At 33.7% G+C, this 72,089-nt stretch overlaps 3 protein-coding genes across 7 annotated transcripts; 2 read left to right on the forward strand and 1 right to left on the reverse strand.

The window, feature by feature from the left end:
* Positions 1-45,747: 45,747 nt before the first annotated feature.
* On the forward strand, positions 45,748-47,644 carry LOC107901657 (uncharacterized). Of its 2 annotated transcripts, none has more exons than XM_016827739.2 (4): positions 45,748-46,414; positions 46,884-46,954; positions 47,066-47,232; positions 47,334-47,644. In XM_016827739.2, exons 1-4 carry the CDS (start codon positions 46,322-46,324, stop codon positions 47,366-47,368), a joined length of 366 nt encoding a protein of 121 aa, XP_016683228.1. In that variant the 5' UTR covers positions 45,748-46,321; the 3' UTR covers positions 47,369-47,644. The 2 variants fall into 2 exon arrangements, with proteins under 2 accessions (XP_016683228.1, XP_016683227.1); XM_016827738.2 differs by having other exon boundaries at positions 45,771-46,414; positions 47,066-47,249.
* A 462-nt stretch (positions 47,645-48,106) lies between these two features.
* Positions 48,107-53,544, reverse strand: LOC107901656 (probable protein phosphatase 2C 60). 4 transcript variants are annotated; one of them, XM_016827737.2, is made up of 11 exons: positions 53,396-53,544; positions 51,588-51,710; positions 51,250-51,313; positions 50,790-50,898; positions 50,029-50,182; positions 49,595-49,720; positions 49,272-49,395; positions 48,973-49,049; positions 48,785-48,837; positions 48,635-48,689; positions 48,107-48,526 (listed from the first exon to the last, which is right to left on the reverse strand). In XM_016827737.2, exons 2-11 carry the CDS (start codon positions 51,702-51,704, stop codon positions 48,326-48,328), a joined length of 1,080 nt encoding a protein of 359 aa, XP_016683226.2. In that variant the 5' UTR covers positions 51,705-51,710; positions 53,396-53,544; the 3' UTR covers positions 48,107-48,325. The 4 variants fall into 4 exon arrangements, with proteins under 4 accessions (XP_016683226.2, XP_016683225.2, XP_040951359.1 ...); XM_016827736.2 differs by having other exon boundaries at positions 53,178-53,544; XM_041095425.1 differs by lacking the exon at positions 51,250-51,313 and having other exon boundaries at positions 53,178-53,544.
* Positions 53,545-60,167: 6,623 nt separating this feature from the next.
* On the forward strand, positions 60,168-62,650 carry LOC107901655 (enhancer of rudimentary homolog). The gene is made up of 4 exons (XM_016827735.2): positions 60,168-60,305; positions 60,618-60,711; positions 61,287-61,407; positions 62,314-62,650. The coding sequence occupies exons 1-4, from the start codon at positions 60,303-60,305 to the stop codon at positions 62,402-62,404; spliced, it is 309 nt and encodes a 102-aa protein (XP_016683224.1). The 5' UTR covers positions 60,168-60,302; the 3' UTR covers positions 62,405-62,650.
* Positions 62,651-72,089: the final 9,439 nt, after the last annotated feature.

The raw sequence follows: 72,089 nt of genomic DNA on the forward strand, positions 1-72,089 counted from the left end.
CCCAATTACAAACGCGACCCAAAATAAATGAAGAAACCCTAGGGCTTTCTAAGGATCAGCAGTGTTGCAACCATGCCCTCCAAGCCACCAGCGTCCCCGACCTTAATCTGCACACAAAAAAGGAAACAAACAGTATATGGAAAACAAAATCGAAAGATTTGCAAATCAAATCAATATAGGCAGATTCGTTTCTTCATATATTTTGAGAATGGCTATAAAAAGTCATTAAACACACTGTAATAAGGATCCGGATTCTAGAAATCAATAAAAACAAAGCATTATTTCACACCATCCGATTGAAAAACGCAAACGTTGTTACATTTTTTTGTTATTTATTTTCTTTTTTTATATACTGATAAAATAAGACGACAGGGGGAGGAGTTTACCTTCGCGTGGGTCTGTCACGCCGTGAGTTTGGTCGAGGGAGGCACCCCCGAGGATCGGTGGCCAGGAACCGAACGGTTTTTGGGTTCTTTAAGGGTTTTGGTGATTTTTTTTGAAGGGTTTGAACCCAGATCTAGGTATAAGGGGATCTGAAAGGCCAAATAGGGTTTTTCCCATTTTTCGGCCACTGCTTACGGCGGCGCCGTCGCCAGAGATCGGCGGCCAGTGCGGTGGCTGACGATCGACCGATGCCCGAACCCCTAGCCGGACAGACCGAGGGGAGAGAATTTTTTTTAGGGAGTTTTGGTTTTTTTTTAATTTGGTATTGAAAATGATTTTTTTTGAGATATTGGGGGCTTATATAAGGTACCAAAACGGTGCCGTTTTGGAGAGCCCCCAGATGCCTAAAAGGGCGTCATTTTGGGGAGGCCGACCCGACCTGACCTAGGATCCGCGTGTTTTTTAGCGGAGGGGTAAATTGTATTTTTAGCCCCTCCGCCTTTTAATATATTTCCAATTAGTTTTTTTATTTTTTTAAATTCGGCCTTTAATTTATTTTAAATTCCAATTTAATCCTTTTGAACGGTGTCGTTTTAAAGGAGAAGGGAAAATTGCCCTTCCAGCCCCTCTATGTAATTCACGCATTCAATTTTGTCCTCCAGACTTTATTTATTTGCGGATTTACCCCGGATTTTTACTTGCGATTCAATTTTGTCCCTTTTTCATATTTTTCTTAAAATCAATATTTTTGATAATGTAATTGCTTTTTTTATCTTATAATTTTCATATGTAATTATTATTATTTTATATATATAGGTATTTTTTTATGTATGTATTTATACCTTTGAAAAAAACTAATATTTTTCGTATATTTTATATACACATGTTTTATTTATTTAATTAATTTTGATATTATTTTAATTATCTTAAACTTATATCTTTTTATGTGTACATGTATACATTTTTATATTTATTTCAATCATTTGTTTATTAATTTATGTTTGCATATTTTTATTATTATCTTGCCCATTTATTTGATATTTTGCATGTCATTATCTTATTTATTTATTTATTTATTCACATTATTTCGATGAAATTGTTGTATTTTTTATTGATATTTGTTTAAGGGGCATCTATTCACACATTCAACATAACATTACACTATCCTTTTATTTAATTTTAAAATAAAACGTTTCAAAATAGAGATAATACTCGTATTTAGGATTTCTCAAGAAAATTGAGCCCTAACGTATTGGGTTCCGATTTCTTTGTAAAATCTAGCAATCGAGGATTTCTCTTTAAATCAAATAAAATAAAACTTATGATTGGGAATTCAATGTGTTGTGTCCTAACGTATTAGATGTGACACGTTGATTTCTCGAGATAAAGATTTTTTAAAAAATAAAGGAAATATCGAATGTTTGAGATTTTAAGGAATTGTGCCCTAACGTATTAGGCCGCGATTTCTCCATAAATTTTAAGCAATTAGATATTTCCTTAAATTCTATTACACGAATTTTTTGACTAACTCATTGTGAAAAGAGTAAAATGTTGTGCCCTAACGCATTGGGTGTGATGTTTTTCTTTTCAAAATGAGAAGGTCTTAATAAATAATTTAATTTAATAAGGATCGCGTTTTTTAATTCTCGACATTAAGACATTAATTAATTAACTAGGTACTAATTTTTGGGCGTTATGAGGGTGCTAATCCTTCCTCATACGTAACCGACTCCCGGATCCATTTTTCTAAAACTCGTAGACCAAAGTTATTTTTTAGGTGATCCAATCACACCTCAACAAAAGACTGGTGGCGACTCCCAATTTTCATTTTTTTTAACAACCTAAAATTTTTGTTTTTCAAAAAATTGGTTTCGATAGCTTGGCGACTCCACTGGGGACATTTTTTAAAAATAAGAGAGTCCAGCCACAAAGTTGATTAATTCCTGTCTTATGGTCGAGAAATTTTATTTTATTTTTTAAAAAAAATTTCATGATATCTTTTTTGCATTCATTTAAGTATTGTTTGCATTACACATTACATGAGTTGAATGATTTTACCCTTTTAAGTGGGAGCGAGAAACTAGTCCGTCGTGAGGTTTTCACCTCCGTGCAGGATAGTGGACCGCTTCCGGGATACATCCGTACCTGTCTTCGTGAGATTTTCATCTCCGTGCAGCTGTAGGGAAATGTATTCCCCTGAACTGAACTCGGTCCATATATGCCTATAATGGGTGAGGATTGAGGAATCTGCTAGTTCGGGTACCCTTGCTCTAGAAGCCAAACCTCATATAATGAACCTTAGGAATCCACCCTAGGTAGAACTATACTAAACCCTAGTAGATATCCGATTAGGTATTTTATTATTTCTTGATTATATTTCATGTTTTTATATGATACTGACTTTGGGTTTTTTATTTTGATTGCATGACATGACATTTCATTTCATCATAAAAGGCGTCAGTCCATGTTCAGTTGCTAGATAGAAAGCTTATCATGGAAAGAGGGATTCTTGATAAAGTGGAGGAAAATGCGGCAGTCCGAACTTGGTCTGAAGCAACGCAGTAAGAAAAGAGTGATAGTTTGGTTGACGGGCATGTATCAGAATTATGGGACTTTACGCATATCAGTGTAACTCAAAACAGCTATTTTATAATAATTATGGGGATCTGCCTTATTTGCTTGATGTAAAGGTAGACAAGCATTTGTTTCAAGCCCTCGCCCAGTTCTGGAATCCTGCTTACAGCTATTTTACATTTGGGAAGGTCGATTTGGTGCCTACGATAGAGGAATATATGGCTTTACTCCGATGTTCAAAGTTTCAAGTGGACAGGGTCTACTCGAGAGCGGTAAATGTGCCAACCTTTTCAAAGAAGCTGATGAGTATAACAGGAATGAGTGAGCAGTGGGTTGTTGCACGGATTAAGCAAAAGGGGGATAGTAAGTGCGTTCCTTGGAGAAGCTTGAAAGATGCAATTCTCACGCACCTAGACGTAAGAAAGAGGTTAGACGTCTTTGCTTTAAACGTGTACGGCTTGGTTGTCTTCCCTAAAGTCTTGGGGTATGTGGATGAAGCAGTCACTGATTTATTCGACCGGCTAGATAAGAAGGTTACACCGATTCCAGCAATTTTGTCAAAAACTTTCAGGTCATTGAGTACATGCCGAAAGACGGGTGAAGGTAGATTTATCGGATGTGCACAGCTTCTACTCACATGGTTTCACAGTCACTTTTGGAAGGTGGATAAAGTTTCGTATCAGGTTTTCTCTGAAAATTATTCACCACTAAAGGAGATAGTAGCTACGCCAAAGAGGGAAGACATTTCAAAGGAGAAGTGGATGGCAATTCTTCAAAATCTTCAAGAGAAGGACGTTGAGTGGAGAGCTCCTTGGTTGCTTCCAGATGAGATCTTGTATAGGTGTGGTAGTTTTGATTGGGTTCATTTGCTTGGTATTTGGGGTGCTGTTGGATATGCCCCATTATTGGTGCTAAGGCAATATAGGTCAAGGCAATTTATACCTGCAACCCAAGGGATAGCTGATTGTGAATTTTCGTACAGGGATGATGGTTATAGAAGGAGGATTCAAGAGATGTCTAGTGCGTGGAAACAGACTTACCGAATGAAGAGGTTAGCTGTGGGTCCGATGACAACTCCTGAGTATCATGAATGGTGGGCTAGGAGGATTAATGATAATTTACGTAAGTTAAATCAGGAAGACAGTCAGTCAATAGAAGAGCATTTGAGAATCATCCTTTCTGAGTTGGAAATCATAAGACAAGATGTTGAGAGAAGAAATGCGGAGTTAGAGAAAAAGATAGAGCAAATGGAGGCAGAAAAGAAGAACTTGAGATTGGAAATAGACGTTTAGAAGCTTGAAAATGAGAAGTTAAAGAAAGAGAAAAACAAGGCTGAGGAGGAGTTGGGTAGTCTGAAGACGGATTATAAAAAGTTGCGTTTGTTAATAAAAACTGCCAGGCTGGGAAAGACTTCAGAACAGTGGCGAACAGAAATCCGAGAAGAAAAGGACAAGGCCGATAGATGGGAACAGAAATTCCAAGAGATACAGAGACGAAACGAAGCTTTAGAAAAGAGTTTGTCAGAAAGCTAAAGGATAGGGTGGTTGTGTTGGAAGGATGTCTTCGTCAATATCAAAATCAAAATTTGGCGATAGAGTTGAAAGCAAGCTTGAGCAAGATTGAAGAAATGAAGAAAAAGATCGAAGAGCTAGAATCGGTGCTGCAAAATTGTGAGATCCAGATCAAGAACTTGAAAGCAAATGAAAGCCGTAATAATGAACGGCTCCACTACTTTCAGAGTCAAGTTAGAAGCAGAGATCATCTTATAGAGAAATCTGTGGTTCAGATTTGAAAAGTAGCTGATCATGTACAGACTTTAGCAGTATGGGCTGACACGCTGAGTGTGAAGTATAAATTAGAATCGGATCGGGGGCAAGAATTAGCTTTGTTACTTAGAAAGATTAGACTTCTAGGTACTAGGGCAAAGTCTTATCTGTAATTCACTTTATGTAAAGGAATTTAATTTCTAGTAAAGTTTTCTTAAATGGAATTGAATCAAAATTGACGCCTTTTTACATTCATTTCATGCATTGCATTGTTCCATGTGCATTAAAATACATCAGGGGATTCTAATTAATTTAAATCACTCTTCAGTTAATCTGGAAACCAATCAACCTACCAAACACCGCTACGGTACTCGATCGAAAACTAGAGACATGGATCAAAGGCTAGAACAGTTCCAGAAGGAAGTGCAAGAACAAATGAATGAGCAGCTTGAGAAGATTCAAGAAAAGATGATGGATAAAATGATGGAATCTCAGGGGAGTATGATGGCTAAAATAACTCTGTTGTTGACTGGTGGAGTTGATAAAGGGAAAGGCTCTGTGCTCAATATTGAAGAAGGACATAGCGAGGGACCTATTTATTCCCCAGAACCTACCTCTCAGCAAGTATAGGTCTATCCGCACAAATCCTCCATCACCATCAAGCTTCAGGGCGGTGTTGTAGCACCAATGAACTTTCAGGCTAGATCAGGCTCTAACCCTGGAGACAATCTCGCTAATCCTGCTATCCCTGACTTCGACAAGACAGTTGAGAAAATGAATGGTGAATTGCCGAAACAGCTCGAGGAAAAGTATAAATGGTTGGAGGAAAAACTTAGAGCGATGGAAAGTACTGAGAGCTACCATGGAATTGATCCTAGAGAGTTGAGCTTGGTTCCAGGTTTGGTACTTCCCCACAAATTCAAAATGCCAGAGTTCGAGAAGTACAACGGAACTAGTAGCCCCAAAGCCCATATTACTATGTTCTGCAGGAGGATAACTGGATATGTTAATAATAACCAGTTGCTGATACATTGCTTCCAGGATGGCCTCGCAGGGGCTGCATCCAAATGGTACAATCAACTGAGCCGTACCCAGATTAATTCATGGAGAGATCTAGCACAGGCGTTCTTAAAACAGTACAGCCATGTGACTGACATGGTACCTGATAGAATTACTCTGCAGAACATGGAGAAGAAGCCTGGTGAAAGTTTCAGGCAATACGCACAGATATGGAGGGAGGTTGCCGTCCAAGTTCAGCCATCTCTTCTAGAAAGAGAGATGACGATGCTTTTCGTTAATACGTTGAATGCCCCATTTATTACACATATGTTAGGGAGTGCTTCCAAAAGCTTTTCTGACATAATCATGAATGGTGAAATGATAGAGAATGCTATTAGAAGCGGGAAAATAGATGCTGGAGAAAGTAGCAGAAGGTTGGCCTCGAAGAAGAAAGAGAATGAGGTCAACAATACAAGTTCATATTCAAAGACAATTACAGTGAATCAACCGGGAAAAATGGCTGGTAACCAGCAAGGGTCATCAAAGTAGAGATCTGACACATGACAAAATACAGAGAAGATTCAATTTACGCCAATTACAATGTCGTATAAGGAGCTATATCAGAATCTATTCAATGCACACGTGGTTTCCCCTTACCATTTGAAACCCCTGTAGCCTCCATACCCCAAGTGGTATGATGCAAATGCACAGTGCGACTATCATGCAGGAATTGAGGGGTATTCTATAGAACATTGTACGGTGTTCAAGAAGCTGGTAGAAAGACTTATAAGCATGGGTGTGGTTAAATTGAATGATTCGCCCAGTACAGGCGTTACCTAGTCATAATGATAATGGAGTGAACATGATAGGTGGGAGCATGGTTAGAAAAATCAACTAAGACATAGCAGATGTGAGAATTCCTTTGAGGTGGGTCTGGAGAAATATGGTAAAAAGGGGATTGATTGTCCTGAATTCAGAGAGAAGCTTCGAAAGGGTGGAAAACTACTGTGAGTTCCATCACGAGGAGGGACATGAAATCTAGGAATGCATAGAATTCAGAGCCCTGATGGAAAATAAGGAAATGGAATTTTATGAAGAAGTTAAGGAGGAAGGGAGCATTTGCACATCCGAATCCTCGAAGGTTCCAAGAGCAGCGCATATTGTAGTCATCATCTCGTGACCAAAGAAGGATGAAGTGAGAACGCCAGTAATACCAAGAATCATAATAAAGAAACCTGCAACCTTTTCTTATCAGGACAGTAGGAAGGTTCTATGGAGCACGAGTGCAATACAACTGTCCCTGGAAAAGAGACTATAAAGGACCAGTGTGTGAGTGCCACTCCGGAATCTATGAAATTGGCCATAATAGGGGAGCAAAAAGGGAAAATAGTTGAGCCAATGAAGGAGGAAGAAGTTGTGGAATTCCTCAAATTTTTCAAGCATAGTGAGTATAATGTTGTCGAGCAGTTGCATAAACAACTGGCTCGCATATCTGTGCTAGCCTTACTTTTGAATTCAGAAGTACATCAAAATGCACTGATGAAGATGCTAGATGAGACCTATGTGTCCAAGGATATTTCTGTCAGCAAACTAGATCAGTTGGTCAATAATATCACTGTTGATAATTTCATATTTTTCAATGATAATGAAATACCTCCTAGGGGCATGGGACCTACCAAAGCTTTGCATATCACTGCACGAAGTAAGGGGCATATTTTGCCAGGAGTATTGATTGACAATGGATCAGCTTTGAACGTTTTGCCATTATTCACACTTAACAGGCTACCCATAGACAGTTCGCACATGAAAACATGTCAAAATGTAGTGAGGACGTTTGACGGTACAGAAAGGAAGGTCATGGGAAGAATTGAGATACCCCTACTGATTGGCCCAATAGTTTATGAGATAGATTTTATTGTGATGGACATCAAACATTCCTATAATTTTTATTAGAAAGACCATGGATACATTCAGCGGGGGCAGTACCGTCATCATTACATCAGATGTTGAAGTTAGTGTCAGATGGTTGGCTAGTGACAATAAAAGCCGAAGAGGATATAATAGCAGCTGTATCCAATGAGACGCCATACGTGGAGACCAATGACGAGTCAATGGAATGCTTATTTCGATCTTTGGAGTTTGTAAATGCGGCATTTGTTCCTGAAGGGAGCAAAATTTTGGTGCCAAAATTATCTAAAACTATAGAGATGGGTTTACAGTTGTTGGTGGGAAAAGGAGTTTTACCCAGAAGAGGGCTAGGGAGATATCTTCAAGGGAGGACTGAGGTTCCAATGCTAAAAGAAAAGCAAGATCACTTTGGCTTAGGATACAAACCAGATAGAGGACAAAGAAGGAAGGAGATAGAAAAAAGGCAGGAAAGGAGAAAGGCGCGTCTAAATGGGGAGGAAGCTAAGTGGGAGCCAATGATAATCCCCCACATATCCAAAACTTTCGTATTTAGAGGAGTTATTCATCATGAGAGAAAGAAATCTGTTGAGGAAACATTTATGAGACGTTGGGAAATATGCACATCAATGCCATTCATGAGCATGTGAATGAAGAGAGGAGCTGGCTAGACATTCGTCCTTATGAGCCCGAGAGTGTTCCAGACAATTGGATTGCGGAAGAAATATTCAGAACAAACTTGTTGTTTTAGCCTAGAAATAACAAGAACTCTTTTGTGAAATAGGCTTATGTTTAAACATCATTATTTTAATAAAATACATCTTTGCAATTGTTTCGAGTAAATATTCTTTCATTCTTTCCATACAAGTAAATATATTCTTTCATTGCACAAATAATTGTACATAAATTCATACATTCTTTTGTAATCATATTAGGTCCTTGTGTATCAACGACGTGAATGACGCCACTACGAGCTCAGAGTGCCCTTTTGAATGAAACGTGTGTTTAGAGGGATCGCACGACTTTGAAGGTGACGAAGATAGTGGTTTATCTTTGGACTTGTTGAGGATGGTAGAACAAGAGGAAAAGCAAATCCTACCTCACAAAGAATCAGTAGAAATTGTGAGCTTGGAAGAAGGAAAAAAGGTGAAAATTGGAACTGAGATTTCTGCAAAGGCAAGACGAGACCTCATTGAATTACTCCAAGAATTCAAAGATGCCTTCGCATGGTCATACCAGGATATGCCCAGATTGAGTGCTGACATTGTAGTGCATTGCCAACCTATAAAGGAGGATTGCAAACCAGTTCAACAAAAGCTCAGAAGAATGAGACCTGATATTGTGCTCAGAATAAAAGAGGAGGTTAGGAAACAGTTTGATGCTGGATTTTTACAGGAGGTCAAATATTCTGAATGGGTAGCCAACATCGTCCCAGTCCCTAAAACAGATGGAAAAGTACGAATGTGCGTGGATTACAGGGATTTGAACAAAGCAAGTCCAAAGGACAATTTCCCATTGCCACATATTGATACTCTGGTGGATAATACGACGGGATTTTCGCTGTTTTCTTTTATGGATGGGTTCTCAGGATATAATCAGATAAAGATGCATCCAGAAGATATGGGGAAAACTACGTTCATTACTTTGTGGGGAACATTTTGCTATAAGGTGATGCCATTCGGATTAAAGAATGCGGGAGCAACATATCAGAGAGCCATGGTAGCCTTGTTTCATGATATGATGCACAAAGAAATTGAAGTATATGTTGATGATATGATTGCCAAATCCATAACAGAGGAGGAACATGTGCAGGTCCTGAGAAAATTGTTCTTAAGATTAAGGAAGTTCAAACTCAAGCTTAATTCGACAAAATGCACTTTTTGAGCCAGGTCAGGAAAGTTGTTAGGCTTCGTAGTCAGTGAAAAAAGAATTGAGATAGATCCAGACAAAGTCAAGGCAATACGAGAATTATCGCCACCACGTACCCAGAAAGAAGTTCAAGGTTTCTTAGGAAGACTGAATTACATTGCTCGGTTCATTTCACAGTTGACCGAGAAATGTGATCCCATATTTGGCCTTTTGAAGAAACATAATCCTGATGTCTGGAATGAAGAATGCCAGAGAGCCTTTGAGAAGATAAAGCAATACTTATCCAATACTCCAGTGCTGTCACCACCTAGCCTAGATAAACCCTTGATTTTGTATTTAACAGTGTTCGACAACTCTATGGGATGCGTGCTGGGTCAACATGATGTGACTGGAAAGAAAAAAAGGGCGATATACTATCTCAGTAAGAAATTCACTGATTGTGAAATGAGATATTCGCCTATTGAAAAATTATGTTGCACCTTGATTTGGACAACCAAGAGGTTGAGGCAATACTTACTCTATCATACGACTTGGCTAATTTCAAAATTAGACCCTTTAAAGTATATGATAGAGTCAATGGCGTTGAATGGGAGAATGGCTAGATGGCAAATCTTGCTCTCCGAGTTTGATATAGCATATGTGAGTCAGAAGGCCATCAAAGGGAGTGCGATAGCAGATTTCTTGGCTAGTAGAGCTTTAGAGGATTATGAACCTCTGGATTTTGATTTCCCAAATGAAGACTTAATGTGTGTGGCGAACATTGAAGGGGATCCACAAGAAAATCATTCTTGGAGATTGAACTTTGATAGAGCTTCGAATGCATAGGCAATGGGATTGGGGCAATATTGGTATCTCTAGACGGAGATTATTATCCTATTACCAGTAAATTGGACTTCGATTGCACTAATAATATGGCCGAGTATGAAACTTGCATCATGGGGATTCGAGCAGCCATAGAACGGAAGATTAAGATACTAGAGGTGTATGGAGACTCAGCATTGGAAATTTATCAATTAAAAGGGGAATGGGAAACGAAAGATCCCAAGTTGATTCATTATTAGAGATTGGTTCTGGAATTGATTGAAGAGTTTGACAACATTACCTTTTGTTATCTCCCACGGGAAGAAAATCAGATGGCTGATGCTCTTGCTACTTTAGCTTCCATGATTAAAGTGAATCAGTTAGAGGACATGAAGCCCATTCAAATTAGTATTTATGAGATCCCAGCCCACTGTTACAGCATTGAAGAAGTGGAGAATGATAATTGTCCCTGGTACCAAGATATATTGCTATATGTGAAGAATCGCGAATATAATGATCAGGCAACAGATAATGATAAGAGGACATTGAGGAGACTAGCTAGTGACTATGTCTTAGATGGCAAGATCCTATACAAAAGGGGAAAGGATCGAGTATTGTTGAGGTGCGTCGACGCTGTAGAGGCTAAGGAAATTTTGGAAGAAGTCCATAAGGGTGTTTGTGGAACGTACGCTAATGGATTTACCATGGCTAGACAGATTATGAGATTCAGATATTACTGGTCCACTATGGAAAGAGATTGCATCAATCATGCCAAAAAATGCCATAAATGCCAAATTTATGGGGATAAAATGCGTGTGCCTCCTTCTCCTCTTCATGTGATGACTTCTCCGTGGCCTTTTTCTATGTGGGATATGGACGTCATTAGACCAATATCACCGAAGGCTTCTAATGGACATCGTTTCATTTTTGTGGTTATTGACTATTTCACTAAGTGGGTAGAAGCAGCATCATATTCTAATGTCACGAAGTCAGCAGTCAGTAAGTTTTTGAAGAAGGAGATCATATGTCGATATGGAATGCCTAAAAGGATTATATCTGACAATGCATTAAATTTGAACAACAGTACAATAGCAGAAGTCTGTAATCAATTCAATATCAGACACCATAATTCGTCACCGTATCGTCCAAAAATGAATGGTGCAGTAGAGACGGCCAACAAAAACATTAAGAAGATTGTGGCGAAAATGGCTGAAACTTACAATGATTGGCATGATAAATTACCATTCGCTATTTTGGCTTACCGAACATCTGTCAGGACTTCTACTGGGGCAATACCTTTTTTTTGTTTATGGAATGGAGGCAGTTTTACCTATTGAGGCTGAAATTCCTTCCCTTCGGGTATTGGCTGAGTTAAAATTGGATGAGGCCGAATGGATCCAATCTCGGTATGATCAGCTGGACCTGATTGAAGAGAAAAGATTAAAAGCCATTCGTCATGGTCAAATGTATCAGAAGCGAATGATGTGAGCTTATAATAAGAAGGTTCGTCTCAGAGAATTTCATGAAGGGGATTTGGTTTTGAAAAAGATCCTCCCTTTACAAAAGGATTTCACAGGGAAATGGATGCCAAACTGGGAAGGACCTTACGTTGTGAAAAAGGTTTTTTCTGGAGGCGCTTTGATTTTGAGTGAAATGGATGGCAAAAATCTTCCGAATCCTGTAAATTTAGATTCAGTCAAGAAATATTTCACTTGAAAGAAGAGAGGAATCAAAGTGAAACCTCGCAAAGGGCGCTCTGATTTCCTAAATAGAAAAAAGAAAGAAGAGGCCAAGGTGAAAACCCGGAAATGGCGCCTTGAGACCAAAGGGGGTTTGAGTTGAAAATCTGAAAAAGGCGACTCAAACATTGTCAGATTGCGGCATATGGTGATCTTGCTTCACTTAAGTCAACAATAAAAGGATATACGACGTCTTGGGGCATCGGCAAAGTACTGTAGATCCCCTAAACACATGTTGAATTCAGAATGGTTCTTGGCTTGCACGGAGAAGTTCAAGCGGCGATATCCAAAGCACCTAGTCTTCATATTATTTGTACCAAGTTTGTCGGTTCTTGTAAATACTTCATTCTTTGCTATTCTTGAATACTTTTTTCTTTTCAAGACACTTACTATCAATAAGTTCCTTTTTATTATTCGAGTTATGACCTGAATTAATTCAATTCTTACCCAGTATTTTTTATCTTTGCGCAAGCATGTCGCATTAGAATAATGATTGATGGACTAATAAACTTTCACAAAAGAAGTTTTGTATATTACTTTGGGAATTTCTAAATAATTTAGTAACCTGAAATAGGACTATTGTTTAGAACACCCCAAGTTCAAAAGTTAAAGAGCCTAAGAAGAAAAAAGTATAAATTAAGACTGCTTTTTAGGATTTGGTTGTCTAAGCAGCGAATGAGACAGCAAGAAGTCTTGATGGGGTAGGAAGAAATCCCCTATGGAAAGAAAGCTCCTCATTTGGGCATGAGCATTTGGTAGGACACCCTGAGAGTGGTGTAAAAAAATTTCATAATCTGTATCCTTGAATTACGATAGGAGAAGATTGAGAAAAGTCAAATTTTCCTACTCTTAAGTCACGGTGGAAGGAATATAGTACAAATTCTACGTCCTAGAGGGTTGAGCTTTGAAGTGCACAATGGGGGGCAATTTGATTAAGTGTTTCTTCGAAGATATCAGCCAAGCAAAAGACGTTAGCGACAAAGCCTTAATAAATTTGAAGAAATGATAATTCTTAAAAAAATGACATTCTACATGCATTCAAATGTCATTCATACATGTCTAGGTCATGTTCCCTCAAGAACAAATCCGTAGCTGACAGTCCTATCTCTCTGAAGTTGCAGTGGAGCAGATTAAAGTCGGCAATCCTATCTCCCTGAAGTTGCAGTGGAGCGGATTAAAACCTTAGATCTTATCTCTCTGAAGTTGCAGAGAGCAGATCGCATCTAATCTTATCTCCCTGAAGTTGCAGTGGAGCAGATTAAAGCCGATAATCCTATCTCCTTGAAGTTGCAGTGGAGCAGATCAAAACCTTAGATCTTATCTCTCTGAATTCGCAGAGAGCAGATCGCATCTAGTCTTATCTCCCTAAAGTTGCAGTGGAGCTGATTAAAGCCGATAATCCTATCTCCCTAAAGTTGCAGTGGAGTGGATTAAAGCACCAAATTCCTATACTTCTGAAGATGTAGCAGGAGAGAATGAGGCTACTTGAAGAAGAAGAGTACCAAGATCCAGCGCGACAGGCAAAATCGGGATTTTTTAAGTCTTTGCTCTGTTCCTGTTACACGATAATGAGCAAAGAGGGGCAGCTATAATACCCGCTTTTGGCCCGGGTCTAAAAGGCTCTTAGTAAACAAATAAAAAATAAATAAATAGAAAAATAGGGTCCAAATTACAGTGGGCCAATACGGCCTAAACTCAAAATACATGGCCCGATTTCAAATGGTGGCCCAGTTACAAACGCGGCCCAAAATAAATGAAGAAACCCTAGGGTTTTCTAAGGATCAGCAGCGCCGCAACCATGCCCTCCAAGCCACCAGCGTCCCCGACCTTCATCTGCACACAAAAAAGGAAACAAACATTATATGGAAAACAAAATTGAAAGATTTGCAAATCAAATCAATATAGGCAGATTCGTTTCTTCATATATTTTGAGAATGGCTATAAAAGGCCATTAAACACACTGTAATAAGGATCCGGATTCTAGAAATCAATAAAAACAAAGCATTATTTCACACCATCCGATTGAAAAACGCAAAGGTTGTTACATTTTTTCTGTTATTTATTTTCTTTTTTATATACTGATAAAATAAGAGGAAAAGGGGAGGAGTTTGCCTTTGCGTGGGTCTGTCACGCCGTGAGTTTGATCGAGGGAGCCACCCCTGAGGATCGGTGGCCAGGAATCGAACGGTTTTTGGGTTCTTTAAGGGTTTTGGTGATTTTTTTTGAAGGGTTTGAACCCAGATCTGGGTATAAGGGGATCTGAAAGGCCAGATAGAGGTTTTTCCCCTTTTTTGGCCACCGCTTACGGTAGCGCCATCGCCGGAGATCAGCAGCCGGCGTGTTGGCCGACTACCGGCCGATGCCCGGACCCCTAGCCGGACAGACCGATGGGAGAGAATTTTTTTAGGGGGTTTTGGTTTTTTTTTTTAATTTGGTATTGAAAATGATTTTTTTTGAGATATTGGGGGCTTATATAAGGTACCAAAACGGTGTCATTTTGGAGAGCCCCCAAATGCCTAAAATAGCGTCGTTTTGGGGAGGTCAACCCGACCCGGCCTAGATCCACGTGTTTTTTAGCGGAGGGGTAAATTGTATTTTTAGACCCTCCGCCTTTTAATATATTTCCAATTAGTTTTTTTTATTTTTTTAAATTCAGCCTTTAATTTATTTTAAATTCCAATTTAATCCTTTTGAACGGCGCCGTTTTAGATGAGAAGGGAAAATTGCCCTTCCAGCCCCTCTATGTAATTCGCTCGTTCAATTTAGTCCTCCAGACTTTATTTATTTGCGAATTTACCGTGAATTTTTACTTGCGATTCAATTTAGTCCCTTTTTCATATTTTTCTTAAAATCAATATTTTTGATAATGTAATTGCTTTTTTTTTATCTTATAATTTTCATATGTAATTATTATTATTTTATATATATAGGTATTTTTTTATGTATGTATTTATACCTTTGAAAAACCTAATATTTTTCGTATATTTTATATACACATGTTTTATTTATTTAATTAATTTTGATATTATTTTAATTATCTTAAACTTATATCTTTTTATGTGTACATACATTTTTTTATTTATTTCAATCATTTGTTTATTAATTTATGTTTGCATATTTTTATTATTATCTTGCCCATTTATTTTATATTTTGCATGTCATTATCTTATTTATTTATTTATTCACATTATTTCGATGAAATTGTTGTATTTATTATTGATATTTGTTTAAGGGGCATCTATTCAAACATTCAACATAACATTACACTATCCTTTTATTTAATTTTAAAATAAAACGTTTCAAAATAGAGATAATACTCGTATTCAGGATTTCTCAAGAAAATTGAGCCCTAACGTATTGGGTTCCGATTTCTTTGTAAAATCTAACAATCAAGGATTGCTCTTTAAATCAAATAAAATAAAACTTATCATTGGGAATTCAATGTGTTGTGTCCTAACGTATTGGATGTGACACGTTGATTTCTCGAGATAAAGATTTTTTAAAAAATAAAGAAATATCAAATGTTCGGGATTTTAAGGAATTGTGCCCTAACGTATTGGGCCGCGATTTCTCCATAAATTTTAAACAATTAGATATTTCCTTAAATTCTATTACATGAATTTTTTGACTAACTCATTGTGAAAAGAGTAAAATGTTGTGTCATAACGCATTGGGTGTGATGTTTTTCTTTTCAAAATGAGAAGGTCTTAATAAATAATTTAATTTAATTAAGGATCGCGTTTTTTAATTCTCGACATTAAGACATTAATTAATTAACTAGGTACCAGTTTTTGGGTGTTATGAGGGTGCTAATCCTTCCTCATACGTAACCGACTCCCGGATCCATTTTTCTAAAACTCGTAGACCAAAGTTATTTTTTAGGTGATCCAATCACACCTCAATAAAAGATTGGTGGCGACTCCCAATTTTCATTTTTTTTAACAACCTAAATTTTTGTTTTTCAAAAAATTGGTTTCGACAAGCATTTTATAAAATCTCGAATGGTATGTCAAATTCAACTATTTCACTCGATTTAGGCTTAATCAAACATGCGAAATGATCATACTCAATATATACTTTTATCAATTTTTTTTTATTTTTCATTTTTTTTCAAACGCAATCAAGTCTTTTGACGCGAAGTGAGATGACAACCCAATCACCTCACCCCGGTTACTTAACTTGACACATTTCCTTTAATTATTTCCAACGAATTCGAGACATAATCAAACCTTTTGACGCAAAACAAGATGACAACCCAAGCACCTCATCTCGGTTACTCAATTTTATATGTACCTAATTGGTTTATTTCTCAAGGTCGCTCGATTAGCGGAGTGTTACAAGCTTCGGCTCGTCACCAAACCTTTTGACACTAAACGAGATGACAACCCAAGCACCTCATCCCGATTACTCAACTTGGTAACATTTCTAAATCTTCACTCTTAACCAAGCTATTAGCAAAATTATTTATTCATGTAAATGAGTGCTCTCATTAGGCAAGTTCAAAAGAGCCCAAAACTTTCATGAAATATTGGCTAAGGCATAAAATTTTCAATTTTACAAAATATTCATTGATCAAGAAAGCAATAGTTATTCATGGTTCACCCATTTATTGAAATAAATAAACATAAGAATTAAAGGTTAATTTTCGAAACGAATTAAGGAATTGTTTAGCGAAACACATGCAAAGAAGAAATAGCATGGCACGTCCTACAAACCCCCTACTTTGCCCACATTGTCCTCAATATGCAATTTTAAAATAATAATTAATAGAAGGGTCAAGTGTACTCCTCGTGTTAATTTGGCGGAAGGTGGTTTGGGCAGTTCGAGTTGGTTTTGATCGGTTTGATCCTAGGTGTATGTTTCAACAAATGACAGCACTAAAATTTGACAAGGCATGTTCATGCCATGAATTAATTTCGACCTTCAAAAGATGACTGTCTTCATCCATGTTCCTAGAAAATAACACGATCAAACGGATTAAAATGATACTTTATTTAATTCTCAAACTAAACTAGAATGCAAAATTAAATTAAACAAATAAAAATAAATGTGGGTTGCCTCCCATTAAGCACTCTTTTTAACGTCGTTAGCTCGATGACTTGATTGTTATTCGTTTCGTTTCTCAAGAATTAATTCTTCTATTATGTGCACTTGGAATTCCTCCATTATTGGTGGTTAAAGCGTCTTTGAGCTTCTCTGTTCGGGTTTACTTTTTCCTCTATCGGAATCCGTAAATATTCCAGTAACGGTTTGAGTTCCAGTTCCAAAGCCTGCAAAATAGAAGGCAAGAGTTTAGTTTTAGAAGGAGAAAGTTCAAAATATTTACCTTGACTTCTAGGAAATTGTGGAGTCTCTAATAGAATAACGGTTTCACGAATCGGTTCTTTGAATGTCATTAACTCCTCCAATTTATCCATCGTTTCAAGGTCTAAACTTTTGCAAAGTATAGTTTGTAACCCATCCTCTTCATGATACACAAAACGAAATTTCGTTAGTGGTCCAACAAAATCAACACTAGAAATATTTGACATTGTGTTGGGTTGGCCTATCGCCTCATAAACATTAAATTTTACCACCTTATCGTTGAATTCCATAATGAGGGTTCCACTTTGATCATCAATTTTTGTACGTCCGGTACTTAAGAATGGTCTCCCGAGTAGAATATCAGAAGCATTTCTTGAGTGGTCGTCCTCCATATCGATGATGTAAAAGTCTGTAGGAAAAATTAGTTCATTTACCTTAACAAGGACATCTTCTAGCACCCTTTCTAGATATACACATGATTTGTCTACCAATTGAATAATCACCTCTGTTTCCTTCAAATGATCCGAGTTTAGCAATTTAAAAATAGATAAAGGCATTACATTATTAGATGCTCCTAAATCACACATGGTTTTCTTTATGCCAATATTACCTATGTTGTAGGATATAGAAAACATACCTTGGTCCTTACACTTAGCCGGGATTTCCCTTGCAGCACTGGAAAAATATTTTCTCCCACATTCACCCATTCGTTTCCTTGGAGTTTCTTTTTGCTGGTGCACAGTTCTTTCAAAAATTTTGCATAGCGTGGAACCTGTTTAATTGCATCAAGTAAAGGAATATTATTTTTTACCTTCCGGAATGTCTCAAGGATTTATTTTTCCTCTCGTTCCATTTTAACTTTTTCTTCTTCCTGTTCAGCGTTATGGTCACGACTCATGCCAGACACTTGTTCTAATTATGTTCTATCATTTACAGTTACAGCACTCGTATTTGGACATGGGTTCAGCTCGGTTTGAGATGGCAACTTTCCTTGGTTCTCCAAACGACTAACCGTGATCGCTAGCTTACTTATTCGCTAATCCATTTCTTGCAGATGCGCTTCAATCTTTGGTTTCAAGAGATGACTTTGGAGGTTGATACTATTGAGGCAGAGGTGGTCTTGGTTGATATGGTTAATTATATCGAGGATTCGATCCATAGTTTAGATTTAAGTAGTCCCTCCACCTTGCATTGTACGTGTTCGAGTATGGATCATAGCGCCTTTGAGGTGGCCTTGAGAAATTCCAAATGGCATCTACTTGTGCAGCTGTGTCCTCTAGTAAAATCGGGCATGAGTCGGTTGGATGATTAGGCTGAACGCAAATCCCGCATAACCGAGCTAGGTTCGATTTTTCGACAAGCATACTTTTAACCACATTAGTAAGTTCATCAATCTTATATACTATGGAAGGACTAAATCGAATAGAACTAAGAACTTAGGTAGTGACACTGTAACAACCCGTTTTCTATTGGTGTCAAAAACAGTGGTTTTGGGACCACAAATTCGATGAGTGAGTTCGTAAATATTATTATTTGATATTTACAAGTCAAATATGGTAATATATAGAATTTTGATCTAATAGATTTTAACTTATTGAACAAATAGTAAAAATAAGTGGTTTGTCCCTAAGTCAAGTGATTTTAGAAAATGAGGTATCAGGACCTCATTTCTATAAACCGAGCTTGTAAATTTTTTATTAAATGTTTACGAAGTGATTATATTAGTGTATTAAAATTTGTTTAGATAATTTTGATGTTTAGATAGTTAATTAAGTAAAAATGACTCAATTGTAAAAAGTGCAAAAGTTAATTAATATTAGTTTAATTGAGTCAAAGAGATGGAAAATCACTATGGTAGGAACTTATATGACAATTAAGCCATTTCTATAACACCCCAAACCCGGTCTAAATGTTATGACTGAATCTGGCGAAGTCACATTGTAACACCCCTTACCCGTATTCGATGCCGGAATAGGGTACGAGGCATTACTAGAAGACATACATTTGCATAAGTATTAAACTGAGTTACAAAATTTCATCCAAATTAAAACTTTCAAATTTTTAACGTGCTTTTATAATTCTTTACAACATATCTTCGAAATATTATATTCATAACAAATAGGGCCTACGAGACCCGATATTTACTCATGTAATTCAAAGCTTCATTTCCATTTCATCCAATACACAATTTCTCATGTTCACAATTAAAATCAATTTCTCAATCCAATATATATATTTCAATCATCTAAGAATATAATTCAAGTTACACGAACTTACCAGGCTAAATTGCAGAAATACCAAAATTTAGGGACATTTTGGTAATTTTCTATTTTCATCGAATTTCCACCCAATCTTGATATAAATTAATATTTCATTCAATTTATTAATTTAAATAATAAAACAATTCATTTCATGCAATTTGGTCACTTTTTGACATTTTTACAAAATTACCCTTAAAATTTTACTTTTATACAATTTACTCCCTAAACCTAAAACATGTAAATTAGCTATTTTAAAATACACTCATATTAGCTGAATATTCACATATATTTTTCCTCCTCCTCCACTCTATTCCTCATCCTTGATATATACATAATACCACTATTAACTTGCTTACTCATAACAAGCTGTTCGCATGCATCATAGTCACTAAATTAATTATATCATAAGCTACAGAACTTTGAATTGAGATCCAAAATTTTTATCTAAAACTAGACTCACATATATTCTTACCACAAAATTTTCATAATTTTTTTCTTATCCAAAAATTACATTTTATTCTTTAAAGTTTCCCCTGTTTCACTGTTTGACAGTTCCGACCCCTCTTCACTAAAAACTAATTATCTCTTTGAACAGAATTTGGATGATGTTTACATTTGTTTCTATTAAAAATAGACTCATTAAGTATTTTAAACATACAAATTATAACCCATAATTATTTTTTTACAATTTTTAATGATTTCTCCAAGTCAGAACGGGGGAACCCGAATTCATTCTGACCTTGTCTCACAAAATTTATTATATATCATGATTTACAATTCCATTACTTACACCGTTTCTTCTATGAGAAACTAAACTCAATAATATTTATTTCCATATTTTATTCATACTCCAATTCTATTTCCACAATTTATGGTGATTTTTCAAATTTAACCTACTGCTGCTGTCCAAAATTGTTTTAGTGCAAAACGTTGATTACTAGGTGTATAACCCCCTTATTCCCTTTCTCTATAATATTTCCCATCACTTTCACTTATTTCTCTTCAATAATACATCAAGAAAATAAGACCTTATATAATAAAAATCTACTATAACATTATTTTCATGCTTTTTCAATAATATCAAACTTAAAAATATATTGAAATCTTGATGTTCTTACCTTCTGCCATTGATTTTAATCTTTAACTTCATATTCTCTCTCCTCTAGCTTCTATTTCTTGAATCTAACTTGATATTCTAGCTCCCCATTGTCTCCTTGTTATTCTTCTCTCTTTGAAGCTATGGAAATTCTTTTGATTTCTAGGTGAAAATGGTAAATTTTTGGTGGAAGGACCAAATTTAAAGATAGCAAAACTTTCTTTCTTCACCTCTCTTCTTACGTTAGTTGCACGGAAATATGGTGGAATGGATGATTCTTCATCTTCCTTTTCTTATATATACTAAATAAAATACTAATAAAATAATAAAATATCATTTAAAAATCAAATTAAAATATTAATAAACTAATATTTATTTAATTAGTTAATATAAAATATCTCTAACATCATCATTATCTTCTAGATTTCTCTCTCTTCTAATTGACCATTTTGCCCTTTATAATCTTTAAAATTTTCATCCTTGAGTCATCACTTAATTTGATAAAATTGTGTTTAGTCCCTCAAAATTCTTCACCTTTTCAATTTGGTCCTAATTCATCCATTTTCCTTAGTTTCTAGATTATTCCACTCTTAAAATATTTACACTATTGGTCCTTCAAATTTTTTGTATTTACACTTTAATCCCTCAAATTTTGAGTATTTACTCTTGGGCAACAAAACTTTTCTCACTTTTTCGATTTAATCCTTTCTTGAATTAATATGTCATGATATAATTCCCAATGTTGCCATAACTCAAAATTTCCCTTTTTGTCACTTTATTTCCTTATTTTACTATCAAGGATACCTACTTTCTTACTGTAATAATTTTCGGGGTATTACAATTTCTAATTTAGTGGACGGTATGTATGTATGTTTTAAATTAAAAATATTTTAGTTAACGGCCTTTTGTAAATTAGTTCAAATCATAAACAAAGTAAAAACAAAATAAAAGTTATCATCTTTATTCTTTTTCATTTGGAGAAATCGAATACACCATGGAAGCACCTCCAGGCTTTTGATCATCATAGTTACTCTTGCATGGTAAGGAATTTTGAACTGTTTTTCATCATTTTTATGTTTTTGAGATCTTATAGCTTAATCTAGCTAGGACGGGGACTAATTTGTGAAATTATCAAAGTATAGAAAACATACCATTGGTGATTTTAAATTATTTTTATGTTAATTGGTAGAATATGATGTTTGGGTGTTTAATAGAAATATTTTGTTAAGTGATTTTGTATAATTTTCAAGTCTAAGGGTTTAATTGAAAATGAATTAATTTAGACATGATTTTTCTTGAAATTTTAGCATGTAAAGATTGATTTGGGATATTATAAATTTGGCATAATGGGTATAAAGTTTAATTGTAGAAATAATCATGTTTTGGTCTTAGGGACCGAATTGAATAAAATGTGAAAGTTTAGGGTTAATGTGAAAAGTTGTAAATAGAAAGTTACATGTATTAAATTGAATAATATATGAAACTGAAGCTAATAATTGAAGTAAATTATATTATAGATCAAGAACAAGTAGATAATCGAGGAAAACGAAAAGTTGTTGAATAGTCTCTGAACTTTTGTTATCTGTGCAGTTTAGCCCTGGTAAGTTCATAATATTTAATTTAGTATAATTTGCAATATTTTATTGACATGTGATTTTATGATGTATTAAATAATTATATATTTAATGAAATAATTATAAAGGTGATTCAAGATGAGAAATGTAATTGAATTGTAAGTTATTATGCGATTTTGAATATTGAGTCCAGATGAACATAGGATAGGATACAATTAGCATGCCAATAGGTTATATTGCGCGTTGTACGAGTCTGACTTGAGATGAGATGATGATTCCTTATTTATTCCTGTCCACTAAATATATCGAAGTCCAACATTTTTTGCGGACTATTGTGTTATATTTACAGTGTTTCTGGCATGTTACTAAGGGTGGATGTAAAGTCTTCGAGCTTGGCACTTAGTGTCGAGGTGTGTTTCTAGAGGGAGTTAGCGTACGGTCTAGAGACTTCGTGCCAAGGTGTGTTCTCGGTTGGTTTGGCTCGTTGGAGCATTTTGTTGTGTTTCGGTGGATAATCGCATATACATATTTGTTATATCGTTCATCAGGGAGATTTTAAATGGTTAATTGACTTGTGTATTGAATTGAATAAAGGTTTGCTTGATTTGTAATAGTATATCATGATTTGATATTGATTAAATTTGTATGATTGAACGAATTATATAACTTGTATATTGGTATAACTTACCATTGATTGATTGTAGTTGATAGGAATAAAGTCTATTAACATTGTTATTAAATGAATTATTATGTTTATTTGGTAAGTTTTATCATTTTAACCTATGAACTTACTAAGCTTAATAAAGCTTACTCATGTCATTTTCATGTTTCCTTGTAGATAACATTTTACGGAGTTGGCGATTGGATCAACGCGAATATCACACTATCCAGATTCCTCTGGTAGATATTGAAAACATTTATTTTGGGGATATGTGGCATGTAATAGGAGTATCTAGTATATGTTTTAAGTACTTACTACAAGTCGTATGTTTATACTTGTATGATGAATGTATGCTTTAGTTAATGTTTTGCTTGTTCATGGTTTGGCATAAAAATACAAATATGGTATGAAACTTGTCATGTAATAGGTTAAATTGTATACGTTTTGATTGTGTCATATATGTGGCAATGGTTAGATTGATGAAATAATTTTTATGTGGTTATTTAGGTGGTTAACTTATGGTACATTTGAATGTGAATAGATCAGTAGTGGAAGGGTAAGTTTTGTCTTGAATGTAAGGTAGTTTATGAGCTTATGTGCTACCATTTGATATATGCTTGTGACATGATAACATAGTTTTAAATTTTGGATTGTTTAGGTGTTTGAATTGTGGTGTCAATGATTGCATATTGGTTAGGCACATAGGTTGGTTGTTTTGGGATATTTCAAGTATGTTTGATTGTATTTTAAAGGCTTGTAAACATACGTTTTTTGTATGTCTTGGAACCTAGGCATATGGGTTGGAAGTGGCTTGTTTTAGGGGTGATCAAGGCAGCACACGGCTTGGGACTCGGGATGTCCCACGGCCACCCTACACGGTCGTCTGTCATTGTTGTTTTATGAGTAGGTTTCACACAGTCTAAGACACAGCCTGTGACACAGCTATGTGTCTCAAGTCAGTATGTAACATGTGTAACCCAACCTCAAATGCGCACACGGCCTGCAACATGACCATGTGGCCCTATTTCGATTATTCACACGAGTGGACACAGGGACTGGGACATGGCCAGGTGTCCATACTTTGATTACTCACACTGTATGAGCTATGTCACATAACTTGGTCACAGTCGTGTGACCCCTATTTTCCAAATTTTCCAGATTTTCCTATTTTATTTCAAAGTGATATTTCTACCTTAATATATATGAATTATTGGATGTAAGATAAATTGTATAATTGTTTATATTTGAATTTAAATGTTCTAAATTGTATTGTAATACTCTATAACCTTAATCCACCGACAGCGACAGGTTAAGGGTGTTACAAATGCCCCTCAGGGAATATTAAGATAAAGTGAGACCAAGAGGTAATCTTGTCACGCACCCATTCGTTAGTCTCAGATTAACCGGCGAGATCGAGAGATAAACCAGACCTAATTTGTCTAAGTCGATAAATTTGAGATCAAAGATTAGTGAACCACATCAAAATCAACCAACCACTATTAGTTATTTATTGCATAATTTCTTAGTTTTGTGTTCTTTACATTTTAGTCCTTTAGATAGTTAACTTAGAAATTAGTATTAAAAATCTCTATTTATTTTTTTGTACTATAGTAATTAGTGAGTAGCTAGCTAGACTCCTTTCTTGCATGTATTTTTCAATAGAAATCTTTCAATCACCGACTCCTTTGGGGTCGATCCTTGGAATACTTAAGTGTTTCACTGTAACACTATAAATATTACAACTAACACTGTATGCTTGTAGTAAAACTGGACTATAAAATTAGTTTTATAAGTTCAGTGTTTTAATGCACACGCGCGCAGCTGATCAAGTTGTTGGTGCCACTGCCAAGGAATCGGTGTAAGATTTAGTGATTTTTGTTTGATTATTGCAGGCTCATTAGGGAGATAATTAGCAAAAATTAAATTTATATACGACACTTTTTTTATTTTATGGTTTCTTTTTTTTGTCTTGTTGATAGTTGATTGATAGTAAAGTTTAATGACGATTATAGGTGGCCCGAAGGTCCGCTCGTGTCTAACGTGGGTGGCGCTTCAATACTTAGCTGAGATGATTACGGACCTTCTGCCAAACAAGGATAAGACTTCGACTATGATTGGTATACCTACTCGTATCTGGTTGCTAGCGACAACCAGGATTTGGAGGCGCTTAATGACGATTACAACTAGATCCATTGGGATAATGCCTTCGAGCATGGAATGTCAGAATACTGAGAAAACACGGAAGCTGTCAAGAACCAATTGGGCCAAATACTTGAACTCCTTCAACACCGAGCTAGGGAGCAAGTTTCGGTGGACGAGTGTGTCTAGTTGGACAATGTTGAAGTGGAGGAAAAGGTTCCTTATGAAATTGTTGAGAAACAAGACTTGAAGGTCAATGTTCAACAAAGATAGAGGTTGGAGACTTGAGTGAAGTATTGAGAGTTAAAGAGGAAATCTCTGACTCTAGTAAGGTAAGTGTGGAGGAGCCACCACACTTCTTGGACGTTTTAGAAGGAACCTCACGACAAGAACTGAACGAGGAAGTGCTCCAACAGAGGTATGCTCAAATAGAGGTGGAGAACTCAAAACATGTTAAGTTTGTGACCCCAACATTGATGGTTCCTCAAAAGGTACAATGGAGTGGGTTCAGTTTCACTAAGAATTGGCTCAAAGTGTACATATCAACACGACCTAAGTCAAGGCAAGTTCGATATGTTCATTTGCTGAAAAAGGCCCTTATCAACCCGAAGATGAACAAGAAAAGGGAAAAAGTCTTCAGGACTTCATGAAAGTTCCACTTTGGGGCATGACGTATCGTCAAATAGCAACTTTATGTTCAAATTTGTTTTATAAATAGTTAAGCTGATCTGAGCATAGACTCCATTTATTTTTCTCGCGTAGATTAGGTTTAAATTCGTACAATTTTCATTTTTAGAGTTAGTAGATTTAATTTTGCATGTTGGGGGTAAAAGATAAAGTTTTCCAAAATTGTTGGGGTTTCATCCAATGGTATCGTGATATCCAAGGGGAGATATTGTGATACCTCCAACAATTTCAATTGAAGGGCCAAAAACCTTGTGGATATTACTATACCCAACCTTGGTATCTCAATATCCCTTAAAATTTTCAAAATTATAATTCTATGGGAAACACAGGGGTATCATGATATTCATCACTAGATATCACGATACCATCACTAAATTTAAAATGGGGATTCAAAATTTTTAAGATATCGCGATATCCCCGAGTCACGCTAAAAACAGGTCTATGTATCGCAATCCACATGTTTATTATGGTTTTAACCCTCAAAACACCCCCAAAACTCCCAAATCAATCATTTTAAGCCCTAGCCGCCCTAATCTTCCCCTCTTCATCTTTTCTTTCAAATTTTCGTCGACTCCCTTTCGATCTCTTTCCATTTTTTTCTTGCTTTTGTTCTATTATTTCTGATTTACTTGTCTTTGTTTTTCAGGTTTTTTACTACTTGCTTGGAAACGACGCTCTATCGATTCATTCCGCGGTACCAACAACAATTCCATACAGTTTAAATTTTCTTTCTTTTCTTTGCACTTTAGTTTATTAGGTTCAATTTTTATTCTTGTGTGTTATTTTTGTTAATTGTGGATTAGTTGGTTAGTATCATAGTATTACTTGGTTGTGATTGAAAGAGGAAGAATTGAATTAAAATGCCACCAAGAACTCCCAAATGAACCCATACCCAAACTGTGCTTACCTCGTCGTCAAGATGTAATAGCGACAAATTTATTTCCGAAGAAGTTGAAAAATATTTTCAACCTACCCATAGTAGATTGTTCATTTATGAACGTGGTTTCAACTTAGCCTCTGAAGATTGTCGTGAAATTTGGGACCTTGTTCATTTCCATCGGTGGAATCAGCTTGTTGTCTTACCTATGGCGCCCGCGGTTATACCCGTCATGTTGGAATTTTACTTCAACTTGAAATCCGCGATAGATTATCCGGTTTCCATGAGGCGCCAATGGATAGACATAGCCCCCGAGTGTATTTGTAAACATTACGGCGTCCCATTTTATCCACATGATGACATTCAAGATATAGATTTAGAATGTTTTACGAATGTCAATATGGATTTCGTATTAAATTTTTTAACTAAAAACCGAGGCGAATGGAAACATAAGGGATATAACAACTTTCCTCTTTCTTTTAGACAAGCCATAATGTTCCCCATGGCTAAGATGTGGATGCAATTTGTTTGCACACGTATTAGCCCATTGCTCAACACTAACTCTATCAATGTATTTCAAGTTGTGCTTCTGTATTCCATTTTGCAACATAAGCGGGTTTGCCTAGGGCACTGGATTTACTGAGAGATGAAAAAGAGTGCTGCGGGAGGCAAAGTTGGCATCTACTTTCCCCACCTGATTACAGAGCTATGTCATAAGAGGAAGGTGGTTATAGTGTAACATCCTAAAAACCCCCTTGGTCGTAAATAATATGGGATAAAATCTTAGCAAAATAAGGTATAAGATCAAAAAATGAAAGTTGCAAGATATTAGAAGAAAGTTAAATCAGAAGCATGATATGATGTATTAAATTAAGGGGCTAAATTGTAAATATACAAAAAGGTCTATGGCACAAGTATAATTATGGAAAAGTTGAAGTGAAGGGCCAATGTGCAAATATCTTAAAGGTAAAATGATCTAGAAATTTAGAAAAATGGATAAATGAGGACCAAATTGAAAAAGCGAAAAAAGTGTCAGGGACAAAATTCTAATTTTACCAAATTAAGTCATGACTCAAGGATAGAATTTTGAAAGATCATAAAGGGCAAAATGGTTAATTAGCAAGAGAGAATTCTAGAAGGCAATGATGATGTTGGAGATGTTTGATGATATTTTATAATTATTTAATTAGATAAATATTATTTTATTAATATTTTAATAAGATGTTTTATGAATATTTTATTATAAATGGCTAGTATAAAAGGAGAGAAAGGTGAAGAAACAAAAGAGATCATCCTCCCATCTTTCCAACGTGAGTGAGGGGGAGAGAATAAGAAAATTTTGTTTTCTTTACAATTTGATCCTTCCACAAAAAATCCACCATTTTCACCTAGAATTTCAAGGAATTTCCATAACCACCAACAGAGAAAAGTGATAAGGAGATTATGGGGGACAAGAATATCACCCTGGATTTAAGAAAATAGAAGTTGGAGGAAACAGAAAATTAAGTTAAAGTTTGAAATCAATAGGACAAGGTAAGAACATCAAGATTTCAATATATTTTAAGTTTGATATTATTGAAAAGCATGAAAATGATGTTAAAGTAGAGTTTTCTTATATAAATTTTTATTTTCTTAATATGTTAGTAAAGAAAAAAAAAGATGAAGTGATGGGAAATACTGTAGAGAAACGAAAAAGGGTGTTACAAACTTGGTTATCAATATTTTGCACTAAAACAAATTTTTTTACAGTTGTAGTAGTCTGAGTTTGAAAATTCACCAAATATTGTAGAAAACTAATTAGAGGATAATTAAAGTATGAAATTAAAGCCTATTTAGTCTAGTTTTACAGAAAAGAAATGGTGTAAGCAAAAAATATATATTATGAGATCTATGAATTTTTGTGAGACAAAGTCAGATTGATTTCAGGTTCCCCTGTTCTGGCTTTTAAAAATCATTATAAATTGTACAAAAATGTTTAGGTGATGAAGTTTATATGCCTAAAATATTAACTGTCACATAATACGAGAATTTTACTAAAAGAAATTTAATTTCTAGTGAAGAAGGGTCAGAGTTAGAGGTGCTCATGGGCCGGGCCGGGTTCGAGCCGGGCCCAAAAAAATTTTCGGCCAGCATCCTAGGCCCGGACCCAACCCGGCCCGAAATATGGGCCTGAAATTTTGTCCAGGCCAAGCCCGGGGAAAAATTCCTAATCCCGAGCCCGGCCCAGCCCGGCTCATTTTTTTAATAAACACCAAAAATTTATTTTAAAAATAAAAAACAAAAACAAGTATTTTAAAAATAAAAAAAATAAATATTTATTATATATCCGGGCCAGGCCGGGCCGGGTCCGGGCCAAAAAAGTAGTGCCCAAGGCCTAGCCTATTTTCTAAACGGGCCTTGTTTTCTTGCCCAAACCCATATTTCAGGCCTATATTTTTACCCGAACCCTTCCATGTTTCGAGCGGGTCGTAGGGCCAGGCCGGGCCGCCCGGCCCATGAGCACCTCTAGTCAGAGTTGCCTAGCAGCAGAACAAGGAAGAATTTAAAGAAATTACCATATTAATTGGACTAAGTACAAATTTTGAAATTTTTATGGTAAAAATTTCATCAAGTCTAGTTTCAAGAATAAAAAGCGGATCCAAATTTTGAATCCTTTAGGCTGAGATATAAACAATTTAATGGCTATCACTCAAATGGACAGCCTTGATAAGAGTAATGTGTAATTAGAAAAAACCTTAATTAATGTCACACATAAGCATGATATGTTAAGAGAAAAAGATTTATGTACATATAAAAATTATTAAGGATGTGGAATGGAGAGGAGGAGGAGGCAAAATAATAAAAGAGTGGTGATACTAAGGAATTGTTGCAAATAATAAACTTGAAAATACATAAAATAAATTCAAATGCTTTGTTGAGGTACTAAGTAAGTGATTCTCATAAAATGAAGTGATGAAGTCCTAATTGATAAATTAATAGGTATACATATTGACAGTAGTCATGGTATGTAGAAAAAGTAAATTATATTTGTAGGTGGAGTCCTCTAATGGACTTAATTGAAAAACTTTGATAATTGTGTCAATTTTATAAGCCTTGTATTTCTGATTGAATATCATGTTATATTATGTGGACTTGAAACTATAAATACTTAAATGAGAATGATTTGCTATGTGAAATGAGTTGAATTGATTGAATTTTAAGCTATTGAAAAGGGACTTGGATGTTAAAAACTTGAAATAAGGTAAAACATGGGAAATAGAATTCTCGACGTCGCAACGTCACCCCTAAAATTTGAAAACCTTTCACTCTAGTCCTTGTTCCTCTTTAGACTATTTTAAAGGTTACAATAAACCCGTATAAGACTCAAAAATGATACTAAGACATATCAAAAGCTTGAACTGATCAAAGTGATTAAATAAGTGCTCAGAATGAAACGAATTTGACTGTCGTTGTTTCAGCAAAAAATGTAACATCCCGATATCTTAACCTGACGATCAGGTTAGGTATATAGGTATTACATATAGACCCGATGGAGCAATCCCACAAGCCCATGCGAATCATCATTGGTGACTCCATGCTTCAACAATTCCAAGACCTTCATCGAGAACAAATAAAAACTGAAACCAACAAAGGAAATAAACATCTCCAAAAATAAAAACCAAAAGTGTTTAATAGTTTACATGCCACATGAAAAATAAATAAAATGTAAAGACATGTAACTAATTCGAATCATCCTCGGGAACCTTAGTCGGTCCTACGATTCCTTTTCCCTTGCCTTGCACAACGGACTTCTTGTAAGGCAATTCAGATTGTTTGATCGATTCTCTAATGATAAGGCCTCCTGTAGATGGTTGCGCAAACGCAAATAAATCTTCGAAGTCGTTACAGTATGGTGTCGCGTCATCATCTTTCATAGCTTCGTCATCATCACCTTTTACCTCCTCGTTCCCTTCCTCATTAGCTTCTTCCTCCGTGTCCTCATCACCGAACCTCATCAGCCATTGAATAGTATCTTTCCCTTGGCTCTCCATGAATACATCTGCGAAAATTTACATTGCATCCAATATGCGATTAGTGTATCGAATCTCCCTAACAAATTTTCAAGTTGTTTTTCGAGACCTCTAGATACGGATTTAGTGGATGCTTTCTTCGAACGAGTAGGTGGTATGTCCATCTTATGCTTTCATCGTTGATTCTAGTATTTGATTTGTTCTTAGTGAAAAGCTTGGACCTGATGAAACATCGAGTCACCAAGTATGTTACGGATCGATTGGTGTGATTGCCCCATTAGGTCTATAATCACCTTCATCTTACGGCATAAATCTGTAATCAGGTGAGGAAAATAGATCCCAAATTTACCTCCAGCCACACACTTTTTCATTTCTCGATTAATCCAGTAGCCTAAGTAGATATGCTTACGCTGCAAAATAGAGAAAAGAAGCACAGCTCGAAAGACGTTAATAGTGTAAGTGTTGAGTAAAGAGCTAACATGTGTGCAAATGAATTGCATCCACATCTTAGCTATGGGGAACATAATTGCTTGTTTAAAAGAAAGTAAAAATTTAGTGCCCCTGTAATACCCAAAAAAATTTACAGTAAAATATTATCATTGATATAATAAAATAAGGAAATAAAGCAACAAAAAGGGGAAATTTTGGAGTTATGTCAACATTAGGAAGTATATTATGACATATTAGTTCAAGAAAGGATTAAATCGCAAAAGTGAGAAAAGTTTTGTTGCCCAAGAGTGAATACTGAAGAATAGAGGGGTTAAAATGTAAATATGAAAAAGTTGAAGGACCAGTGGTGTAAATATTTTAAGGGTGGAATGATCTAGAAACTAAGGAAAATGGATGGATTATGACCAAATTGAAAAAGGTGAAGAATTTTAAGGGACTAAATCGTAATTTTACCAAATTAAGTGATGACTCAAGGATGGAATTTTAAAAGATCATAAAGAGAAAAATGGTCAATTAGAAGAGAGAGAAATCTAGAAGATAATGATGATGTTGGAGATATCTTATATTAATTAAATAAATAAATATTAGTTTATTAGTATTTTAATTTAATTTTTAAATGATATTTTATTATTTTATTATTATTTTATTTAGTATATATATAAGAAAAGGAAGATGAAGAAGCATGCAACCTACCATTTTTCCATGCACCAACGTGAGAAAAAGAGAGAAAGAAAGAAAGCTTTGCTTTCTTTACAATTTGGTCCTTCCACCAAAAATTCACCATTTTCATCTAGAAATCAAAAGAATTTCCTTAGCCACCAAGAGAGAAAATTGATAAGGAGACTATTGGGAGCTAGAATATCAAGTTAGATTCAAGAAATACAGGCTGGAGGAGAGAGAAAATCAAGTTAAAGATTGAAATCAATAGAGCAAGGTAAGAACATTAAGATTTCAATATATTTTTGAGTTTGATATTATTGAAAAAGTAGGGAATTGATGTTAATGTAGGGATTTATTATATAAGGTTCTATGTTCTTGATATGTTAGTGAAGGGAAACAAGAGGAATTGATAGAAAGGAAATGAGAGTGTTATAAATTTGATTATCAACATCTTGCACTAAAATAGTTTTGGACAGCTGCAGTAGGTTAACTTTGAAAAATCACCATAAGTTGTGGAAATTTAATTAGAGAGTGAATAAGATATGAAATGAAATTCTAATGAGTTTATTTTTCCATAAAAGAAACAGAGCAGTAAAAGAGTTATATATTTTGAGATATTTGAATTTTAGTGAGGCAAGGTGGATTGATTTTGGAATCCCCTATTCTAACTTTGATAAATAATTATAAATTGTAAAAAAATAATTTTAATTTGTAATTTATATTATTAAATTCCTTAATGAGTCTAGTTTCAAGAGAAATAAACGACACTACCATCAGAATTTTTTACTAAGAGATATTTGATTTTTAGTGAAGAGAGGTCAGAAACGGCAGGCAGTGAAATAGGGGAATCTTTAAAGAATAAAATGTATCAATTGGCTAAACTAAAAATTTTTGAAATTTATGGTAAAAAGATATATGAGTCTAGTTTCAGGTAAAATTAACGGTGCATAATTTGGAGTTCTGTAGCTCCAGATAAAAATAATTTAGTGACTATGACTCAAGTGGACAGCTTTGAATTAATATATAAATGATGGAATTATAGATAATGTTACATATAAGCATATTATACATTAAGGATGTGGAATGGAGTGGAGGAGGAGGAAAAATATATGTGAATATTCTGATAATATGAGTTTATGTTAAAAATAGCTAATTTACATGTTTTAGGTTCAGGAACTAAATTGAATAAAAGTAAAATTTTAAGGGTAAATTGGTAAAAATGTCAAAAAGTGGCCAAATTGCATGAAATGAATTGTTTTATTATTTAAATTAATAATTTGAATGAAATATTCATTTAGATCATGATTGGGTGGAAATTCGAGGAAAATAGAAAATTACCAAAATGTCCCTAAATTTTTGGTATTTCTGCAATTTAGTCTGTTAAGTTCGTGTAACTTGAATTATATTCTTAAATGCTTGAAATGTATGTTATTGATGTGAATATGATTTGAATGTTCATTGTATGAAAATTGATGAAACATTGATATATTTGATAAAAAGGGGAATAATGCATTGAATGGATGTATGAATGTTTATCACACTATCCATTAATTCTATCGGTAATTTTGGATGTTTTGATTCTGGTTATAATGACATGTATGAGTTAAATTGGCCAACGTTAGCTCATTAATGTTTTGATTTTGATTTATTTTAAATATGAATGCTTGATGAAATGAAATGTCTGTAAATTAATTTGTAAACTCCGGTAATGCTCTATAACCATATTCTGGAGATGGATACGGGTTAGGGGTGTTACAGCCCCCATCATGTTTCCACACACCTAGATCCCCGGTCAAAAATTTTAAAATGGCATCCATATTTATGTTTGTAAAATGATCGAGGTCTATGTTTTGAATATCTTCGTTGTGGTAAAAAGGGACATCGTAATGTTCGTAAAGACATCCAAAGGCAATGTCTATCCACTTACGCCTTACGTATACCCGATTATCTCTTGCAAATTTTAAATCAGCGTAAAACTCTAAACTAAATGTATTACTGCAAGCGTGGTCAGTAGAATCACGAATTGATTCCACCAATGGTGGTGAACCAAATTCTAAATTTCACGACAATCCAAGGTGGTCGCGCGATTGTTGCACCTATTCAAATAATGTGTTATTTCAAAATTACAATAATGAAATAAATATTAGGATAATGATATTACCAAATGAATTTTACCATATTACAAATGGGGATTCATAAGGGGGTTCACTTGGGGCCGTAAAAATGGTAGTCGATACCATGCCCACGATTGAAGAAGGAGATGCAATCTTTGATTTTAACTTTTTCTGGTTTCATCGCCTGACACATCTCTCGGTACAATGTCACCAACACCGTTGATCCTCAACTGAGTCATCCGGCTTCTTTCAAGTTGACTAGCAGTAGTAGCCACCTTAAATGTACCAGATTTCGAGATTTATCTAGCATAAGCAGACCCCAGATCAACCTTAAGATGAATGTGTGCGCGAAATGTTCTTTTTCAACGTCACTTGCAGAGATGTCGCTACTTTTGAAGTTGTCTTCCAACCATCCCATCTCGATTCAGCTACCCCCAAACTTGTTCGACACCTTCCCTAGTAGTTGCTTGCATGTTGCACTTCAATCAGCACTTGTAACTGCCCCCGTAACCATCGACTGGTAGACCGAGTTGTAAATCAATGTCCTCGAGTGTAATTGTACACTCATCATAGGGAAGATGGAATGTGTGTATCTTGGGTCTCCATCTTTCTACCAAAGCAATGATAAGTGGGGGATCCAATTTAGTCCCCTTGAGAATGCAAACCACGTACAAGAATCCCGCGTCTCGCAAGTGTCCATGAATGGCAACCGGTGTACTCACACTTAAATTATGTATGTATGTTTCCAAAATTTGATCTTCGGCCTGAATATATAAACATAAAAAAATTATAAATTTAATAATGTTAACAATATAATAATTAACTAATTATAATTTAATAATTTAATAATATTTTCTTATCATTTGTAATTGGACACTAGAAAAGTATTTGTCATCTAAACAAATAAGTTGATTTGTCATTTTACAAATTATAAAGAATAAAATAAAATTGAAAAGAATATTATTGAGAGAATTAAGAATTGCAAGAATAGGTTTGAATGAAAAAGAATGGAGTTTAGAATGGTTTATATAAGAAAAAATATGACTACTAAGAATGTAGCCGTTGGAATTGTGATTGTTGAGGTTACCGTTGCCTAAAAATGCACCTTGTAAAGCGCATTCATTTTCTCTCTCTAAAATGACCTATTCTCATAAATATAAAAAAACCAATTTATTAAATTTTATAAAAAAACCGCATATATGTATAATTTAATCAAGGAGTGTTACACAGAATTGTTTAGAAAAAAAAAAGAAGGGAAAAAAAGCGCATGTGAACCGTGAGGGTGTCAATGTCTTAGGCTTAGTTTGGATGGGCAGTGTGTTTACCTCCGGTGAGGTTAAAAACAGCGGTGGCGGTGAGATTAGTTACTGTAGCGATGAGATTGGATACTATAACGGTGAGATTAGAAACAATGGCGAAGTGTGTGTTTGGATTCAAACGCAGCTGTAGCGGTGAGGTAAGAATAAAAAATGATTATTAAGGATATCAGATTAGAATTGATATATAATAGAAGTTTTTTAAATTATTTTACTTTTTTAAAATTATTAAAATATGTGAATTTATAAATTAATTTAATAAAATATTAAAATGTATCTTCCAATATTTTAATGAATTATATAATTAATTTAAATTATTTATTAGATAAAATGATAATTATTTTTAATTTTTATAGTTAAATATTTTTTTATAACAATGATAAATATTTTTTTATAACATTATTTTCATACATCTATTTATTTACGTGTTTATTAATTATATTTCTACTTATTTTTCATATATTTATTAAACTATATAAAATTAAATATTATTAACATAAAAAGTATTAAATAAATATAATGATTTATTTAAAATATAAATTATCTAAATTATTTTAAATTTTATTTTAAGATCTTAAATAAAAACTAATAAATAATAAATAAAACTACAATCTTTAAAATAAAATGAAGACATTAAATGATGCGGAAACCCGGATCTAGACACAAGAGAAACACAAGTTAGAAATAAAACGAGAATAAATAAAACTAGTTAAATAATAAAAAAGAAAAAAAAGGATAGATTTGCCCTATGGAACCCTTGGTTAACTTGTAACCAAAAACGCCAATGATTGAGCGGCTCTCTACGAAACCCCTAGAAGATGAACCTCTAGAAACACCGATGAACGGGAAAGAAATTTGAATATTTGTAACTCCGAAAAACCCTCGAAAGTAACAAACTCCAAACTAAATAGCAAGAGAAGAATCACTCTACTCTAAAAAAATTTCCTCACACAAATTTGGAAGAAAACAAATACTCTCTTTTTATTCGACCCCCCCTTAATGTGTAGAAAGCAAGCCTATTTATAGGCAAAATACAAGAGTAATTGAACCCTAATAAAACTCTTTAAAATTATCTACGAAAATAAATAAATAATAACCTAACCAATAAACTTATTTAAAACTCATAAGTGATGTGTCCCAACCAATGAGAATTAAGTAAATAATAATAATAATATACATAAAAGATCAATCCACCAATTTATGGGCTTTCACTATTCCAAGATTGGTCCAGTGAATTTCATTCCCGTATTTGTCAACGTCACGAACATGATGAACTAAATTTGTAGCAACAAAGTCTTGGACAAAAGCATTCATCTTTGATTTTAATTGTCGTGCATTGCTTCGATTGATTGGACCACTAAGAAAAACAACCCCTTGAGTGTCACCTCCTTGGCTCGTATCATTCTCCCCTTCTTCAAGAAGATTCGTCCTCGAATTTGAACCTACATCAAATTCAAAAGGAGAAAGATCAGAAACATTGAAAGTAGCACTAACACCATACTCACCAGGAAGATCAATGCGATAAGCATTGTCATTTATTTTCTCGAGTACTTGGAATGGTCCATCTCCTTGTGTATCAAGTTTATTCTTTCTCTTAGAAGGAAATCGTTCCTTCCTCATATGCACTCATACCCAATCTCCAGGTTCAAACAAGACTTGTTTTCGCCCTTTATTAGCTCGATGTGCATTGGACTCATGCTTTTGTCCAAGACTTTGTTGCTACAAATTTAGTTCACCATGTTCGTGACGTTGACAAATACGGGAATGCAATTCACTGGACCAATCTTGGAATAGTGAAAACCCATAAATTGGTGGGTTAATCTTTTATGTATCTTATTATTATTATTTACTTAATTCTCATTGTCTGGGACACATCACTTATGAGTTTTAAGTAATTTTATTGGTTAGGTTATTATTTATTTATTTTCTTAGATAATTTTAAAGAGTTTTATTAGGGTTCAATTACTCTTGTATTTTGCCTATAAATAGGCTTGCTTTCTACACATTAAGGGGTGTCAAATAAAAAGAGAGTATTTGTTTTCTTCCAAATTTGTGTGAGGCAAATTTTTGAGAGTAGAGTGATTCTTCTCTTGCTATTTAGTTTGGAGTTTGTTACTTTCGAGGGTTTTTCGGAGTTCCAAATATTCAAATTTCTTTCCCGTTCATCGGTGTTTCTAGAGGTTCATCTTCTAGGGGTTTCGTAGGGAGCCGCTCAATCATTGGAGTTTTTGGTTACAAGTTAACCAAGGGTTCCATAGGGCAAATCTATCTTTTTTTTTCTTTTTTATTATTTAACTAATTTTATTTATTCTCATTTTATTTCTAACTTGTGTTTCTCTTGTGTCTAGATCTAGGTTTCTGCATCAGTTGGTATCAGAGCCAGGCCAGTCGGTGTTTTTTTCTCCTCTTATTCTTTAAAAAACAGCAAAAAAAAGAAAAAACAAAAAGCGCAAAAAAAACCGCAAAAAAAAAAGTTGCCTACCTTTCATACGTAGGTTTCTTCTTTACCTATTATTGTTATTATTTTTATTTTTATTTTCCCAAAATTGAATTTCTTTTCCTTCTTCTTTTCTTGACTCAAGTATAATTAAAGCTTCAATTTTTGAAAATCTTCAGACACCAAACGTTTCCGATTTTTATTTTTATTTTTTAAATTGGGTAGAGTTTTCTTAAGTGTTCTTCTTATTAAAGCTTTTCTTTGACTCGAGTTAGGGATCATTGAAGGTCTACATTTTTTGTTTCTCTTACGCTTTCTAACACTTTGTTTCTTCTTGTGTTAGCAGATATTAAAGGCACGCACAATTCCTTCATCCTTGTAGCCTCCATTACAAATTGCCTCGTCAAGTTTATTGGCCTCTTAGAGCAATTAGGGTCTTCATTGTTTCTTTGAAGTTTGCACCTCTGTTATTTGATCTTGATTAGTAACCCTCTCCAAACATATTTACAAGTTTTGAATCATTCAGAGAGTTATTCTTTTGAGAGCTAACGAGTGAGGTTATTATTATTTTTTCTTTCTTGTCCTGTTTGTTTGATCTTTCATAGATACCATGCCACTCACTAGATCCCAAACTAGTAAAAATGAAGAGGATGAGCAAAAAAGAGAGAACGATCCTTTGGTCGAGTTGTTACAAAAAGAGATGAAAAAGTTGCAAACTCAATTCGAACATCGCATGACCCAGATGTTACAAGAGCAAAGGGAGTATCTTGATACAAAACTTACAACTCAAGAGAGATACATTGCCGATAATTACAAGAAGTTGAACGAAGCCTTTATAAGCCGATCAAATTCACGAGATCGAACTTTTAAACGAAGGGAGGACCATGTTTTTGATGATGACTTTGAGTCCAAGTATGTACCTAGAGAGAGGTTGGAATGAAACAATGACACCCTCAAACCAAAATTTCCTTATTTCTCAGGGAAGAATGATCCTGATGCTTACCTTGATTGGGAGGAAAAGATGGAAGCAGTCTTTGCTTGTTACAATTACTCTGATAAGAAAAAGGTAACATACGCTGTCGCTGAGTTCATTGATTATGCACTAACATGGTGGAATCAATTATGTAAAAGCAGGATTCTTTATAGAGAGCAACCTGTTACTACTTGGGTTGAAATGAAGCGCATCTTGCGAAAACGGTTTGTTCCACCATACTATTATCGAGAACTCCATCAAAGACTCCAACATCTTGTTCAATGAGATAGATCTGTGGATGACTACTACAAAGAGATAGAGACGATTCAGATTAGAGCCAATCTTGTTGAAGAGGCTGAGGTGACTATAGCTAGATTCCTTGCCAGCCTAAAGCCTGAGATTGCAAATCGAGTTGAGTTACAACACTACATGGATGTTGAAGAGATGCTTCAAACCGCACTCACCATTGAAAAACAATTACGAAAAAAAGGGACAATGAGGGGTGCTAGTTCAGTTTCTAATCCTGCTTGGAAAGGAAATTGGCAAAAACAAGATGATAGATTATAGAATGGGAGAAATGTACGGTTCAAGCCAAATGAGCCTAGAACTTACTCCAAAGATAGAGGTATGCCTAATTCATTTAAAGGTTCTACTTCTACTAATCGAGCTCCATCTTCTTCTTCTACTTCTCCTAGTGCCATTAAGCAGCCAAAAGATATTACCTGTTTCAAATGCCAAGGAAGGGGTCACTATGCTCGAGAATGCCCTAATAAAAAATCATTGGTGATTCGAGAAGATGGCGAGGTTGATTTTGAGTCTGATAACGAAGATGAGATGCCTCCTTTGGAAGATGTTGATGATGTGCATACTCATGATGAGTATGAAGAATACTTGAAGTATGGTGAGAAAGCACTTGTTGCTCGAAGGGCTTTAAATGTCCAGTTTAAAGAGGAAGGGTGCGAACAAACAGATAACATTTTCCACACGAGATGTTTGATTGGTGGACAACCTAGTTCATTGATCATCGATAGTGGAAGTTGCACCAATGTGGTGAGTTCTTCCCTTGTTGAGAAACTTGGCCTACCTTGTGTGAAGCATCCAAGGCCATACCGCTTGCAATGGCTGAATGATAGTGGGGAGGTAAAAGTATCTAAACAATGCTTAGTTTCATTTTCCATTGGTAGATACTCTGATAAAGTTTTGTGTGATGTTGTTCCAATGCAAGCTGGGCACATATTACTTGGACGGCCATGGCAGTTTGATCGACGAGTAAATCATGATGGTTTCCTTAACCAATATACCTTTGTGTTCCTTGGAAAGAAGTTTACTTTGGCTCCACTTCTTCCTCAAGAAGTCTACAATGATCAACTCAAACTTGCTAGTGAGATGGGTAAGGGAAGTGAGGTAAAATCATTGAAAAAGGCTGAGAGTAAAGAGGCCCTTAGTGTTAAAAGCCAACTTAAAGGCCCAACATTGGTGAGTGATTGCACACACAAGTCACGAAATGAGGGAGTGAGTTTATTCGATAGGTTTCGAGATATCAAATTTGCTCTTTGTACAAAACAAACATATGTAATTATTAGGTTTAGGGAAAACTTTGTTTTGACTAACCCTAATACACATTTGACTAGTTGTTTTATTGATCTTTTCTAGGATTTTGAGGACGTATTTCCTTCTAAAATGCCTAAGGGATTACCTCCTTTACGAGGGATTGAACATCAAATTGACTTTGTGCCTGGTTCGAGTATTCCGAATAGACCAGTCTATCGAAGCAATCCTGAAGAAACTAAGGAGTTGCAAAGGCAAGTTGAAGATCTCTTAGAGAAAAGGTTAATTTGTGAGAGTCTAAGCCCTTGTGCGGTCCCTGTACTTCTCGTCCCAAAAAAAGATGGTTTTTGGAGAATGTGTGTTGATTGTCGTGCTGTCAACAAGATTACGGTAAAGTATCGATATCCAATTCCTCGATTAGATGATATGTTGGATGAGCTTAATGGTGCATGTATTTTCTCTAAAATTGACTTAAAAAGTGGTTACCATCAAATAAGAACGAAACAATATGATGAATGGAAAACTGCTTTTAAGACTAAGTATGGCCTGTATGAGTGGTTAGTCATGCCATTTGGCTTAACTAATGCTCCTAGCACATTCATGAGATTAATGAACCACATACTTAGACATTTTTTAGGAAAATTTGTCGTTGTGTATTTTGATGACATACTGATTTATAGCAAAACTTTGAATGATCATGTTGGGCATGTTAAATTAGTATTGGATGTGTTAAGGCATGAACGACTCTTTGCTACCATCAAATAAGAATGAAACAAGATGATGAATGGAAAACTGCTTTTAAGACTAAGTATGGCCTGTATGAGTGGTTAGTCATGTCATTTGGCTTAACTAATGCTCCTAGCACATTCATGAGATTAATAAACCACATACTTAGACCTTTTTTAGGAAAATTTGTCGTTGTGTATTTTGATGACATACTAATTTATAGCAAAACTTTGAATGATCATGTTGGGCATGTTAAATTAGTATTGGATGTGTTAAGGCATGAACGACTCTTTGGTAATCTTGTAAAATGCACCTTTTGTATGGATAAGCTTGTTTTTTTGGGTTTTGTGATAAGTTCTACAGGAATCCATGTGGATGAGGAGAAGGTAAAGGCAATTAAAGAATTACCTATCCCTAAAATTGTTTCTGAGGTAAGGTCTTTCCTTGGGTTAGCCGGTTTCTACCGCAGGTTTGTTCGTAACTTTTCCACAATTGCTTCGCCTTTGACTGCACTTATTAAAAAGGATGTATCTTTTCATTGGACAGATAAGCAGGAATTAGCATTTAATGAACTTAAAGATAAATTGTGTAATGCTCCTATTCTTGTTTTACCTAATTTTGAAAAGACCTTTGAGATTGAATGTGATGCTTCTAGTATAGGTATAGGTGTCGTCCTCATGCAAGATAGTAAACTACTAGCCTACTTTAGTGAGAAACTTGGTGGAGCACATTTGAACTATTCGACCTATGATAAAGAGTTGTATGCCTTGGTAAGGGCATTAGAAGTTTGGCAACATTACCTTTTACCAAAGGAGTTTGTGATTCACACTGACCATGAATCACTTAAGCACTTAAAGGGACAAGGTAAGTTGAACAAGCGACATGCGAGGTGGGTCGAATTCATTGAATCTTTTCCTTATGTTATAAGGTATAAGAAAGGTAAAGATAATATTGTGGCTGATGCTTTATCGAGGAGGTACGCTTTACTTAGTACTTTGCATACTAAGTTATTAGGTTTTGAGTATCTCAAAGATTTATATGCCACTGATTCTGATTTTGCAAGCATTTATGACGCATGTGAACATAGTGCATTTCACAAAGTTTATAAGCATGATGGCTATCTTTTTCGAAATAATAGACTATGCTTACCAAAGTGTTCAATGCGAGAATTGTTGGTTCGAGAGGCTCATAGTGGTGGTCTTATGGGTCATTTTGGAGTCACTAAGACTTATGATGTTTTACATGAGCATTTTTATTGGCCTAACATGCGAAAACTTGTTGAGAAAATTTGCTCTACTTGCATTACTTGTAAACAAGCTAAATCCACTGTGATGCCTCATGGTCTATATACTCCTCTTCCTGTTCCTAGTTCACCTTGGACTGACATTTCAATGGATTTTGTAATAGGTTTACCAAGGACAAAGCGTGGACGAGATAGCATCTTTGTGGTTGTGGATCGATTTTCTAAAATGGCTCATTTCATTCCATACCATAAGACTGATGATGCAACCCATGTTGCCGATCTATTTTTCCGTGAAGTTGTGAGATTACATGGAATCCCAAGGACTATCGTTTAGAGATGCAAAATTTCTTAGTCACTTTTGGAAGGTGTTATGGGGTAAGTTAGGTACTAAACTACTTTACTCTACTACATGCCACCCTCAAACTGATGGTCAAACCGAGGTGGTAAATCGAGTTTTGGGATCTTTGCTTAGAGCCATAATAGGTAAGAATGTTAAATCTTGGGAAGAATGGATACCCTATGTTGAGTTTGCTTATAATCGTTTTGTTCATTCTTCCACAGGTTTTACTCCTTTTGAGATTGTATATGGCTTTAATCCACTTACTGTTTTAGATTTGCTTCCTTTACCTTTGAATGAGATTGCTAATTTAGATGGTGAAAGGAAAGCTGATTTAGTGAAAGAGATCCATGAGAAGGCTCGTAAAGCCATTGAGAAAAAGAATGAGTCCAATGCACATCGAGCTAATAAAGGGCGAAAGCAAGTCTTGTTTGAACCTGGAGATTGGGTATGGGTGCATATAAGGAAGGAACGATTTCCTTCTAAGAGAAAGAAAATTAAGTAAATAATAATAATAATAATAAGATACATAAAAGATTAATCCACCAATTTATGGGCTTTCACTATTCCAAGATTGGTCCAGTGAATTGCATTCCCGTATTTGTCAACGTCACGAACATGATGAACTAAATTTGTAGCAACAAAGTCTTGGACAAAAGCATTCATCTTTGATTTTAATTGTCGTGCCTTGCTTCGAGTGATTGGACCACTAGGAAAAACAACCCCTTGAGTGTCACCTCCTTGGCTCGTATCATTAAAAGACAACAATTGAAGGAAGGCTAAAATAGGAAGTAAAGTCCAGTGAGATTTAACTGGAACTTTTTTCACCGGTGAAAATTTTTTATTTCACTGATGGTCACATAAATTTACTGTACTGAAGTTTGTCATCCAAATAGAGAGCACCAGTGCGATTGCTCCAAAAAGGTGATTAAACGCACTGCGCTGGAGCAAAATCACTGTTCCAAAGGCACCCTTAGACACATGTTTTACAAAGTCAAAGTCATAGTAAGTCATAGTGTAATTAATAAAATAAAATATTTATTTTTATACATATCAATAAAATTAATAATTAATATATATATTGTAGCTGTGCTGGACATCCAGCCAAGTCCAACCATGTAAAAGGTTTGGGTTTTTTACTAAAATAATACAAAAGAAATAAAAATACCAAAATAATATAAAAAAAATTATTTACCAAAATATACCAAAAAAAAAACTGAATGAGGGTAATGGAATGGCGACACCGGTGGTGCCATTCTCATTGGCGACACCGGTGGTGCCATTCCCATTGGCGGCACAGGACTAAAATGTAACTATCTACAGTTTCAAGGACCTGACATGCAAATTTACCATTTTGAATTTTGAAAGTGAATTGGTGCCGCCTGTGGGTGTGTTAGCGCCAAAGCTGAAACTTAACTAATTGCCTTCTAAGCCCTCCTTATTTATTATTTTCTTTTTATTCCCCCTTCAACTCACTTTTTTATTTAATAAACAAGCCCTCAACCTATTTTTTGTAGTTAAATAAGCTTTTAATCTATGATTTTTAGTCATAAAAGCCATTTATTTTATTATTAAAGTAACTATATTTTACCTAAAGTAAAGCTATTTAAAAAAGTACAAACTAATTCGCATTTTATGTATTATTTTGGTAATTTGATGAGAATAGTTTATTAAATAAAAAAATTTACTAAATTTATCAAAGGCTTATAGCTATAATAGTCCCTTAAGAAAAAACCAAAAAAAGTTACTAAGCCCCTTGACTTAATTTGAACCCAGTTGATCCCTTATCATTAACCTGAAAAATTAATTAAGCTCTTACATTAATAATTTTCACATTTCGTTACATTAACCATTAAAATCAATTAACGGACCAATTAGATGACGAAATATGACAGGCTGTGATTTAATCTTTCATATCTCCGATAAAAATCATAAAAATATCTATCTATAATATATATAAAAGCACGAGTCTTGAAAAAACTTTTGAACTGACAAAAATATCCTTTATTGTTAATTATATTACTAAACTACATTAGAATAATAATTTATTAATATTATTATATAATAATAATAAGTAAGATTAATTAAAATAATAATATATTAATGTGAAATTAATTAATTTGGTCATATATTATAAAGGCTCTACTTAAAAGAAAACATAATATATTATTAATTAATAAAACTATAAATCTATAAAATCATTTAATATAATTGGATGAATTTAAAATAATAAGAATTCAAGTTTTTTAATTAAATAAAAATATTTTTTATATATAAATACTCTTTATAAATTTAAAAATAATTATAATTTAATAGAAGTTGTGAGAATTATATAATTTAAAATAATTATAATTTAAACTGCAATTATTATTAAAAATATTGTGCTAATTTTAAAATAGAATTGTTATTTAAATAGAAAGCATAAAATATAGGAAAAAGACAAAAATATTGTGATAATTATAATTATAAATTATTGTTATTAGTTAAAAAATTTGACGATGCTACTTTTATTAAAGTAAAATAGAGTTATTACTTAATTAAAATTCTAAGTATCTTAATTATCACTTAACTAATATTAGATTTAATTAAAGTAAACTTTTTTATTTAATAAACTATTCTCATCAAATTACCAAAATAATACATAAAATGCGAATTAGTTTATACTTTTTTAAATAGCTTTACTTTAGGTAAAATATATTTACTTTAATAATAAAATAAATGGCTTTTATGAGTAAAAATCATAGATTAAGAGCTTATTTAACTACAAAAATAAGTTGAGGACTTGTTTATTAAATAAAAAAGTGAGTTGAAGGGGGAATAAAAAGAAAATAATAAATAAAGAGGGCTTAGAAGTCAATTAGCCAAGTTTCACCTTTGACGCTGACACACCACAGGCAGCACCAATTCATTTTTAAAATTTAAAATGGTAAATTTTGTCAGGTCCTTAAAACTGTAGATAGTTACATTTTAGTCCTGTGCCGCCAATGGGATTGGCACCACCGGTGCCGCCATTCCATTACCCTCCTTCAGTTTTTTTTTTTTGGTATATTTTAGTAAATAATTTTTTTATATTATTTTGGTATTTTTTTATTTCTTTTATATTATTTTAGTAAAAAAGCCTAAAAGTTCTTTCTTTGTAGGAAAAACCGCAACCCCCAGTCCCATGAAAACAAAACAGTTGCCATTTATGTCCTGCCTTCCCATTATCCAAACATCCTTTCTCTGTCTAAAATGGCCCAGCCAGCTTTTACCATTGTACTAAACAAACCCCCTAAATATGCAAAAAAAAAAAATATATATATATATATATATATATATATGGAAAGCTAAGACAGATAAAGAAGGAGATATGTCTTCAATTGTCCCCCAACCACAGAGCTCTCTCTCTCTGTATTCCGCAAAAGTTAAAAATATGAACTTTCTTAATTCCCGCATTTACCCTTCTCTGTATCGCTATCTTCCCAACACTCCTTCAACTCAAAGTCTTTCCATGTTCTTCGTCATGGGCTTTTTCGAGTTCTCACATTCTCCATCAGTTTCAGAGAATGTTGCACCACAACTTTCTGTTTTCTCTCCCCATCTTCCTTATTATTTCCTTTTTCTTTATCTTTCAATAAAAATTCCGTCTTGAACGGCGTCTTGCTCTTTCTCCAAGTTTTGATTTTTCAATTTGAACAAGTTAATAAAAACAAGGGCTTTTTTGGGTTCTTTGGATTTTCTTTTTTATTTCTCCTAATTGGAATGGGATACGGTTTTCTGGGCTATAAATTTTAGGGCAAAAGATCATCTCTTTTTGCCTATATATATTCTTGAGAAAGGTTTATTTAAAAAAAGAAAAAAGAAAATTGGGTTTCAATTTTAATAATTAAAGATGAAAAGGGTTTCTGTGAACTCGGTTGATGAAGGAACTAGGGCTAGATTGAAGCATCAAACCCTACTCCAGGAATTCTTACAATTGCAAAAGGTTAGTCCTTTGACTCAATTACTTATTTTGTAGTCCTTCTATATGATAAAAACTACTCAATTACTTATTTTGTAGTCCTTCTATATGATAAAAACTAGGCCGCATTCTTTTTTATCATCAAACAGTTCTTTTATTACATCAATTCATTAGTTTTAGATTCTTGTTTTGATTCTGCTGCATATAGGATGTTGATATTGAGTTTGTTTCTGCCTAAAATTTAAGTTTTGGCTTTGATTATTACACCTGTTTTATGCACTTAAGTTGGCATAGGTTAGGCGTTGTTGTTGATGGTATAGAATATAAGGATATAAACTTTCATAGGTTTATGTGTCCAATTATAATCTACCTGTTTTATGTACTTGAGTTGGCATGGTTTAAGTGTTGTTGATGATATAGAATATAAAGATCCAATTTTTTTTATGTGTTTATATCTCCAGTCTTAATGAATCTACCTGTTTTTGTGCACTAGGAATTTGTTTCAAGGAAGAAAAAATTGCAGACAGTGAACCAGAGGCGAGAAACCCTTTTGGCCGAAGTTCGGTACTGTATCTATTTCATGAATTTGTATGGATTTTTGCATGTTTTAGATAGTGATCAAGACGGATACTTGATAACCTACTAAGATTATGTTGTTTTTCGTCTCACTTTTAGATTCTTACGACAGAGGTACAGCTATTTATCGACAATCAAGTCTCGACAACCTGAACTAGAGCAAGATTCTGTTCAATTACAAAATCCCTACCTGCAAAGCAAAACGGTTAAGCCTAAGAATTTCAGTATCAATGAAGCCGGTGAAAGAAGACCATCTTCTCTTCCTGGTATCAATCCTTATGTGGTAATCAACTCGAAGCATTAAGCATTCATTGTGCTATTATCTGTTGTCATATTGGAATTGATTCAACTATCTTTCCAATTGCAGGTTCACGAGGAAAAGGGTGGGAGAAATCGAGTTGATGTTCAGGCCCTGTTGAGAAACGAGAAGTCGAAAAATTGCTCCATTAATGGCAAAAGAGTTGGGAAGAAGAAAATATCAGTGGCTTTGAAGGTCTGAAATCTAATTAATAATAATCTTTTCACACACAGTTTAGCAGTAAAAAGAAACAGGTCATTTGATTGGCATTGCTACAGATTATTACCATCAACTGTCTTAATATTTCTTTTAGAATTAATTGTAAATCAGGGGAAATTTGCTCAGTTTATAGCATATATGAATATAGTGATTGTTTCTCATTTTGACAACCTTTCTATGTGATCTGTTAACTGTCAAAACCTTGAATGTCAAAGAATCTCATTGTCAAAACTCTAGTTTATGGTGAGGAATATGTTTCGTATTAAAACTCTGTTTTCTACAATTTACATCAAAGGATTTTGAGATACTCCAACTTCCTTGATTGCCTGTGTTGCTTTGGGCGTGAATTTTATGACGTTAGTATAATTTGTAGTCTCTCAACTTGTACAATTTGGTGCACTAACTTGATAATTTTTCATTTTGCCATTATCACATGAAATTTTTTAAAAAATCTCATAATATCACATCATTAAAATTTTAAATTAAAATGGACCTATTTACTAAGTGTAAGTTTAAGTGCTAAAGTAGGGAAAAAATTTCAGTGAACCTAAATGTTAGGCACCTAACATGAACTTGTAGTGGCACTAACTTTAAAGATAGAACCAATAACCCAAAGCATTGGATAGTTACAAACTGTACATGTTATTACTGAAATTATCATAGTGTTATTTTCAGAAATAAAAACATCACAGTTTAATGATTCAAACACAAGAAACAAAAAAGGACATATTTTTTCTTAATGTGTCATCAATTGCATTCCTGCTAAAAGCCATCTACATATGCATATCGGAATATTCAAGGAAAACAAGCCGGTCATCTGATCCTTCCAACAACGGTTGCAGCTAGTCCTGAGTTCCCTCTATCTCCAATTCATTGTCGGCTGATTTGGATTGGGAGGATTGCTCCGAAGATGAGGCACACTTGATTGGTTTCTTGAACTGTACCAGGACCATGGTCATATTGTCGCAACCCTCACCGGTGGCTGTCGATGGTGCTAAGCACCTGTCGAGTACTCTCTCACAGACAACAGAAAGCTTGCTTTCCTGCATTTCGTGTGATAGTTCATAATCATTAGGGAAAAAAGGGTTAGAACGACCTTTTAACTCAAATTGACCTATCAAATTTGCATAAACAAGTAAGGGCTTATGTACATATTGTAGTTGTTCATGGATGAAATCTACTAGCTTCTGACTTGACATGCAATCCCTGAAATATAAAATCAAAATCGAGATGGGATTAGAGGCTAAATTCAATACCAATATCGAGTCTGAGTGAACCAATAAGGCATTGGAAACATATACCAGATTCCATCACATGCCAGCACAAGGACGTCATCATCATCACAGAGCTCAATCTAATTGAAAATTTTAAGATTTTTAAGTTAGATGCCACAAGCTCCAAAGGTTATTAGGATCGATAGTCACATATCAAAGCCAAGATGGAATAGTTAATGGTATAGCAATTCAGCGACCTTGCTGACAGAACTTACGGTGTTTATATCAGGATTAGCGGTTACAATTTGCTTTTCAGCGGGTAAAAACTTGTTCTGCTTGAATTCAACATCACCTGCGGGAAAAAAGGAATCAATAATAGATGTGCACGGATACATACACTTGATTGGAGATTATGGATGTATAAAAATGTTATTCGATTTAGGCAAAGCGATAGCACTTTGTGCCGAGTGGCATACTGCATATTTCTCTATCTTTAGAAAATTGCAATGACTGAAATGGTGAGTTCAATTAGTACCCTTTTTGTTTTTGGATATCAAACAGGGAGGTAAATTACCTATAGCTCTTGCAAGATTCAAACAGCCATTGACACGTCCTGCATGTATAAAACCACCGGCTTTTAAAATCCTTTCTTTCTCCACCTCGAGATCTGGTTTGTGATCTCTAGAGAGATTGTATGCCTACAAAAGAAACAAGCCACATAATAAGAACAAAAAAAATAAAGATAATTTATTCAGAAAGAGAGAATATTCCCCGTGGCTCAAAGTACAATAGCCCGTCCATCCACATGTATATTTAAATTGATTAACACAAATAATCTCCATTTTAGTATCCATTCAGAAGAAACTAGCTAACGACATCTGATTAATAGAACATTACCTGACCCTTTCTAGATATTACGCAACGAGAATCACCAGCATTTGCAACAAAAAGTTGATTGTTTCTTAGAACTGCAACACAGGCCGTGCTCCCAGATGTTGGTCCAGAAAAGTCAGAGTGAGGGCCCTGTTTACAATTTTAAGGAACACTTGCAAATTATACATACAAATTGTTGCAAAAAAAATGTCTTAAATTGCTCATTTAGATCACTGCCCCAACCAAAAAGTAAGTGAAGAGTACAATGTTAAATTTCAAGACAGAAGTATACTGTCCACCATCTGGGCTTGCATAGACACATTACACAAGCTAAGAGTCAACATACATTAATGCAAGTTCTATTCTTCTTCCTCGATCTTGGTTTCCATCATAGCTTCCGGCTAACACCAAATTTCTGTTAGTTATGGACAATAACATGGGTATATTTTCGTAAGTACCTCCTCGAAGGCCCAGTTATCAACTTGGTCATTACTGTTACCACTCCTAGGAGACCATATCAAACCTTCTATCATGCCAGAAAACTTGTTGAATTTATCACCCAAAATGGCTAATTCTCTCCATCCTCTTTGTCCACGCATCATCTCATCCATTCTGCAGTAAAACATAATTTGAGTTGGAAACACACAAAATAAACAATGGGAGGAATCATTTGAACTACAAAAAGGAAAGGGGGGCAAGATGGGAATAGATGCCCCATCGTATCTAATAAGTTTCCCCTTTCAAAATTTTCTGAAAGATTGGAAAAAGCATTTCGACTGCGCTGGAACAATACGAGATTTATAATCTAGATGAGATATAAAATTTGAAATAAAAAGTTTTAAAAAACATATTAAGATTATATAAGAAAAGAACAGCACACTTAAATCACTGACACCATTTGTGTCAATTTACTTTTCAAGTTACTAAAACTATAATAACAGCGTAGAGATAGCATTTCGACATGTATGGAGAACGTCTGAATACACTATTTCTAGGAGAATTGAACCTTGTGAAATTCATTGCGAAATATTAGCAGACCTAAACAAGTGGAAGGAAAAAGAAAGTTACTCTCACACTCCAAGTATCAAAAAATTAATAAAGATACAATATCACAAGCAGGAACTGAACACCAACTCTCCAAGTCATTCATGCATCAGATTGTTGATTCCTATAATAAGGCAAATATGGTGAACAACAAAGATAAACTCAAGTTATCAACCTGAAAAATGCTCTCTGAACTGATGTTCCTATGTCCCCAGCAGCATATGCTTCATTCTTGAGAACCTGCTGGTGAAGGTATTTGGCACAGAACTTGGCAACCACCTTACCTACAAGTTATGAACTTGGATAAGTAGAAGAAACATGAACAGAAGCCATCAGTAAGACACTTAATTCATATTATGATCAAAATTGAGCAAACTAGGAGGAGCAATTATGAGGACCTTTAAAGAGAAAAAGTTATGCATTCACTGACACCAAATCTAAACATGATTCAGAATCATTTGAGAAGGTAAAAGATTTCAATATCCTTCAGTCAGTTCAAGTTCTAAAAGGGAAAATAGACAAAGTACACGAATGAGAAGCAACAAAAACCTCAAGTTCAGATGGCGTACAACAAATGAAACCTGTAAATGGAACTGAAATAATCATATGAAGTACCTGAACCATCAAAGTCTTACCTCCATGACCGTCATAGACACCAAAGAACGAAGTAGATGCATCGAGATCAGGATATGCAGCATGCTAACAAAACAAAATTATAAGTTATAACATGAAATGGGAATATGCGAGAGATAAAAAGATGATATAAGCTACAATTATAACATAAGGAAGAGACAAGACAGACAATAGAATGACCCACATTATAGATCAACAAGAACGTAAACTTTGAACTCTCTTAAAAACTCATTGATAGAAACTTAAAATACCACCCCCACATCACCCCCAATCTAGTTTCAATCTAGCAGGGTCCAAATGTTTAGGAAATTTGAAAATTAAAGGTGTCATTTGTACTTACAGCATCTTCCATAGTTGAACGCCATCCTTGCATTGATGCTAGACCATATCTAACTCTATCATTCTCACCATCTTCTGAGAATTTTTCAGTTTTGGGAGTGCTGAGATATACACCCATCTATCTCTGCAATTGCATGAATCATGTTAACTCAGCTTCTAAAACTCAAATGGCACTCAAAACAAAGCGTGACTTATTTGACCTCCCCAAGTTTTGCAGCTAAAAATTTTTAGAATCAACAGTTTTATTGCTGAAATATACGTGGAAAACTGATCTATTAATTCAGACATTGTCAAACACATGCAACAGCAATCAGATAAGATAGTCTCTAATCAGAGAAATACAGAACCTCCCATGCTAATTCAAAATTGAATCTTGAAAGCAATATAAAAGAAGTAGGTTGAAAGAAGACAAATAAGTTAAAAAAAATTAAATCCCAGGCCAAGATCCTAGATTGAATGCTAAAATTTAAAATATATATATATAAATATATAACTCGCAAGTAAAATCCAAGCAACAAACAAAAATATCACTGCTTGCAAAGATCCAATTAAGGTAAAGCAACTAAAATACTCTTAAGGTGTGCTTGGTTGGGTGGAAAAGTGAAGGGATGGGAGGAAGGAAAGGAAAAGTGTAAAGAAAATAAATTTTGTGTGTGCTTGGTTGGGAAGAAAAGTGAGAGGAAAGAAAATAGGAGGGGGAGATCATTTTGCATCCTAAGGCATAAAAAGCAATCCTTCCAAATTGGAATGATGAAAGGAGAGAAAATGAGAGAGATATGCATGTTAGTTTAAAATTATGCACTTTTTTTCAAATATTTTATTTTCTTTCCTTCCATTTTTCACCTCTACCAAGCAATGGATGAAAAGAAAATGTAATTTTCTTTCCATTTTTCCATCTCTCTTACCAAGCACAACTATGGAAAGAAAAATTATGTTTTCCATCTTCTAGTTTTCTATCCCTTCAATTTTCCATCCTTCCAATTTTTTTTTCACTCTACCAAGTAAAGTCTATGCTAATTCAAAAGTGAATCTTGAACAGTAGAAAAAGAAAAGTAGGTTGGAAGAAGACAAATAAGTAGAAAAAAACCCAAAGCCCAGATCCTAGATTGAATGCTAGTATTTAAAGAACATGTGCATAATTCACAACTAACAAGATCCTAAACTAAATTTTGGTGCATGCAAAGATCAAATTAAGGTAAAGCAACTAAAATACTCTTAAACAACAACTAAAATATTCTTCATATAGTCTCTAGTCAAAGTCACACAGGAACTCCTATGCTAATTCAAAAGTGAATCTTAAACAGCTAGAAAAAAATAGGTTGAAAGAAGACAAATCAGTAGAGAAAACCCCAGACCCAGATCCTAGATTGAATGCTAGGATTTAAAAAACCACACATGTATATAATTCACAAGTAAGATCCTAAACTAAATATCAGTGCTTAAAAAGATCAAATTGAGGTAAAGCAACTAAAATACTCTAAAAACTAGTAACAAGGATGCTAATTTGATACATCAAGATTAAAGAACACAAGTTCCGAAAACAAAAGGGAACTGATGGTTTTATTGTAGAGTTGTAAGTGAGTCTCCTTACATGTCCAGCTAAGAAATCAATTTAGGAAGAAAAGGGGGGGAAACTAACAGAAACCCAAGCGAATATCTTGGGAAGTCAAGCAGGAAAATAAGGAATTATTGGGTGATAGAAGCGGAAACATTCAAAGATAAAAAGGATAGGCACATAGAAAGAAAGAGAGAGACTTTTTTGAATAAAGGTAAGTTTTTTGAATAAAAAGGGCGTTTGCTGTGACTAACAGTGGACTTTGGTGGGCAGTTTCAAGTTTTCCACCATCTCCTTCTCTTTATCTATCTATCTATCTGCTAGATTTATTTCAAGGTAGTTTGAGAGGGTCATCTAAGTTCAAAGCATTAGCAACAACGTTAGTTGCTTAAAAAATAAAGATAGAAATATCATTTTATTTTATATATATATATATGTTTAATTATGCTTTCAGCTCTTGTACTTTTTTGAAATATGAAATTAGTGTCTTTACTTTTAATTTCGAAATTTTAGTCCTTCTGTTTGTTTTCAACAAAAATTAATTAACAATGTATCAAACAAGTAAAGATATAAATTTTTTGAAATCAAAAGGATTTGATATGAGAAAAATACTCACTTTTCGCCATTTTTGAAAATTGAAATGTGATTTCAACATTCCTCTTCTTTTATTCGGTGTTCGTGGTATTTAAGGGATATTTCTTCAATCATGTTTATTGCTGTTCAAAAATAATAAAAATATGATAAAACTTTTATTAATGTGTTTATAATTAATCTTAAATAAAATATTTTTTATTCTAGAAAAACAAACCTAGTTTCTATGCTATTAATATCAAATCTTTTTTTTATAGGTGAAATGGTAAAGTGCTTAGATGATATAAAATTGATTTAATATTTTAAAAATTATAAAATCATAGATTATTAAAATAGCAAAATTATACTTTTATTATTATAAAAATATATAATTTAATTCCGGTCTCTCAAAAGAATTTCTAATTTCGCCTCTGCTCTCCCTAAGTCGTATTTCTAAATTCGTCACTGTTAACAATAACATCTATATCAATTTAGTTTGAACTCAATCGCTAATTGTTATATTTTTCTTCAAACATGTTCTGCACGTATTTGAGGGGATATCATTAAATATTTTGTATTTTCTGATAATTCTTCAAAATATTTATTTTAATTTTGTATTGTATGCACATCATGGGGAGACATAATTCCAAGGTTCTTTTGTGCCATTAGTTCAAACAAATGCAACTACCAAACCCACGATTAGAGAAAATTAATATTAATATCGAGATTTTAGTTTAAAAGTAAAGTACACATATGGAAAATTAAAAGATGTATGGGTTTCAGTTTTATGTATGTTTAGTTTTTTATTTTTTATATAAAAGATATAAAATGATAAATTTATTTTTAAATAATATAATTTATTTTACAAAATAATGGTATTTTCATTTTTTTTAAATTGAGTTGGTAATCGATTAATTTGTAACACTAATTTAGCCATGAGCTTTATAATAAGTATAGATTACAGATATGAAGTTGGCAGTTTTTTCATTTTGACCCCTGAATTTTTTGTCCATATTATTAAAGAATTTTGTAGTTTTTTATTTCGATTTGGTCCTTACACTTAGATTCTATAAAATGCAATGATGTGGCATTTTAAGATTGTATCATGTTATCACTTATAAATTTTAATTCTTTATATAATTTTTTTTTTATTTTTTAATTTTATATAATATTTTTTAAAATTTTGAAATGATGACAATATCCCACCTTAAAGAGTCAAAGTTTAAATATCGAACAACAAAAAATTGCCAACCTTTAAAACTGAAGTGGAAAAAAAACTTAACAACTAAATTAAAAAAAATATCCAATTCAAGTAATTAACGATGTTTTCATCCTTATCTATTATTATTCTTCATTTGTAGCTGCTAAAGATTCCCCAAGGTTGTACAGGCTATGGGGATACCTTAGAGTTGACAAACAAAATTTTTGTCCGAATGTGACAAAACACATAGTGGAATTAATTAGCATAAATACCACAAATATTCAAAGAAAATCAATCAAGGACTAAATTACCATAAAAAAACTTTTTTCAAAAATACGAGAATAGGCCACTTTTTTTAAAATGGATGGAAATGAGCCGTTTTTACTATAACACGTCTAGCTGGTGTTGTTTTTAGAGGAAACTCAAAAAAGTGCATCTAAGTCGGTGCGTTTTCTCCCGTATTTTTAGGTTTTCATGATTTTTAAGGTTTTAAGTGTTTAATTAGGATTTAAGGTTTATTAAATTAGGATTTTAGGTTTTATTATTTTCAAGTGTTTATTAATTAGGGTTTTAGGATTTAATAAATTAGGGTTAAGGAATTTATTTTCATGGCCATTAGTGTTTGTTAATTAGGGTTTATGGTTTGTTAAATTAGGGTGAATTATTTTATTATTAGGGTTTTAGGGGTTATTAATTTAAGATTATGGATTTTTATTATTAGGGTTTTAAGGATAGGGTTTATGGTTTTAATTGATTAAAAGTTTAACGTAATAATTGTAATAATAGAATTTGATATTTAAAATATTCGTATTTATACCAATCAAATATTATTTTTGATTAAAAATTGAAACTCGGAAAACTGAAAAAATAATTTTGACGAGATGAGTTCTAAAAAAATATCTCGGGATTCCCAGGATATCTGGAACATTTCTGAAAAATGCCCCGAATAGTGGGGGTTGAAATTTGTAGAGAAAAAATGCTCTAAGCAAGATGTACTGTCAGTAAAAGTATTGAAAACGCTTCTAGTTGGATGCCTTTTTTAGTACTGCTGCTGATAGTATTTCCTGTTTGGAGCGTTTTTTTCTCTACAAGGTTCAACCCCCACTATCCGAGACATTTTTTCAGAAACAAGCGGGATGTTATCCATTGGGTTATAAGTGACTCGTATTTCAGCCTCTAGTGGCATAAACCATGGAAATAAAATTTGAAGAAGTTCATAGACAAGGTATAAGTTGGAGCAACTATACTATTTGTATAAAAAGTAAGCATAAGCATTGATTTTTCGTGTTAATATTTATTTGAAGCATTATATTTTTTGCATAATGTTTTTGTTTCGAACTTTTCTTGACAAATAATTTGGCTAAAAATGAATGGATGGATTACTGCTATTATTTATTACGATAGTGAGGTCCGTGACACCGAGAACGGGATGGTTTTTTATTGGAGAACACAACACAACTGGCTTTTAATCAGAACATAGAATTGCCAGAACTTCAAAAAAGAACTAGGTGAAAAATCGACGGATCTACAACAATGAGAGTATTGCCTATTAAGTTATGCTTCGATTAATCCTGTGAGATATGATGCATTCGATATTAAAGGTGCTCGGGGCTTGGAGGCAATGGTGCAGATGCACATCGACAGTAGATCACAGTTTCTTGAGTTATATGTAGAATTTCAAGGCTATATGAAGGCATTCAGTTGTCAACATCTTTTCTTGTTTGAGAGGCGAGAACGGTTGAAAATGTCGATAGTCCAACCATTTTGTTAGAAAGTTCCCATTATGATATCCTGGAATCATCAATGAAAAGACACTCATCCATCTCGACCTTAGATTTCAATCATGGGAGGCAAAACACCAAACTATCGAGTTTTGGTGGTAGAACAAAATACACGACCCCTGCATGACACTTAGTTAGTGGATGGGCCATGAACCTCGGTGAGTCGATGTTCAATGTTGGAATACATACTAGGGAATGGTAGCAACTTCCAGCAGTTGGCAATTGACCTGTGATTTTGGACGTTCCAACACGTACACAAGAAGGGATGATGTACACCTTATGACGTCCACCGACGAGGGGACCTCTAACATGTAGATGTTGATAAGTCTGAGAATGAAAATGGCAATGAGTCCGATGTTGATCCAGTCCGGGAGCCCGGTGCCAATGGTTCAAAAGTTGCATTATTTTTTGAACTATAACCCATTTCAACTTAACTAGAAGATAGCGAATGGGGTGAAAAGAAAAAGAAGATCCACAATTCACTACGTACTCGCCTCCAACCCACATGCATAATGTTGATCTATCGACAGAAGATGGGTTGAAGTTTGCAGAACTACCACACAAGAGGCTTGGCCACGCAAGTTCTTCGTTGAATTCGGGGCCTGCACAGTGGGTGGGATGCGTCAAACAACGAGGTATGGAAGTGGTGTCAAGTGCTGGAGAAGTACGTCCCAAGTTGCGTAACGAATCTTAAAACGGGGCCTGCATACCATAACGATCGCTTGTTCCATAGATGTCGAGTGTTCCACCGTCTGTTTTGGACTTTCAAGCAATGCTTTCAAGCATTCCAGTACAACAAGCCATTAGTACAAATAAACGATACTTTTATGTATGGTAGATATACCTATCGACTGTTATTAGTTGTGGCGCAGGATGGTAATCGGAAGATCCTTCCAATTGCGTTTGCAATAACACTGGGGGAGTCAAAAAATGACTAGATTTCTTTCTGTCTAGGTTGAGGAGGCATGTCTGCCCCCAACTTGATATATGTATCATCTCAGATCAGGAAACTGGAATACTATCCGCAATTAAACGACAAGGAAACCTCTAGGACTGCTCACATCATCGGTATTATCTAAAGCACGTTGCGTCCAACTACTACCAGAAATATCCCTCTATTGTTGAGCGATCACAAGTGACCAACATGGGTATGTAATCGCCACCAATATTATTTGGTTTGTAATATTCCATTTGTTTTTTTATATTCTTTGGTATGTCTTTTTTTTTTGTTAAGGTGGAATTTGATCCATGCCAATTTGTATTTATAAGTAAAAACAGATGAATATATTATTTAATATTTAAATTAATTTAAAAAATTTATTGTAATTGTTAAATCTTTTATCCGACAGGGATACGTGGTACCATGAGAATATATTTAAGAGACATTCATTAACCGTTTTCAATCTTGCATCACTTAGCTCCCCATTTGAAGAGTACTCGGATAGTCCACTATTTTACAACACTTGGCTGGTCACGCCAGGAGCATCATCATCTTAGCCACCCACTTCTAGCGAGAAGGTATTCACTTCTAAGAAGGGACCACTGAAGGACCACTGGAGTGTAATAACCTTGTGTTATTTTAGCCAAGGGAATGTCATAGCAGAACCATACAAAAGGATAATCGGCCACCACTTAGTTGCCCACGCAAGCGGGCCACCACTCGTACTGTCAATGACGTGACACTATCAGTCAAGGGGTTCTTCCCCTTATAAATACCTTCCAAGACGATGAAGGAGGGATCTTTAGCTTTTCAGTAACCCAAAGTCTTCGCATGCATACAATCTCCTTTGCTCGCTTACTCCTCCTTGACTTATCTCATTTTCTTGCTCTTTGCCTACTTAGGTGAATCAACTCTCCTTAGCACCATTACTTTCTCTTCCTTATCTCCTCATTTGTATAATTGTATCAACAATAACTTTTTTTTATAATTACATTAAAAACATAAAAATGTCTATTTTTGAATTTTATCCATTTATTTTACGAAAAATGAGAAGCCAATCCTTCTTCTTTAATTTGTCAAAATTTAGTGCTTCTACTTTACTAAAACTAAGAATTTGATCTAATTTGTTGGTAAACACATGAATACGAACTATCATTTTTTGCTAATATGTTGTATATAAATTGTTAAACTTTTGCTTTTTTTTTTTTTGCTAATCTCTTACATATAAATTGCTAAATTGTTAATTTTTAGGATAGTGATTTGAAAACAAGGTTTACAATATTACTTAGTCAGACTAATTTCTAAGTTTTAGTAAATTATGATGATCAAATTATGATGAATTAAAATAATGGAGTAAATTCTCAATTTTTATAAACTAAAAAGGTGAATTTCGTAATTAAACCAAAAACAAAATATTATTAAATTAAATTATTGAATGTAATTGATACTTCAAAAACTTATATTTGTATATAAGGGACAAATTCCAAAACTATACATGAATTATGATTTAATATGCAATTGTATACATTAAATTTTGATTTGATTCAATTCTTGTAAATTATTGACACAATTATTGACATAACATCATTTTATGTTTATATATTGCATATATAAATAATTATATTTATTCAATATAAAAAAATTATGTCTTTAAATACATTTGAATCCCAATTAAAGTTTCACTTGCATAGTTGCACTAAATTAAAATACATATACACAACTATACATTAAATCAAAGTTTATATATAATTTTAAAATTTATCCTATATAAAAAAAAAGCAATATCATAACAAAAAGGGTATTCCTTGATTAAATTTAGTTAACAATAGTGGTAAGTAAACAACCAGTTTTCTGAATTTAACTATCCTCAATCTCAAATAATCACCAAATCGATTGATTTAAAGTATATTATAAAATATTTTAAAAATAAAAATATATTTCACCAATTTATATACTATAAAATATAAATATATTAAATCATTTAAATAAATCCAATTATCGAAAATCGACCCGCATAATAAAATAAACTAAGTTAACCACTGAACCTGCCTAAACTCAGCTACTTAACTCTAATCCAGAATTCAATTCTTTTGGACAATCATGCCCTTAGAGAAATATCGACATATATGCTTTAAGTCAAAGTCTTCGTCAACTATTCTAATGACGTGGGAGACATCAGTTGCTCTTTTTAAAATTTTAATTTGGTTAATATATGCTTTAACTTCTTATACTATTTAAACATTTGAAATTTAGTCCTTTATTGGTATTTTCAAAATTTTAATTTTTCTATATTTTGTAAGCTGAATTGTTAAGAAGAGTTAACTTCTTCAGTTAAATACAAGCATATAAAAAATTCCAATTTTATTATATGATCCTTAAGTGAATATTTTCTATTTCAAAATTTTACACTAGTAAATTTAACAACAAAAATAAAATCAACGTTTGACCTAAATATCAAAATCCAAAAAGCAAAGAAATTAAAAATAGAGAGACTAAATTATAAATGCAAGAGAATACAAGGACTTAAAACATATTTTAACCTTTCTTAATTTAATTTTCTTTTAAGAAACAAAACTCTGTTTTGGGGACTTCCATTGGAACCACATTTGATTTCAGCAGTTTAACGTTGGCAGCAGATTCTCTTTTTCAGTTCCATCTATAATAATCGCATGGTAATTCCCTTTTTCTTCTATTTTGTCCCCTAATTCAATCAAATATTGCTTGTAAAAATTCATTTTCTTGCCTCTTTAAACTAGGGTTTCGTTAAACGTTTCCTTTTCAATACAGAATAGGGCACACGGCTCTTGAAACCGAGCAAATTGCAGCTATTTTCTTTTTATTACTTAAAGATTGAAGATTTCTTTGCTAGGAACTAATGTTGGTTTATTGATTCTTTCCCCGCGTGATAATTACGCTCAAACGTGTTTTAGCATTAGTGATTTTTTCCCCTAATTGCTTATGTGTTATTTTGTTTGGGAATTTAGGCAAACAAGCACACCATTGTTTTGATGCAAACTTCACAGAACAGATCAACGAGAACATTTATGGATTACTCTTCCGTAACTCAAGCCATGGATGGTATCTTTTCGTTTATTTTTGCTTATAGTGTCTTGCTTTTTGTCGTTTGTTATTAGAGCTATCAATTGCACGGGTGGGTTGGGTTGGTTTTGGACTGGGTCAATCAGGATAGGGTCAAATTCAAATTTTAGGTTTGGTCATTTCATGTTCAGGCTGATTTGGGTTTGAGGGTCGGGTGATTTGGGTTCTGATTTGGATTAGTTTTGGGTTTGATTAATTCAAGTTTAGGTTGGACAGCTTTGGGTTATTAACTTTTTATGATCAAATCGGATTGGATTTGGTTCTGGTTTGGATTAATCGGGTTTGTGTCAAAATTGACGGTGTATTTGTTGTCTTAAATGTTTGTTTTGGATGACTGCTGCTATGATTTTTAAGTTCATACTTCATTAGTGTTCTTGAAAACAGATTCTGGTACAGGGAGTGGACTGTTCCTTTTGGAGATTATTAATATGTTTGAAGTGATCCTTAGATTTAATTATGCATTTGTTTTTTGTTTCTCTAGTTTTGATAGAATGAATTACTGGTTCCAAATGATTGGACAAGGTTTACAGTTTTATAATATTTGACATGTGAAGGTATATGTGGACTATATGAAAGGAAACTTAAGGAGCTAAATCCAGCAACAAGAAACATCACATATGACATTGCTGATCTTTACAATTTTATTGATGGCCTTGCAGATATGAGTGCCCTTGTGTATGTCTTTCAATCTCTTTTTTTCGTACACCCTTTTCTCTTTGAACATTATCATCTATCTTATGTAATATTTCATGTTTACTCAGTCATGTGCTGATCAAGTGTCTTAAAAACTGTCTATTAAAGGCATGATTTTTCATTGTAGAACCTGAACCCTGAGGAATAAGCATGTATTTTGAGTCCATGAGTCAGCGTAGAAAAGTTGCCTTTTCTGCTGAAACTCAAATGTGTTTTCAAATGAATTTCACGATCTTATAACAATAGAATTGCCCTTGGACTACCCAAGGCTCAGGGAAGTGAATGTGGCTGATGGACAATCATATTTTCTTTAGATGCCGAGAAAGATTCAATCACCATGTATTGAAACATGAGTGCAGTTATACATGAATGGGAGATGGTGTCTAGCATTTAGTCATTGATTTGTAGGGATCTGGACTCTGGGCTATTTGATCAGGTGGAACCATGTAGTTCCCATATATCCTATGAGAAACTGAATAGATTATAGGCTGCAATCAATGGGTTTTCCAAGTCCATTTATTGCATGCAACTTTCTACAGTGAGTCGGTGACTCATGGACTCAAAATAGAAACTATTCAAGGCTCAAGGAAATGGATGTGGCTGATGGACAATCTGTATTTTCTTTAGATACTAAGAAAGATCCAGTCACCATGTATTGAAACATGAGTGCGGTTACACATGAATGGGAGAGGATGTCTAGGATTTAGTCATCGGTTTGTGGGGGCCTGGACTCTGGCCTGTTTGATCTGGTGGAACCATGTGGTTGTATCCTATGAGAAGCTGAATAGGCTGCAACCAATGGTTTTGCCGAGTCCATTTATTGCATGCAACCTTGTTGTTATTCCATTGGCAAGATAATGGGTTTTATTTTTTATTTCTTGCTTGCAGCTATGATCACAGTATTCAAGCATATTTGCCTTATGACAGGCAATGGATTAAACAGAAAGTGTTTCAACACCTTAAAAAGTTGGCACATTAAACCTTTTTCAGTAAAAGAGAATTTGATTAGGGAAAAAACATGTACCAAGTGCAGAAGACCTCATGTGATAATTGTGCTGTTGTTTCCCTCACTTTTTAGAACCATTGCAGCTTTCTCCAGGGTTTCCATAAATAGAATGTTGTAATATAAGCAAAAATACAAATTATGGAGGAAGCTTGAGCTTGTATAATCGTACAATGTTTGGCTGCTTGGTTTGATTATGTGAAGGTCCTTGACAGTGTCTCATTAACCTTAGCATATTGATGCTTGATTGCTTGATATTAAACATGCCAATTGTGTGGGTCAGGCAGGTTTTGTGTCAGGGTTGGATCAGTCAATATGGGTTATTTCAGTTCGGATCACTTTTGGGGTTCGGGCTTGAGGCTTTGCTTTCTTGGTCAGGTCATTACTTGGAACGGATTATTTAAGGCATTTGGTTGTTTTGGGTTGGTGTTAGTTTGGGTTCATAGCAATTCAGGTTAGTTGACTTTTTATGGTTAAATCACGTTGGATTGGATTTTGAATTAAGTTGAGTTTTAGGGTTTGGATTAGAATTATACCAACTGTTTTTTACCTAATCGGTTTCGTTTTTGAATGTTGGTAAGAGAGGTGCTAAGGCATAGTCTTAATTGTTTATGTTTTCCTTGTTAACCAAGTACAAGGCGTAAGTTTACAAGTTTTTGGTGTTACGGGTTAAATATAATTTCAATTTATAATAAAATTTTCTAATTTTAAGAAACAATTATTCATGAAAAGAGTGTTTAAGCTTTTAATTGTGATAAATTGGTTTGATTTTTACCTCATTAATTTGTGTTGAATAATTTGAGTTCTAAAATTTTGAATCTTTTCGAGTTAGGATTAATTTGAGTTTTAGCTAGTCATTCAAATTTATCAGTTGGATTTGTCAAATAAGATAATTTCAGATTACTTATCTGGGTCATTTTGGGTTCAAATCATTTTATGGTTTGAGATTTTGAGTACTTTTGGGTTACAGTTGGGTAGTTGTGAGTTGATTTTTTATGATTAGATACCCTACACCGACAATATATATAAGGGTCATAGTGTAAATTTGTCACCATATTGTAAATTGATATTGAAATTTGTTACTATATTTTATTTTAATTGATGTTAGTGATATACATTAAACATGTGGATAAATTTATCACTCAATTTTTATGTGATTAAAATTAGTCACTAAACTTTCAATATTAATTAATTTTGCCACCAATTTTATTTTTTTAAATAAAATTTTACCATTAGATATTGATTTTAATGATTTGAAAAAAAATTAATGGGGTTTTGACTTGAATGGAGTAGTTGTTAAAGCTTTTATTTTACATCTGTTTGGCCATTTTTATTATTGTATAAAATGAAATTAATAAGAAAAATATTATTTTAATAGCGAATATTAAATTATTTAATGGAAGGAAGACCTGAAACTTTTTAAAATACATAAAAAAATAAATTTAAACATTTAAGTAGCAATGTTTTAGTTATTTATTTAAGTAAAATATATTTATTAATTAAAATTAAAATTAAAATTGGATAATAAAATTTGCTAAAAATCAAACTTTAGTTGCATAATTCAATCATACAAAAAAAGTGAATTGGCAAAATTTAATATAGAATTGAATTGGCAAAGAATTAAAGTAGAGTGGCAAATTTACCTTTAATTTAAAAGTACAATGAGAAAGATCAATAAAACTAAATATAACGACAAATTTCAATTTCTATCAAACACTTCAGTTTTGGTAAATTTTAAAAGTGAAGTAATTAATAATCCATTGATGCATTTTGTGGATATTTTTGGTCTATTTACTCTACATGGTAAACAAAAATAAATCAATTAAAAGTAAGGAATTGAAGAGTCAAATTCATACTATCCATATAATTTATACCTAAAATACCAATACAATATTCCCCAACCATCTAAGATATTATCACAACCGTTTCATCATCTTTTGAAATTATAAGGACTAGTTTTATTATTTGACCTAAAATTTCATTTGAAATCAGGATATTAACGTACCCTTAACGACTGAGCAACTATAACACACTAAAGTGATAGTATTTGTGATGTAAATTTATTTTTTAAAATTTGGTGATGAAAATATAATTAAAGCAAACATAAGCGGTTACACTTATAGTTTATTATTATTTTGTCACATGAATAAAAAACATAATATATCAACTTGATATAAGGGACACTATAATTAATTGGACGAAAGTGTAATTATCATTCTAATAATTATACCTTCTTGTAATTACAATAAATTCTAATTTCATATGTGTTTGACCAAAGTGTAAGTAGACCGTAATTTATAATGTCATGTTTGATAGTATAAATTGTAATTATACAATTATATGGCTAAATGAGGCATATATACCTAAAAAAATAATTGACAAAATAAGCTTTTTTTTAAATTAGGGAATAAGTCGATTTTGGAGAGAGCTGGACGCATTTTCTACACAATTGCAAGAAAGCGTGTCCAATATCTAATCTTACTGTCACATCTCAAAAATCGGGTTAGTAGAAATTGGGTTAATGAACTAAGAATGATCATGTCCAAATTTTTTTAGATGACCTTTGCACATTTGATAATAAATAAATATCAATCATAGTGATTGAGTAGTGGTGGACCTGTCCTTGATGATCTGAGTTCAAATCCCTTCTGTCTCGTTGATTTCTATTTGGTGCAAATTTGTTTTAAACCCTTAGCAAAGGTCATCCCATGTTTTTAAATATTTTCTGTTAAAATGATTATAATGAGTAATGTGGTTCAGGTTAAGTGCTTAGATAATTTCCTAAGAGTCCTATGTTTAATCCCCCACATTCCCAAACTTCTTTTTAAAATTTTTTGAGCACTTTAGCTAGTTTGAACACTCATTGTCATCCAACCTAGTTATCATGCATGAGAAAAGATTCTTTCCTTGTGTGTGAGTCAACCTTCCCTCATTAAGCCCCCTTTTCACTCCCATGATCCCTTTTTTGCTCCTCTATCCCCTCAACATATCATTCTCTTCACCCTTACCTTGTGTGATGTTCATTGAACCTAGACAAGATGAAGAACACTCTTTTGTTCCATCTTTTCATTCTTTTCTTTTACATTGCCATTCCCCTCCTTTGCTTCTCTCTTTTGTCTCCTCCTCCTTTTTACACCATATTGAACCACCATTATTTTGTTTTTGGCCTCCTTTCCTCCACTGTTAGCCACCACTATTCGACCTAAACACCACCACTTCATCACCATTCCTCCTCTTCTCTTATTCTTTTTGTTTCATTGCCGCCCTTAGCGCCACCCTCCACCATCACGACAACTATCGCGCAACTCCTCTCTTTTTTCTTAATTTTCTCTCTTCTCCTTTCTTCTCTTTTAAATGAGTGATCAGACTCATATTCTTTTCTTCTCCTCCGCTGAACTACTGCCTTTGTCGTCAGACCGCTACCTTTGTCGCCACCATCGCTGCTGCAGTAGCACCACGGTCGACGTTTGGGATTCTTCCCTCTTTCTTGTTCAATTTTCAACCTTTGTTATTCTTTTTAGTCATAAAAAATTTTGCATTATTTATTTTTAATTATTTCTTAATTTTAAACTTTTTCATGGACTTATTTTAAAAAATAGTTCTCCTATTTAGATCCTACTTTCCTTTTCGATTCGTGTTCAAGATGATCTATTGATCCTTTCGTTCCAATCATGATAGTGTAAGTGTAAGGGTTGTGTAGAAATATTTTTCTCCTCCCTATTTTCTTCTATTGACTGAATGCTTGAGGGCCTTAGTGAATTATTTCTGAAGTATTAACATCTTGTATGTCATGTTTATTGAAGGGTTGATCGACACCAACTTGAGAGACCATTAACGTGGGAATCGAAATAACTAATCCAAGTGATTATTTCTAAGGGTAAGTGTTATTGGAAATTGATACTAATTATCATATCAACCTTAATAACGATTGTCATTAACATAAGATCACCATTTGTTGATTGATTAGGTAATCTAATCGTTAGATCCACGTGTGGGCGTTCTTAAAGAGTTGTTGCACATCAGATTTACAATCATGTGTGAGTTTTAACATTAAACAAAAATAAACCTATGTTTTATATTGTTAAAACTATTATTATTTAAATTATGTTTGATGAGGATACTCTATGTATCCATTAAGAGAGATAAAACCCATTGTTATGGACTATGTCAAGTAAGTGATTCGAGACCATTGATTTTGGTGATATGTATGATGTGTGATTTGTTGATTATTAATGAAATGAAAATCATGAAAATCTCATTCTCATGTTATGTGATCTTATAACATATCTGATTTTTGCATGATTTATAAAAAAGTGAAATTTTGGTACCATGTGTACATAAGTGATTTAAACATGCCTATGTGATTTTAAGTGATTTCGGCCATATCACATGCATGGGGTGGGATATGTGAAAAGTGGAAGTTATTGGCAGTTTATCTATAATTTTGATGGCTTGTCCACGATTTTGATTATTAGCAGTTTATCTACGATTTTGGTGGCTTGTCCACAATTTTGATTATTGATAGTTTATCTGCATTATTGTGACACTGTTCACAATTTGGTGTGTTATTGGATGAATGAGTTCTGGGGAACTTGATTTTGGTGTGTAGTGGAGATGGGTAGAACTGTTTTCACAAAATCTGCATCGTTTTACGAAATGTACATTGACATGATAATGCATAGTATAAGTGTGAAATAAAGTTATATGAAACTGACATGATTATTATGATTGTATAACATGTATGTTTATATGTATGTGATTGTGTTTATGTTAATCTCACACTAAGCTTTATAACTCACACCCTATAGTTTTCTGATGTTAAAGATAACCCCGAGGTTAGGATTTGAAGATGGCATTTGGAGGAGTTGCTCAAAATTCTTTTTAAATTAAAGTAATTAAATTTTATTTTGATATTTTGATATTTTAATATTTTGGGTTTGTAATAAGTTTGGGTATGGACTATGGCATGAGACTTTATTTTAGGGATTTTTCATTCTGATTTGCATAAATTGTTTGCATGACATTAAGTTTTAAAAACTGCATAAATTTGATAAGATTTCGCTTGAAACTCGGTTTCTAAAATAGAATTTATCAATAACACATTTTTCCACTACATTTGTGAAAAATGGGTTTTTAATAAAATTAGACTTAGTTTTCAAAATTATTAATGTTTACAAATGAGTTTTCTAAAGACATTTGATTTATGAAGTTAATAGTTTTTTTATTTCTGAAATAACGACGAATAATCAAGTTCTCCAATTTTGAAAAAAAAGACAAATGATTTAGAAGTATGATTGAAAATCTAAAGTAGTTTGAATAAATGATTGAATGTTTACAATTGAGATATTACTTTTTTCGACTCTTGAAATTTGTATGGTTTTTATAAAATTAAAATAAATGTTTTATTTCATTTGTTTTAAATTGATAAGCCAATAGTTTTAAAATATATATTTTTTAAAATTCTGAAAGTTTATTTCAGCCATTTTCGTGGACAAATGGTTCTTGAAATGAAATTGAAAATAAAATTGAACATTCGATTTTACTAGTTTTGAACGAACTGCGCAAATGGTTTAAAAAAAAGATGTTTGGCCATAACGACTGGGCTAGTTTTAGGGTATTACACTTACCACCACCACTGTTTTTACACTAACCCCAGGTAAGCACACTGTCAATCGAAAAGGGCCCTTAGACTTCGACTCGTGATCGTATAAACCACCGTCACCCCGAAACTTGACTTCCATAAGATGAGTTTCTAAGGTAATGGTCTCATCCTAGCACAACATATGAAATGTATGTGTCTCGTGTTGAGAAATGTGTCCATATTATAGTAAACATGTAATTGTTTTCTATATATTTGAATGATGAATAAATAGATTTCACATTTCATTGTTATGTCTTTTGTATTTATGTATTTTATATTTTGCATGCATAATAAAATTTTGACAAGAAAATATTAGCTAATTAATTGTATAAGTTTAAACTAATGATAAGTGACATTGTAAGAACATTTACATTGCGAGAAAGACAACTTACTTTAGTAGATAATCTAAATGAGCCCGTAATCTCGTAAAAAAAATCAAAGTGAGCATTTGATTCAAATATTGAGAATGATTATTATGTCATCTACAATTCCAATTGAGGAGATGACTAGTCTTGGCTATCAGGGCAGTTGACTCCACGAGTAGAGACATGGATGTATTCATTGGCAGAATGATACATTGGATTGGACCCAAGATGAACTAATTCTAAATTCGTTTGTGAATTAATTCACTTGCACCATTCATGGTATGATTTACCTAAATCTTGAGTTAGTCACTGACCATGCATCTGTAACTCATGTGCTTTGATATAAGTGAAGGCTTATGCTCTAAAGATGATCGAGGCGATAGATGGTATGTTGGATACATGACTTGTATATGGCATGAATTTATTAGCAACAGTGGAATACATAGCTCAATTAAAGAGTTAACGGTATCCTTTCATTGGTATTGTGTGGATTAATAAATATGTAACGTGGCCACAGGTTGCTTGTTCTCGAACGAACAATTTATCACAGTCATTTGTTGACAATAATTATATTAATAATTAAGAAGATACAATGGTAACAGTGAGATAAAATAAGATTGTATTGAGTGAATAAATTTAACTCATAGGAATCAATGATATCATATGAGGGTAACACACATATGATGAGGTCATTGGACAAAACAGTTGGATGAATTACTTTCATAAATAGTATACAATAAGAAGTTTTCAGTCTTGGTACTTCTTGTGGACTGACTCCATGATTAAGTAATTGCAAATTATCGGAATGATACTTCTGGACATAATTGCAATTACTAGAGCCTAATTGTATATGTCCAATTGGTCCCTCCACTAGCTCAACAAAATCTTGATCGGACTGCATTTGAATTACAAGTAAATTCTACGACTTTAGAAATAATTTAGTTTAGTCAATTTATTCGATGTGGAATTAAATTGGTCGGTCGTAAGAATTGTTCAATTAGAGAATTTGATTAAAGAACTTTTTCAAAAAATTAATTTAGAAAATCTAAGTGACTTTTGAGAAAATTAATTTTGATCAAGTAAAATTAAATTAATCAAATTAATTAAATTTAATATTATATTTTTGGAAGTTAATTTTTAAGTCAGACAATTGGCCCAATGGGTAATTGAACTTGAAAATTAGATCTGAGATCGTAAATTGGCTTCAAGAGCCCAAAATCGAGACCAAGACCCAAAAATTGATCGAACTAGGCCTGGTATGTGAAACTGAGCTGACGGTCCAACCAGTGGTTGGGTCGGATCGGTTGGGTCGTCACTAGCCTGAACCGAACCGATAGCAACTGAACCTGCTTGGGATGCCGATGGTTGCGACGATAGTATTTCGATAGCTGAAAAATGGTTGAATCTTCAGTGGTTAAGCAATGGAAGAATTACATTTCTACTAGGACTCTACCAGAGAATTTGATTTCAAAGTAACTTTTCCAAAAATAATATTATTTTAATATATTTAATATTAAATAAAGTTTAATACTTATCTTAATAGTATTTTATTAATTTAATATTATAGTGATTAAGTTTAATAATAGTTGAACTCTCTAAACTCTCCCTATATAAAAAAAGCCTTGGGTTACCATTTACACATACTTGAATTCAAGAGAAAGTTGTAAAGAGAAATTTCTCTGAAAAAATTATTTCAGAGAATTTCTAGAGATATTCTTTATTTACAACTTGGCCTAAAAGTTTAGAGAAATTTCAAAATTACCCCACTGGTAATTTTTGGGAAAAACTGTTTGATTCGAAGAGAGCCCACACACAGTAGACGTGAGCTTGAGAATAGCAGAGAAGACTACTCGGTCGAAGCGTTCATCCTAGACGAATCGAAATGGTACAATTTTGATTAAGTGTTTATTACTTTAGATATCACAACCAAGTTCTTGTTTTAAAAAAAATTATAACTCTAGTTTTTTTCCTAAATTTATTTCTCACTGCATTTTCCAAACTCGATTTTTTAACAATTGGTATCAGAACCAGGTTGTGCTCTACCTATAAGTATAAACAGATAATCAAAATAAATTTATCTTCTTTTTGAATGATTTGATTACATAGAAAGTGACATTCTTTAGATCTAATGCATGTTTTGAGTTATATATGGGAATTGATGAGATATTATATATTTGTTATATAATTGTTTCTTTTCAAGGTTGTGGTTTTTAGGAAATAGGCCATGGACTATCATCTCTGCGTAGGACTTTGCTTGGAGGCCAAGTCGCATTGACTCGACAATCTGCTATTACAAATTTGATGAACTCTTAGTAGAAACCTGACACTCCGATCAAAGAATATATGCTTAAGCTTATGGAATTCTTTTTGGAATCGGAGGACAATAGGGCTAAACTAGACATGAATACCTAGATTGAAATAGTGTTCAAATATTTAACAAAGGAGTTTGCTAGTTGTAGGGTCGCTTACAACTTGGGGAACAAGATGCTTACTTTGACTTGACTCATGAAGAAATTACAATCCTATGAGTTGATGCTGAATGGTGGAAAGTTGGTTCAAGAGAAACTTGAGGCAAACTTAGCTATGGGCCCCTCATTCTCTAAGGTAAGCAAAAAGCTAAAACAAAGAAAAAACCGACCAAGTCTTTGGTTCCACCTTGTGTGGATAGGAAGAAGGCTAAGAAGTCCAAAGATCCTTAAAAATCAAATGTTTCTTCTGCAATAGGAAAAAGGCATTTTAAATCAAACCATATGTGTGTTTTTTTACAAAGGTTCAGAAAAACGAGATGTCTGAGTGACAGGAATGTAACACCCTATACTCGGCCCAGTCTTCAAACCTGAATATCAGGATGTCACACCACCGTCACACATCATAAGCATTACAAATGGTCTCGTTATTAAATATACATATTCCAATTTAGCTTTTGAATAATTATCACACATAAACTAGTCATCATTAAAACATGTTCAACATTCATCAAACAAACTTAAAACGAGAATTAAACATGCTTTTAGACCACCAAACAAAAATTCAGAATTATTTATGTAGGTATCGATACTGAATCAAAGGTATCGATATTTCTTTCAAATGGTATTGATACTACTTGCAAAATCGATACCAAAACAACATTTTATTTCTCGCTTAAAAATTAAAACTTAGAAAATATCAATATATTTCAAAAAGTATCAGTTTTATTACCCCAAGTATCGATACTCGTGATATGGTATCGACACCAAATTTCATTACTGACTTCTTGCACATTCGAAAAATCATGGAGGTATCATTTTTAAAATACGAATATCGATACCTCTGCTCCAGACCACAAAAATTCAACAGTTTAAGTTTAAAATAATAATATCGATACCTCTACTCCAGACCACAAAAATTCGACAATTTAAGGCATATAATCCATTCAAAATAATAACTACTCATCATGTAACTTTTACCTTATCAAGTAATCACCAAAATGACCACAATAATGTTCAATCATTGAAAACATGTTCGAGTAAGCAAACGATAAAACAAGAACAATATCCATAAATCCTAAGAACAAATAAGTTATGAAAGTAATCCAAATATTATGGCAAAGTTCATACAACAATTCTATCACATTATTCAACATCCATTAACTATACATACAGTTCATGGTACTTCA

The sequence above is a fragment of the Gossypium hirsutum genome, chromosome D06 (genome assembly GCF_007990345.1).
Source record: "Gossypium hirsutum isolate 1008001.06 chromosome D06, Gossypium_hirsutum_v2.1, whole genome shotgun sequence".
Taxonomy (NCBI): Eukaryota; Viridiplantae; Streptophyta; class Magnoliopsida; order Malvales; family Malvaceae; genus Gossypium; species Gossypium hirsutum.

What these genes read in the sequence shown, in the direction of transcription:
- LOC107901657 (XM_016827738.2), top strand. Translation starts at nt 46,322, where the DNA reads ATGAAAAGGGTTTCTGTGAACTCGGTTGATGAAGGAACTAGGGCTAGA. An exon ending in ACCCTTTTGGCCGAAGTTCG is followed by an intron (nt 46,955 to 47,065) that starts GTACTGTATCTA and finishes TCTCACTTTTAG; the next exon opens with ATTCTTACGACAGAGGTACA. An exon ending in CTGGTATCAATCCTTATGTG is followed by an intron (nt 47,250 to 47,333) that starts GTAATCAACTCG and finishes TTCCAATTGCAG; the next exon opens with GTTCACGAGGAAAAGGGTGG.
- LOC107901656 (XM_016827737.2), bottom strand. Translation starts at nt 51,704, where the DNA reads ATGGGTGTATATCTCAGCACTCCCAAAACTGAAAAATTCTCAGAAGAT. An exon ending in CTAATCCTGATATAAACACC is followed by an intron (nt 48,838 to 48,972) that starts GTAAGTTCTGTC and finishes ATTTTCAATTAG; the next exon opens with ATTGAGCTCTGTGATGATGA. An exon ending in TCCATGAACAACTACAATAT is followed by an intron (nt 48,527 to 48,634) that starts GTACATAAGCCC and finishes CACGAAATGCAG; the next exon opens with GAAAGCAAGCTTTCTGTTGT.
- LOC107901655 (XM_016827735.2), top strand. An exon ending in CGTAACTCAAGCCATGGATG is followed by an intron (nt 60,712 to 61,286) that starts GTATCTTTTCGT and finishes TGACATGTGAAG; the next exon opens with GTATATGTGGACTATATGAA. An exon ending in GCAGATATGAGTGCCCTTGT is followed by an intron (nt 61,408 to 62,313) that starts GTATGTCTTTCA and finishes TCTTGCTTGCAG; the next exon opens with CTATGATCACAGTATTCAAG.